We start from the raw sequence: 60,000 nt of genomic DNA on the forward strand, positions 1-60,000 counted from the left end.
TAAAACCCTGTGGGAGGAGCTATGATTACTGCACCTGTGCTGTATTTACAGACGCTGTGACTCACTGCAGATTAACTTGTGTCATTCTGAACACACTGCGAAATGATTTCAGGAAAAAAATGATTCAGTGTTGATTTATGTGTCCAGAAGTGAACACTAAAGCTTTCTGAGACCTTACAGAGAACTAGAGGAGCGTCACAATTCTCACGACAATGTTCCTGCTGTCTCTCTCTCTGTGACTCACATTTGACCTTCACGTAACCTAATTACAAAGCATTACACCCCCGCACCGCTCAAGCCCAGGGTAGAATATGAGCTATGAGTGGGATGGATGTGAGGTCAGGGTTCAGATTGACCCTGCAGGTGATTTCAGCTGATGTTCAAATTTAACATATACATTAGGGATGCACCGATATGTCAATTTTGGCCGATAACCGATGATTCTTCAACATTGTAAGCCGATAACCGATATGTTGGCCGATATACAAAACAAAAGGCAAAAGGTGGACAACTGCTCTTATTTGACAACATTGACTGCAGAAAACAAAGTAACAGTTAATTCTCTCTTTTATTCCCTGAAAATCATGTACCGAGCCTACTTTAAACTATTTAAAGATTCTTTAACTTTAAAACTTTTCTGCTAGAATGTTTATTTAATAAACCAATTTTAGATGTTCTTCCACAGGAACCCAGAAAAGTGTTCTTGATAGCCACGAGTCTAACAGGTCACCAGACAGAAAGCAGTCTGATTCAAACAATGTGATTTTGTTCTTATAATCTTCACATTCATAAATACTGTACCTACATCAACAATGTTTTTTTTTAATAGCAGTAAGAGAATGATCACGACAGAAAGACAGTACTGTACTGAATTTGAACTGGTTTAAACAGAGAAAATGTTTCGTAATTTATCGGCTGAAATTTTATTATCAGCAGAGACCAATAACATTAAAAATGGCCATTTAATCGGTCGATACCGATATGGCCGATAATTTATCGTGCATCCCTAATATACATTCATACCAATGAATTCACTTTTATTACTGAATCTGAGCTCTATTACTGAAGACATGACTGAATCAATGTCAAAATTATTCCAACACGTCCCTGTTTGTGTCTCACAGTTTGATGGTCCCGAGGAATGTGTGCGTGTGTGTGTGTGTGTGTGTGTGTGTGTGTTCAGCTGAAGCCCTGAGGACACTCTGATAAACTATGAGCTCATTTCCTTTCATTGTGAGGAGGTGAAAAGTAGGAGGAGCCATATGGACTACAAGCCGCTGAACAACTAGAACATGATAAACAAACAAAACAAACCACAAGCTCACCGCTAACTGCACGCAAACACTTAAGAGAGAGCGGTCTGATTGGATAAGAGAGATTCTCTGAATGACATAAAACAGACAGATTCAGTTTGATCCTGATGTACATGAGCTCATGCAGATCTCAGCGGGTCCAGAGCAGACAACAAAACCTGTCACTGTTTAGAGTTAGGGGCGATGCACACTTTGCGTCTAAAAACCGCACGGAAACCGTGAGCCGCACTGCTTTCTCCTTTTTTCCAAAGCGCCTAGGAGTTTGAGCTCTCCTGTCATCTATCGTTGCTAAGCAACCATGGGCCACGCTAGCCGTTGAGACCAGGAGGTATAAACAAAGGATATATGGATTATACGCACTGAAAATACCTGTCTATATTTGTTGGTTGGTTCTTGTCACATGACCTGCGGTGCGCGTGCGACATTCTGAAAAGTTGAATTATTTTCATCTCGATGTGGCACTGATGCACCTAGAAAAACGGGAGCGTCGCACCGCATGCGCATCGCGTCGGCCCCTATTTGAGCGTGCTTATCACGCGTCTACATTTAAAATAACGAATATGCACGCCTTAAGACCATGAACATACTTCAGTAAATATGCACAGTTTGTTAGCCAGACAGACGCGCTGGGTGCTCTGCAAGGGTCTAATGCTGGGTTCACACCAAACGCAAATAATCGCATTCCACGTTCTTTATTACTCGCGGAAGACGAGATTGACGCGTGTTTGTGACAATCGCGTCGCGTCATTCGCACCGCCTGCCGTGAGTTTGCGTCTATACGAGTCTTTGCATTGACTTTTTATGCATTTTACTCACGCAAAATGCTTAATTCGCGTTTGGTGTGAACCCAGTGTAATACACTAACATTGGTAAAATAGCCGCTCTTTTAATGTATGCGTATGATGATTTTGTCAAGTGACTGTCGTTTAACATACAGCGATAATGAGTCACGTTTAATTACTATTTTGTACTTGTTTCAATGTCTGACAGCAGAATACGTCAATGAGAATGGCTTTACTGGGCACTGTGTTGTATTAAAGAAGAGCAGTTAGCCAAAGTACCAACACTAGTCTGACTCTGAGCAAACGTGACGCGATGACATCTTAAATATGCTAATTAGTACATCAAATCTATTCTAAATTGAATCGTGACCCTAAGAATCGATTCTGAATCGAATCGTGAAGGACCAAACAATTAAGTCGGTTTGGATAAAAGCGTCTGCCAAATGCATTAAAAAAATGTCAATGTAAAAATTTCAGGTGAAGAAGGTTGTGGCGTCAAACAAAATGATCAGACAATATGTTTATGAGAATGTCTGGCATCTGTTTCAGTCAGAGAGCATGTGAGTGTTTGGCAGTGAAATACTGAAGCTTCTGGGCACATTGAAGCGAGTCCCGACATGCGTGAGCTGTGACAGTCATGCACACCCCTCACAGACCTCTAATACTGAGTCTGACTGTCACACTACTGTAAAAACTCAAAAACACAACCCGAGAAGATGATCCAAGAGTGTTTCGTGAAAACATCACCATTCTTATTGAATACTGTCTCCCACAATGCAACGCACTCAAATTAACCTTCCACTACACAGCAGTCTTTAAATCAAATATGCGCCATTATGATGTCATGACAGCAATCCAGAACACGACAATATGAAACATTTATTGTCATACGGTGCACAACGTACACAGGATAAGTAGGATTAAGCAGGTCTATTCTATACAAAGCCTGAGGCTTCCTGTATGTCTGTGACATCACTTCCTGTAACAGCATCATAATGATGGCAGGTGCTGGACTCCCAAAGGATTTTTTCATAAAAACAGCTACACAGAAACAGCTGGAATTTGCTGATGTCATCGACAGAAAATGTTTACAAATATTTCAAAACAGAGGATCTGCTCCTGACTGTTTGTCACTTCCTGTTGTGTAGCACACACAGTGGACAGTCCTCTCTGTTCAGTAATAATGCTGAACCTCTGGTCTTTGGGTAAAACCGGTCACAGCATGTGTTCTCAAGCCTTCAGGGCCCAGAAACTGGAAACGAGTCCTGATGTCTCCTGATGGAGAGGTCATAACATCAACCTGAAGACACAGAACAACCTTCAAACTCTCACCCCTGCACAAAGACGCCAGTCATAAGAACGTTCCAAGAACACATTGCCATTCAGGTGGTTTATTTGCACTGATCCAGATCAATATTAGCCAGCAGGATTAACATCTCTGAAACTCATTGAGAATCTGCTGCAGCCAAAACACACTGAAGTGCCAAACACAGTCCAGAAGACTTCTATAAAAGCAACATGTGTGTAGAGATGTTTGTTTGCATCACCTCTGGCCGGCCGCTCAGACGGCTGCTGAATGAACCATTGAGAACTGTAAGTACAGTGGTACCATCTCACAGTCTGAATGAAACCAGTGTTCACTCTCCTGACATCACAGATTTACACGAACACACACACACAGGTTCAGATTGACACAATCATCTGATTGATTCCATATGAGCTTTCAATGACCAACACTGAAGTCTAAAGAGCACCACTACAGACAATAAAATATACATATGACGTCAACAAAAATGGTTTTTAATAACTAACATTAAGAAGAATTAAGACATTACACATAAATAAACTAATATCTATTTACTAGCAGTTAGGGCGGTGCAATTAATCGTAATCGTCAATTTTGGCCACTGCACGATTAATCCTGATAACGATTGATGCTTCCCACAATTAACTGAGCATAACCGTTGTGATAATATAATGTTTTAAAAGCAAGCACAAAACTCCCGATAAGTTCAGAAAATCACCACAAAGCGCATCTCTTTTAAACTGCCACTTTACAGGAAATAAAAAAGCACAAAATTGTTTCACTGCATTTGTACTATTTTAATAATTGGCCTTTTTTGCAAAACCCACAGACAAACATGAAGGGTGACCAATAGTAATGATTTATAAAAAAAATGGCAATTTCAAGTTTCATTCCGAAGGTCACAAAATGTTAATTATAAATAAATAACATATTCATTGGCTGTAAAGTATAGGCCTAATAAACATTCTGAAGTGAAATTAAAAACAAAAGTTCTGAACTGACTAAATAATCGCGTTTAGCGATAAAATTATTGAGCAAAATAATCGTGATTATCATTTGACCCGTGATCGTGCAGCCCTACCTTCAACAATCACAAAAACAAAATAATAAAGGTAAAACGATTATTGTGCCGCATTCCTTTTGCCAAGGATCCTCTCTTTTCTTGTGTTATAAATCCACAGCGCACCCCTTTCCTTTACAGCAGTTCAGCTGTGCTATTTCTTTACATTTATTTTCAGTTGAAAGTTTAAAAGTTTATTTTTCAGTTTGTTTTAAAAGTCAGTGAGTAATCGTGTTAAATAATTGAGATCTCAATATTGGCAAAAAAAAGAAAGAAAACTGATTATGATTTTTGTCATAATCAAGCAGCCCTAATAGAAAGTCACAAATATATTAATCCACAGATTAATATCAGGAACATGAATCAATAAAGTAAACAGGCTCATTTTATAGGATAATTCTGTCATCATTTATTCATCCCCATGTCATGTCAAACCTGTATGAGTTTCTTTCTAATAATAATAAAATAAAATAATAAAATATTTTGAAGAATGTTGATAATCAAACAACACAGAACTCCATTGACCTCCATTGTGTGAACACAAAACCACTGAGACATTTCTCAAAATATCTTCTTTTGTGTTCCACTGAAGAAAGAGTCAGATTTACAAACACATTAGAATAAATATTTTAGTTTTGGCTAGTCCACCCCTTTAATACAACACACAAGCATTGTTCTTTTAAACACACACACATAGTGTCTGGCCAAAGGAACAAGGCGTTTTCCTTTAAAATCCTGAGGGACGTCACAAGGTAGCTTTAACATCCTGCTGCTATACCAATCTAATTTAAACACACACACGCACTGAACTTCCTGTCACAGCCCCTCTTCCTGTACAGCTAAACAACATAATTCTACACATATGGAAACATGTATCATATGTTCTATACAGACGAACAGCACCTGGATTTATAGAACATGAATAAAGATCTGATCACACAGACAAACATCAGCTTCAACACAATCTGTCTGCTTAACTTAACAAAACACAAATGATTTATGCACCGTGCCAGATAATACTGCGATAATAGAGAAAAATGACAAGATACACTGTTCATTATACCATGGTCTGTTTGAATACTGGATTCTGATTGGCTGGAAGGTGTGCATTAAAAGCCTTTAACGCACGGGTAGCTCCAGTCAGTTTGATTACATTTAAAATTAACTGACAAAATAACCGTCATTTTCACCTGTTTGATCATCAATAAAAGCATTAACTTGGCAAATAACCATGGTATAAGTGGGATAATCCACGGCTAGCCGTGCATTAAAGGAGTTTAATGCATGACGTGGAGGCGAAGTAATTAATCAAATTTAAGCAAGCCAGAGAACTTCAAAGTGTAGATGAACTCACACGGGAAAATATTCTCTTGATCAGAATCACATCACAAGAGAACATAATTCACACTGAGAATAAACAGACAGAGCTGAACTCAAAGCCGTTTCACTATCGCAGCTCTAAAAATACTCCAGTCATTTCCATCGCCCCGGGGCACTCGAAATACAGTATCTGTGTCACACTGCGCTGCCAGAACACATCCGTAAATCACCACACACACACACACACGGCTTTGGTTGACTATCCCCGTGGGGACAGTCCATAGGCGTAATGTTTTTATACTGTACAAACTGTATATTCTATCCCCTATCCCTAACCCTATCCCTAAACCTAAAGATCATAGAACACTTTTTGCATTTTTAGATTTGTAAAAAATATTGTTCTGTACTATTTATTAGCTTTTTTGCCCCTGGGGACCTCAATTTTGGTCCCCACGGTGACACGAGTCCCCATGTGTTGGTGTGTATTCAGGTTTAGGTCCCCACCGGGATATACAAACATGAACACACACACACACACACACGCACGCACACACACACACACAAAACAATATTTCTGAACTCTTCATCTTAACCAATGATCAGGTTCAGGATTGATCTCATGGCTCAGTCAGCAGTACTATAGTAATACCGCGGTACAGTGAATGTTTACCGTACTCGTGATTAGGCATGATATTTTGACGGTATGATAACCTGTAGCGACGGTGTTGCAGTTTCGCGGTATTACAATTACAGAACTAAAATGTGTTATTTTCAAATGTCTGCGTATTCAAACAACAACTTTTCAACTGGACACAAATACATTTTATTTTTAAGCCACATTCATGGAACATATATGTCAGGTAAAAATAAAGCCTGAAATTATTATTATTTTTGTCATAAATTAGGCCTAAACATCCAACATTGCATTACATGACGTAATTATTTATTTTTGTGTAAACACATCTCATACCTTAGAAATGGTATCACAGGGGATTTTAGTGGTTTTGAAACCGTGACTCTTACAAGCTTCGGTGTACCTTGAAGCCGGTATTCGGCCCATGCCTACTCGTGATGGTATTTACACTATCAGATACTCCAGGGTCCTACCAAGAACACTATGAATACAACAGTGCACAGCTATAAACAGCATCATATACTGTGTGTTAAACAAACATCATGATATTAAACTGACACCTGTCAAAATTATTATGATGGTTCCATGTCCAATGAATCAGAACCCAAAGCACTCACTCCTGGTATTCCCTTAGCGGAATGAACAATGGTTTTATTATAATAAAAGTGTAGTGACCATTAAACCATGCGGATTGATGATCGTGTGTATAACCACAGCTTTAATACAAATACCATAGTTACACCATAGTTACTGTAGTAAATGTGTGGGTTAAACCATGGTTCATTCTCACAAGGGTTATTACAATAACCTGTCACATGGTATTACCACAATCACCATAAAACAACATCCAAAACCACAGATCTTTCAAAACCGCAGTGTTTCTGGGGGGGACCGTGACAATACCGCGGTACCGTTCTGCACTCAGGGTAAAGACATCTGAAAATAAATAAAATGACCTTGAACGGACGTTTCTTGAGTATATGTGATGTGTTGTTCTTGTGAATTAAAGTAAACAACACGCTTTCGCCATTCATCATTATGAGAGGATTATACTTTCATATTTTTGTCAAATTTATCTTCGTCAACTGAGAAAACATTCTCAACAAAAATATTTCAAAATGCGTTGAAAAAACGCACAACACAACTAAAATAAACTGTTAACCATGTTTGTACTGAACTAACGTTAGTGATATACAAACTTCGCACATCTGAGGTAAATGTGACTCTTCAGTGGAGACATTGAATCAGGGTGTGAACGCGCGACACAATCCCTGCGCGATCCCGCACAAATCCATCAGATTTAATCAGTTTTCTTCATAAACACATGGCAGCACAGGGCTCATCACACAAACCGCTCAGACTGACAGTTATTCCAGTCAGTTAATGTGTGTAAGTATCAATAATCGTGACTCACCCGCGCGTCTTCAAACCGGATCGATCAGCGATTATAATCCAGAGGTGTTCAGGTCAGTTTTTTTCTCTTACTCCAGTCGATTCCCTCTCATCCAGCGTTTCATTCCCTCTCATTCCAACATGGCTGACGGACAGAAACCAGCCCACCCAATCCCACACACACTCCTCCCAATCCCGTGTGAATGAACGCCGCTGGAACTGAACCGCGGCCACGGGTAGTGCGATTCATTTCTCTGAGTCGACTCGGAGATTTGGGTCGAACGCCTAGAATGATTCACGGATTCTTTCGAGTCATCACTCAAATATTTTCCTCATGTGGCATTTTAGTTTTGTGGTAAAGTTATTCTTTACTCACTGTGTGTTTAATATGTTGCTTAAATTCGACAAAAGGACGAAACGGTATCGACAAGTATTGCTTGGCGGCTCGGATGAATCGGTGAAAAGATTCGGCTCACAATAACGATTTGTTCTCGAGTGACACATTCCACTACACCGGGGCAAACATATGGAGGACTAAACCTGCAAAAATTATAAATAAATGAATGTATAAATAAATAAATATATAAACGAATAAATGTAATAATATGAAAATAAATACAGGACTGAATGGTTTTATAAAACAAAATAATTCGTTTTAGCTATTATTGATCTTAGCTTTAACTTTTCTTTTCATTTTTTAAATTAATTTATTATTTTTGTGTCCATTTTTAATTATTTTTTATTATTATTATTTTTTATTTTTAGATTATTTTATTTATCATTTCCTTTTATTTTTACATTTATTTATTTATACGTTTATTTATTTTTATATTTATTTATTATCGCATGTATTTATTTCCACTTTTATTTATTTACTCTTGTATTTATTCTTACTTTTCTGTGTCTTGTATGATAATTAGATGGGTTGGTCTTGCCTACTATTGGTTCAGCGTAGATTGAAGCGTTTGATCGATTACTCTTGACTTGTTTTGGACTAACGTCACGTCACTCACTGATCGTTTGCTTCGTGTATAACGTTAAGTAACTATGTCGGGCGCACAATTAGCTAGAGAGTTACAGCATTTAGCCAATGAAGTCGATAACCATGCATCAAATGACTGTGTGTCATTCAGATTAGATGCACTTATTGATGATTTATTACAGATTGACGGCGAGATAAATGATAAAGTTCTCCCTCGGTTGTTAGCCTCTTTGCAGCACATTCAAAGTCTGTGCGAGTCAGAGGGTGCTATGGTGGCGTTACAGTTCAACTGGTGAAAATCATAAAGCACAAAATGTAATAAGGTTTAACTACACAGATGAGCTTGTAAACCGAAGTCGCAAGCTAACGCTTTGTCAAAGTGATAGTTATAAGCAGCTTTTCGGTTAGAAAAAGCGTAAAGATTTAATGTAACAATGTAAATGAATTGAGACATAGTGAACTTAAGTCACAAGTTAACACGGTAGTAATGAGCATCGTTCTTTCACTACAGGGGCCATCAAATGGAAACCATTCCTTCTAAAAAGACGTGGTTACTAAACGGTACTCGTAAACTACATTCCATAAGAGATAAATAACACAGAGGTCACAAGTTAAAACGGGCATATTCCCTTGATTCATCCAGCTGCATATTGTTGTGTGACATCTTGATATTATTGCAAAGATCCGCAGCAGCTAGCATTGCGAAATAGCTTAGTGTGATTGTTACCGTAGTGACACGCTGCCTCACTTTATTGTATGGGTACGAATCCCGTGTCAAATCGCTTTATTTATTTTTTCACCTCGCTTCAGCCGTTACGGGCGATCATACCAATAATTTGCAATCTTAACAAGAATGTCAAAATCATGTAACAAGAAAGTCTGTGTTTATTAGACATCTTAATATCAAGTCGTCTTGTGCTTTCAGAATCGACGAATCTGCTGAGGTCGTTCATGCACTCTTTGGCAGAGGACCTGTAACCGGAACTTGGTCACCACCTTAGCACCCCCTGACTCGCACAGATTTTGAAGAACTTTGTCATTTATCTCTCCGTCAATCTGTAATAAATCCTCAATAAGTGCATCTAATCTGAATGACACATAGTCATTTGATGCATGGTTATCGACTTCATTGGCTAAATGCTGTAACTCTCCAGCTAATTGTGCGCACGCCATAAACGTTATACACGAAGCAAACGATCAGTGAGTGACGTGACGTTAGTCCAAAACAAGTCAAGAGTAATCGATCAAACGCTTCAATCTACGCTGAACCAATAGTAGGCAAGACCAACCCATCTAATTATCATACAAGACACAGAAAAGTAAGAATAAATACAAGAATAAATAAATAAAAGTGGAAATAAATACATGCGATAATAAATAAATATAAAAATAAATAAACGTATAAATAAATAAATGTAAAAATAAAAGGAAGGGATAAATAAAATAATCTAAAAATAAAAAATAATAATAATTAAAAATAATTAAAAATGGACACAAAAAATTATAAATCAATTTAAAAAATGAAAAGAAAAGTTAAAGCTAAGATCAATAATAGCTAAAACGAATTATTTTGTTTTATCAAACCATTCATTCCTGTATTTATTTTCATATTATTACATTTATTCGTTTATATATTTATTTATTTATACATTCATTTATTTATAATTTTTGCAGGTTTAGTCCTCCATACAAACACGCCTGGATACAAGAGTTACTGAATTGAATCTCAGTTTCACAGCGGAGTTTGTGTGTGCGTGCGTCAGTGTGTGCGCGTGTCTGTTTGCTTAATTATACCATGTACATCCCATATTAGATCATTGTAACGTAAAATGACAATTGTACATCTAATCAATTTTAAGATGCATATGTGCATTTTTTTATAAAACAGTTGGTAAAAACACCCGAAAAGAAACTCAACCATCCAATGTGAGATTGTATGGGACATTTAACATGCAAACATCTTTATGTGAACTCGATAGAAGAGCATTGAAATTCCCCCGTGATTCCTCGACACACTTTGATGTTAGCAGTGGAGGTTACAGATGAGATTATCTCCAGAGACTGTGATTCTAAACACTCATCTCTCATCTACACATGGACTTTACAGCCTTCACTGATGCTCAACGAAGCACATCGTGTCATCTGTCTCCTCAGATCTAACCAGATAAAGACTGTGACTATATTTCTGGCTTTTTTCTAGAGATGATTTCAGTGAACAAGATCTTCATCTGACAATATAAAATATAGATGAGCACACTGTTGACAGTAGATGATTATTCTGCTCAGATGCAGCACACAATGTGACACAAACAGTGCATTATGAGGTCACGTGCACTAATGTTTAATGCTTGTATTGTGACATATACACGCAATGATTAAAAAAACTAGCTGCCAACATGTATATATGAAGAGTTTGGTTGCAAAATGAGATAACTCAGTTTTTTAAAATGTTCAAAAATCATGTTTTTATTGTCTTACTTAGCTGTACTTTTTTAGTTATTATGGCTTAAATCAAAACAAACAACTGCAGTTTGATTGATATTCATTGGAATGCACAATAAAAAAACTGGATAAAAATTTTGGAACCATACTCATCATATGTTGGTATCACATTTTTAATTAAGTTTATTTAAAAATCTACATGAGAATTTTGAAGCAGGAGTCACATTGATCAATAAAACCACACTGCTGCCCTCTAGCGTTTCAAACCCGTGCAACTGATATGAATCCAGTGATTTGAGTTGAATAGAAATAGGACCAAAGTAAATCAAGGACAACATCAGATCATCAAAAATATTTATGAGATAAAACAGATATAAAAACAGTTTTATGAAACACACGCCTCTGTCATTTTCTTCCAAAATTATAATCTCAACCCCAGATTCGATGTCAAAATAACATTTGGATATATTTGACTAAGTACAATGTTTCCACATAAAACAGTACATCAGTTTAAAAATGATTAAATATTATTTTATGTTAAATATAGATACAATAGAAAGATGATATACTGTTTGTACAAAACATCTTTACAAATCAAATATAAAGAGAGAAAGTAGCTCCTTCATTTGCTTCAACATCAGCACTAAGATTTCCTCTTGATGTTGAAAGTTATACTTTAATAACATACATAAACAACTTTTATCTTCTTAAAAGAATAACTGTCATTGAAAAATAAGACGAGAGAGTAAAGTGCATTTTCACATCTGTAAGATGACACAATGTTTAAAGAGACTGAAGTGATTAGGGGCCGAATGTATGAGCATCTCCGAGTACGAACTCACTCTTAAAAGTCTGAGAATGACGTCATTCTACTCTTATTTCTAGGCATAAGAATAAGAGTGATTCATAAAGGTTCATAAGTGTTAAGACTAGGTCTCAGCTCCTAAATGACTGAAGAGCTGAAGAGGTCTCCTAACCTAGTGCAGAGTAACACCATGGCAGTTCAGAGGCAGATATCACGGACGTTACATCAAAGAATGATGTGATGACAGGGAGTTATATACAATAATATCACAAATGAAACCCATTTCAAAACATTTGCAGCTTTGGTCTTTTCTTTGTGTACAGCTGTAAGTGCAATATAGAATGAGGTGATTCAGCAGCTTAATTATTTAAATTAACTGTTAAAACTCAATTAAAAGTGTGCGAAATGGACACATATTTGTCATATTTCTGCACATAAAGCAAAATACATTTTTGAAACTGCAATTTTTACCTTTTGCATCGTTTGCATACTGTTTTGCACTATTTGCCTGGCCAGGGGGGGCTGCTTTATAATTTTAAAGTTTTACTTAATATTGCATATAGGAATTTATAGTCTGTTTAATATTTGACCTGTGCTTCTCTCTCCTTTATCCTAAATGTGTGCTCTCACTGAGCGTGCGTCTGCATGTGTGCGTGTCTGTGTGTGTTAGTACGTGTGCCTATTGTGTGTGCGGAGTGTTTTGTATGTGGGTGTGTGTGTCTTCTGTTTTCACCTTTTTCTTGTTTTTACAGGTACAACTTTGATTGTTTTGCTTGAAGTCAATATGTCTCATGTACAGCTGCTTTGTAACAATGAAAATTGTTGAGTCGAGTTAACTTGTCGCCATCTCGGTTTGAAAAATGAAATTGCAGGTAGCTTTATGCATTTATGTGGGATGAAGTCAACCGATGGTAAATTTCCCACAAAATCATACAGCTTAATATATATATATGTGACCCTGGACAACAAAACCAGTCTTATGGGTCAATTTTTCGAAATTGAGATTTTTACATAATCTGAAAGCTGAATAAATAAACTTTCTATAGATATCTGAGTTGTTAGAATAGGACAATATCTGGCTGAGATACAACCGTTTAAAACTCAGGAATCTGAGAGCGCAAAAAAATCAAAATATTCAGAAAATTGCCTTTGAAGTTGTTAATCAGGAGCACTGTGGCAGACCATCCACTCACAAAAATAAAGTTTTTATATATTTAAGGTAGGAAATTTACAAAATATCTTCATGGAACATGATCTTTACTTAATATCCTAATGATTTTTGGCATAAAAGAAAAATCGATAATTTTGACCCACACGATGTATTTTTGTCTTTTACTAAAAATGTTCCCGTGCTACTTAAGACTGGTTTTGTGATCCAGGGTCACATATATATAAATCACTATTGTAATAACCTTACCGTTGTATCAGGGGAAGCCAGTTTTTTACATGTACTTGCCCAATAACTACATTTTGGTTTATACCCAAATAAGCTATGGATTGCAGCTGTGTATATATATATATACAGTATATATATATATATAATCAAACATTTGTAATGTCTTAATTCAGTCTTAATTCAGTCATGAATAAATGGTGTCATGCTGCTATGTCTTTATCCTTGCAGGCTGATTCAGAGGTCAAGGGCGGCCATTTTCTGTTGAACTCATTGTAGTCCTTCATTCACAACACTTAAGAATCAGTCTTAAACTTTACTGAAAGTTGCTTTAAGCTTCTTTATAAAAGTCTCCTACTCTTAAAAAAGTCCTACTTCTTACTAAGATTTGTTTGATGCTTAAGTCAAAGTTTAAGACTACTCTTAAGAGCATTTCTGAGAAGTGTTATACATACGGGCCCAGATCTTAAATATCTCCCAGTCTGATGTCTGACTGATCTGACTTTGGTTTTTAATTCACTATGAACAGATGAAAATCCTCCGACATGAGTCACTAAATACTGAACTAACACTGAAGAATATAAACGTGTCTTTCCCTTTAATATTAAGCTACTTCATCATTCAGTAACACACAATAAAGACTTTCATCTTCAGAAGTTCATATGAATATGAGTATTATTTGCATGTTGTGTTTCCTTCATCATTTCTCATCAGGTAGATGATGTTTGTTTGTAATGTACTGTATACTGCATCATATTCAACACATGTTCATCATGTTATTAACTGGCGATGTAGTGTTTGTCTTTCCAGTGTTAGATGAGATCCCGACGGTTATTACTCGACCTTCCATATGCCGATCTTGCCGTCGGTCTGAGCAGCTCCACTGAGCACGTATCGGTCTTCAGCCGAGCAAAGCGTCTGCACGCAGTCGGTGTGTGCGATCAGCTCCTTCTCCACGACGCATTGCTCCGTGTTCACCACGTAGATCTTGCCACGAGATTTCCCTGCGACGCTGCGTCCGCGACAGCCCACCCAGATCTGCCACGAGCAGAGAGAGAGAAAACCATCACGCATCTTCTCACATCAAAATACACACACACACACAGATGAGTGTGTCATCTCGCACCTGTTTTTTGACTTTGATCATGCAGACGACACCTGCGCAGTCTTTCAGCTGGATTCTGATGATGGGTCTGCTCACGTCTCTGCAGTGCCACATGCAGATCTCACCTGCGTCTGCGAAACCGGCCCACAGCTGCTCAGACTGCAATGCAGACGCATTCATCAGACCTCATAGCACACAACCGTCCACATCTAACGTCATAAACGTTTATTCACTTTTTTCACATTTTGTTTGTCAAGCATGCGCTACAAAAAGAACTCGTTTTTCAAATGGTTCATCTCGTTAAAGGGAAGATGTGCTTTTTCACTTCTAGATGATCAGATTGTGATCTTCGCCTGGCGGACGATCAAACGATTTTGCTCAAAGCTCCTGATCCGAAATATCTTTACAACTTCACAGTGACACATGACAACCGCCCACAACACCAGAGCATCACCACACTGTCTTTTTCCCTTGAAATCTTGAAAGTTTCCGTGTCGTGTAACGCAGTTTGACACGTGACAGCTCATCAGAGAGGAGAGACTCTCATTAAAGCGGGCACACATGCGTTCCATTATCACTCTATTGAAACCTCCTTTAAACTACATCTGTACCTCATTAAAGAGCAGAAAGCTGCTGAATCCCCCCGGAGAACTCGACAGGTGAACAGGAAGTGACACCTTACGATGCACAGCGCCGTTCCTGCGAACTTCTGTCAGACCATCACGTGCACCTTTCGGAGCAACAAACAGAAACAATTGCAATGCACGTATAGAGGAAACGTGAGGCTTGTGATTGTCAGACGTGAAGCGTTCGTGACTCACAGCACCACAACATGCCGTCGTGAATCTGAACGGAGCGCAGCCCATCACACGACACTCTGAACTGCCGCTTGACCTGAAGCGTGGACACGTCCCATACGATCACACTGCCGTCTGCGCTGCACGAGTACGCCACCGTCTGACTGAGACACGTTCAACACGTTCAACATTCCCGTGTCGTATCAAAATCCGACTCCCCGTGAGATTACGACCCCCCTGGTTTCCCCTACCAAGGTTAGGGTTAGGTCTGGGGGCGGGCTTTAGAGATAGGGGCCAATCACAATGCAGCATCCTACGTGAATGAACCAATCAGAAGGAGGGGAGTGAAATCTCACGGCGAGTCGAAGTTCTGAGCGTTTCAAATGATTGACAGCTGCGGGTCACCTGAATTTGTCAGCTCTCTCCTCCAGAGCGAATCCGGTGACGGCCACGCGATGCTCCGTCAGATGTTTATTGCAGGACGTGCTGCGAGGGTTTATGATGTAAATGAGTGAGTCCTGCGAGCCGATCCACAGCTGCTGTGAATTCACCGCCAGCATACAGTTCTGAAAACAAAAGTGTGCGTTCGTATGAGAGCCAGCAGGGGGCGACACAACAGCAACAACAGCTGATATACTGTAGGAGACATTACTGTGTAGTGCACATGAGTGATGACGGGTAATAAACACGCTAAATAGCACACGTCACCGCTCACCAGACGTGACGCTCCCACTTGAACGGAGCTGTGCTGCATGGACCAGCTGGCAGCATCAAACACCAGAACCTTCCCATCGCCCATCGCACACCAGAGCTTTGGGTTTCCACCTCCGTCCAGATCCGCCACACCCAGCTGACCTATAAAACCACACATCAGAGTCCTGGAAACACTTAAGACGGTCCTTTATGACGGAGGCAATGACTTCCTCTGATGCCTTTAGAGCCAGAGCCCGAGGTCTGGGATGTGTGTTGCTTATACATTCTGCATGTCTGAATTTGACCACAAACAAAAAATATCAGAGAGTTTATGCACAATTTGAAGGACCGTAAAACTGAATGACTTCAATTCAATTCTGCATAAATTAAGTCTTTATAAGAACATAAGAGATGGCATCCATCCGGCAGGTTGCTATAAACCCAGACAGGGTGATCAGTGATGTGAAGCGGAGGGTCTTGGGTTTATTTAGTCTGGATGTACATGATCCCGATTCTTACTGTACACGGCTACCTGTCTCATGAGTTAATAACTGGATATGGATTCTTTTATTAGCGCGTCTGTAACTAAACGCAGAGCTGCATTTTTAACTCAAATATTAAACGTAAGCAGCACCGGTCAAGATGACTGAAGTGTGTTATCAGTTAATGCAGACCTCCTGACTGACCAATCAGAATCCAGCATTTCAGAGAGCAGTGTCATGAATACAAATCATCTCCACGCATTTACGTCGTAAAGGTCTTCAAATACTTTGTATTTTCTTAATCTAATTTCCTTATGATATGGTCTCACTTCTGAACATGTGACTTCCCCTTTCATTCACAAGAGCCAATCAGAAGTCAGAGAGTTTGTACTGTCGTAAACTGATCTTTATCAGACCTTCAGCTACAATTAATCGAGAGTCTTTCTTCATCTCTCTGAATGTCTGGAACGTGTGTAATCCCAGGATTCATAAAATCTGTGTGTTTACTGCGCGTTTACATTACAGTGTAGAGTCTCGGAGACGCCTGGACAAACATACAGTAGTAAAAGATTAAACACAGAGAAATGTAAGACACTTGAATGAGTCACTTATGAGTAACCAGAAGAGAACAAACACTTTGCATTAAAAACAAAGGTGCTTGAAAGGTTTTTCACAGCGATGCCATAGAAGAACCGTTCAGTCAAAGGTTCTTTAAAGAACCAACTCTTTCTTCCTTTTTATCATCTGAAGAACCGTTTTATCGCCGCTTCAGATGTTAAAGCTTCTTTATGGAACCAAAAGGTTCTTCTATGGCATCGAAGACATACTTTTGAAGCACCTTTTTTTTAAGAATAAAAGAAAAAAATCAAAGTGACATGAACGCAACTGAATATGAATGTGTACAGATGTGTGAAAGCACAGTTTCATGAGTCATGAGATGACATTTAAAGGTGGGGTGGGTGATTTGGAAAGGTGCTAACTTTAGCCTGCTAGCACTGAAATTATAATCCAAAGCCACGCCTCCTCCAAACACATGAATGTAGTTCGTAAATCCACGTAACGAATGACAAACTAAATCCATTAGATTCTTCTGGAAGCATGTACACACCGAGAGCAACCATGGTGTCGTCTCTCAGACCCTTTGCCTGCCGGAGCGGTCTCCATCGTGTTAGAGCTGAACCCATTCAGTTAATTACAGTTTTTCCTCTTTCATGATCCAGACGTTTTTTCCTCACTGCTTTTTCAAGAACTGACTTTCCTTTTGTAGATTTACTTGTTGTCGGTTGTGCAGGAAAGTTTGTTGCTGATTGTCCGCCATTCTCCCTACACTGACACAGCGGACGTGAGCGCGCTGATGACGTATGACGTCCATGTGAACAGGGTGCGCAGTGGGATGCAAAATACGTTGGCTGAAAATGTACACATGACCAGTCACAGCGTTTGGCCAGAACGTTTTGATTGGGCGAACGGTTTTTGGTCCTACGCCTTTCACAGGCGATGTATAATTATACAAATATTATTTGACCACTATACTTCTTGATCGCTATCAGGATGTAAAGAGATTTCCAGCCAACATGACACAAAATGTTTCTGGACTGGATCACCCACCCGCCTTTAAAGAACGATGGAGAAGCGTTCGTGGAAATTCCAGCCGGACTCTTGAGATTTGCCTTGAGCAGTTTCTGCAGAGCAGATTTACAAACCTGTTCTCTTTTCAAGCTCTCACGCGTGCGTGCGTGTGTTCAGAAACTCACAAAGGATCATGTGATCGGTTTACTGGAATACCACGAGCTGTCTGTCAACATATCATCTACACACGAGTGACAATACCTAGAGAAACTGGTTAAACCCGGTGACGCGTTACAGCCACCAGACATTTCAAATGAAACCATAACCCAAATCTGTCTGTCTCTGCAACCGCAGCATGAACTTGAACAAGCACACAATGCGTTCGCCCTGCAACGCTTGGACAGATAAAAGGACTGCGGAAAGATGACATGTACACGCTTGAGATTATTGGACTGCACTGACCAGGAGTGTAGCACAGAACATCCACAGCTTGAGGTGATGTCACATCCAGTGACGGGTTGATCTTGTGCTTCAGGGTCTCAGACGTCGTCTTAGGAACCATCATGGGAACTGTGACGAACCCAAAACACTTTCAGAAGAGATGTACACTACGACACACCCTGCAGTCGAGACATTTTCACATTCCTGATGAAGAAACCCACCCTCTGATTTCATCTTGTCAAAGTATGAGAGCTTGGAAGCAGCGTAGATGGCTTTCTGAGTCTGTAGACTGCCCACCACAGCGTCCATCAGCAGAGCGTTAGTCAGAGTCTGATCCATAAACTGAGGATCCTGCAGCAGATAAATCACATGAGACATCCTTCATTCTCTTATCACGGATCCACAGCAGATTGAAATAAACCGGTGTTCTGTCAAGAGCCATCACTTCTCTATTCGCTTCTGGTTCACACGTTTGAATTCACAGAAATCCTAAAAAGTATTCAGTGTCTCAGGAACGTTCTTTCGGTCACATCCATAACACCTGTTTATTTCCCTCTTTTATAGAGTCAGTATTTTGTGATTTTTAAGGTCCTACTTTGGTTTATAAAGTGTCCAACCACAAGTTTACGAGTGACTCTCAAATGGTTCGTTCAGCGAGTCATCTTTCTAATCCCCTGCTTTCTGTCAGCCTACTCTGATCTGATTGGTCAGATGGTCTAGTCTGCTGTGATTGGTCTACCGCGTACAGCATCAAAGTGTCGCAAATAGAACGTATATGCAGGCATTACACTGAGTGACGCAAATCTGACCCGGAACTGAAATTAGAACGACAGACGACTCGTTCGCGTGATTCAGAGTCGACTCCTTTTTTCCCCCAAGCCAATAACTTTGTTATTCGTTCACTTTACAACGGACACATTCACACACAGCAACATTACACACCGCATGAGATGTCATTTAGAAAAACATTGTAATAGTAACTCTTTAAAACAGAAAACGGGTATTTTTCTGATGTCTGCACTCTACCACCAAGGGTTTGGTGAAATATAACCAGATGATTCAATATTTCAGTATTGATTGATATGATTTATATTTCACGCTTTGACTAACAACATGATATCCATGACGCTGGAATTGCCCAGACAAATGTAAACAACGAAATAACTGCACGGTGCTCCTTTCGCTCTGTTATGTCCAATTTGCTCAGTGACAATATATGAAGAGTTTGGTTCCAAAATGAGATGGCTCTGTTTACATTTTTTTTAATCATGTTATCATTTTTTATTGTGTTTTATTCTGTTAGCTGTATTTTTGGAGTTATTATGGCTTAAATCAACACAAACCAACTGCGGTTCGATTGAGATTGAGAACAGAGTGATCTCATTTTGGAACCAAACTCTTCAAATGTTGACTGCTCAATTTCTGGTCTTTCCGCATGCCGTGAGTGTTCTGGGCCAGAGATCAGTGATGGAAAGGTGACCTCTGACCCTCGGGCTGATTACGGTCTCATGAGCCATGTGAGAAACCGGATTGTGAGAAGGACCGCACCCTAACACACAATACATCACTGTCACAACTCACGACCCACATGAACCCTCTCATCTACAAACCATTCAGTTTGAGAAGCAAACCTTATGATCATCCGCCATCTTCCTCCCGGCCCACATCTCCTTAATCATCAGATGCCAGAGGTCACACTCAGACTTCAGGTTCGCCTCGAACGTTTCCTTCCTGAGGGACGTCTTGATCTTCAGGGATGGGATCCTCAGAAGAAGAAACGCAGCTGAAGAGATCTTCACGTCCTGTGTGGAACAGATGAATAAAGTCAAATGAAAGTGTGATGCGTGATGTCATAGAACTGTTGTTTGGTTCTCACCTCAATATCTCTGAACTTTGTGATCTCGACGTATCCGGGCCGTCCCTCCGTCAGCAGGAAAAGCCTGCGCTGGGTCATGGCGATTTTTCCCACGCCGTGGCTGGTCTTGACTGAAGACGAGAGCTTGTACACACATTCATTACTCTCCAGGTGTTCCAGGACCACGGCCGGTAACTCCACGTCTTGAGCTGCCGCTTCAGTCTCCTTCCAGAAGTTATAGAAGAAACAGAAGATCTCTGGATCCACCTGCTTCTGCTGACCTGCACAGAACACGTTTCCAACACATCCACATCACTCATCCTCAAAATCCTGCAACATTCTTTGAGTCTGCTCATTGTCTGCTTTTAAACCAATTCCCAAAAGAAAAACCTGAATAATAAGCGGAATGTCCGGTGCCGATCCTAGACGTGCAAACTTGAACAAATCATTCAAATGAGATCTAACTGTAAACTATAATAAATAAAAAATAACGAATGAGGTCTGAAAGGAAAAAAACATTCAACTGGGGGTTAATTTGATCCTTTTACAATTAAATAAAAACTTTTGATCGACCTAACACGTGGCTCCGGAACCATCTAGCTGTTAAAACAAAACTACCACGCAAACGCTGAGTTTTTACTACCAAATGAGTGATTTACAAACAAAAATAAAGCATGATAAATGCAGTTTTCTCCAAAAAGCTAAGCATCAATACTTCTCTAAATGTGATGGCACAAACTAAAACTGACATATTAGGGCCTGTCATGGGCAAACTAAATATACTGCACAAATACTGCATTTGTAGATCTGGGCCTGTATTCATGAAAAATCTTAGCGCAAAGAGTTGCTCCTAGTGACCAAACTCTAAGAAATGTGGGCGTTTCCCTTAGAATTACAGAAAAGATCCCAGTAAAGAAAAAAGTAATTCATAAAGCTTCTTAACCCTTAAAAGAGCTCTTAAGGTCATACATTTTAGGAGTAGCGAGGAAGACTTTTAAGAGTTTCTTTAGCAGCAGAGAAAATGGACGAAACACAAAAAGTGAGAAGAAATGTGTTGCAATGCATGACAATTTTTACTTTGAAGGTTTATCAGATTTTTGTTTTTTTGTGTGTGTTCAACTTTTGGTTATTTTGGTTTTCTTGTATAGTTGCTTTGATGCAATGCAAATTGTAAAAGCGCTATAAAATAACATTAACTCACTGGCATTCAATTCAATGTCATAAGACACAACACATTAGATGTTTGTGACCGATCCTATTAGAGACACACTAATATCTCCAAAACAGCGCAGAAATGCCACAGCGGCAGAAATAGAAGAAATCACTACATCAACATATTTAGCAACTGGAGAAATATATATATATATATATATACATTGGTCCTGAATCACTTTTAAGCGAAGACTCCTACATAGAAGTTTTTAAGCTAAATTAAGAGCTTTCTTGGAGGATTCTTAGAAGCTTTAAGAATACGGGCCCAGTACTGGAGAATTGTTTTGCAAGTAATGCATTGCATAATTTGGCAAAACTAAATAAGACTTCAAAATGGTACAAATGAAAAACACATGCCTTCTTGTTCTTTTGCTTCGTGTTGTTGCCATTTTTTTCTCTCCGCCTGAACGGATAGCTCTGTTTTAAAGCCATGGTCATATGTAAAGACGCATTTCAGCAAATCATGCGCATGTCATAACCTGCTGCCCACTGCATGACATCCAAGTACTTAACAGTAATTCAATAAATGAAGTATTGAAAAGGAAATTTCCAAATGATTCCTGTAAAGTTGAATCCGCTAGTTATAAAAAGAGCATCTTGTTTACATTTGAGTGTTTTTGATTGGGTACTCAAGGGGACCCCTGGTGGTGGTGGGGCCCTACGCAACCTGTGTAGTCTGCGTATAGGAAGGATCAGCTCTGGGAATGTCATTTCATTTTGACTACCATCAACTACTTTTATGGAGATGATTGACAGCTTTCATTTGATTGAAAAACAGTGTGAACTTTCTTGTGCTTTCGCGAAGAAAGTCTGGTGTTAAGGATGAGATCCGTCATAAAGATGAGATCGTTTCTGAATGAAATATCCCTTTTATATCTAATAGATATAAAGGCTTATGACAAATATGCTTTCCTTATCCATCGTATAAATGAAGACGAACAACACAGTGATGATATGACATAACCCCTCTCTTGTGTTCTTCAGATATTGAAGTGATCTGAATGTGTTCTAGTAATCTCATCAGGAACTGTTCAGAGTCATAAGTTGAGAACATGAAGAAACGGAGATGATTAACCAGTGTAACGCACTGAAGTGTGCACACGGGGCTCAAGTTCACAGACGTGACGTCACAAACACTCATGCACATGCACACATGCTCTGAATGTATTAATGACACAGAGCACATGCACGCTACTCTCTTACCCTCCACCTCAAGGTAAAATACAGACTGCGATGTGGCTTCCAGACCTGACAAATCAAAGCCAGTTTTAACCAAACTCATCCTGCATGAAGACGACATACCTGTGAGCTCAGTCACTATCAGCATCACTCGGAAATCATGTGAGCAGGTGTGTTTAATACAAGAGACTAGAGATTTGTAATATTGGCCATCATATCAGTTATCTGACATTACTATAAACATATCGACGTCATAGTTTCTCTGCATTAATGATTAAAAGAGAGCCAACCAATTGTAGAAACAAAGCTAAATCAGATTTCTTTCTTTCAGCAGTAAAATGGATTTCTAGCACAAAACCTTGTCTGCTATTCTGATTGGTCCGTTGTGCCGTGTACCCACCCACAGTGAGAGCATCGAACAGTCGACGGATGGTGCCCAGATCCTTCACGATGCCCGACTCCTGCACGCGCCGCACAAAATCATCCAGATGCAGGTGTTTCTTTGGCAGTTCAAACCTCTTGACCGTACCGCCGTCCAGCGTGCGCGCTCGCTCCCGCTCATTGTCCCTCTTCACCCGGCTGATCAGACGCTTTAACTCGGTGCGCCTCTCGGCCGTCTGTCTCTCCTCGGCCGGCAGAGAATCCACCAGCGTGTTCACCAGCTGAGAGGGAAAGATATCCACGTCTGTCTTGTACAAGCTCTGGAAGTCTCCGAGAGCGTCCACGCGTCTCCCGGCGACAGAATTCACCAGCCCGCGCAGGTAATGATAACGGGCCAGGAGGGCGGAGTCGTCTGGGGTCGCCATGGCGATGGCTTTAGTCAGCTGACTGATGAGATCAGAGTAATAGTTCTGAACGTACTGAAAGGCCAGTGGAGGAGGGAATTCTGGGAGTTTAAAGGTCTTGATTGATCTTGAGGGATTCCAGGTGCCTGTAAACGTGACGATGTGAGACATCAGTTACAAAGAAAAACAAGTTTCACGATAGTTTTTCATCAGCTTTGTTTGCACTTCAGAAATGTTCAGGCTGACGCCACATGAACGGGGAAAAATTGATCAATTAACCAATGATATTATAAACTAACATCCATAAATCAAATTTCAATGACATCAAACGCTGTACTGAATCACAAGGCATTGTAAGAACATGGAAATATAGTGCACTGACATGTCAAACGCGTTGTGTTATAAATATGATGTTTTAAAGAATATCTTCCAGTTTTCTCACCGCACTGTGAGAACATGGTCTTCATTGACATGTGTCGGACCGGTGCGTTTAGTACTCGGTCATCGGCCAGGTTAGGCATGCTCATCCCCAGCCTCTTGTGCAGACCGTTCTCAGGTCTGGAGAACTTACGGATCTCCTCCACAGTGGGTCTGCGTGGAGACTCCGTCATGGCCCTTATCCTGAACACAACAGACATTACATTTACATTGATGCAATTGGCAGACGCTTTTATCCAAAGCGAGTTACATTGCATTATACTTTTGTTTCTGAGTTGTGCAATCCCTGGGATCCAACCCATGACCGTGGCGTTGCTAGCGCCACTGAGCTACAGGGAAGCAGTTACGCAGACATCACACCATCAACAGATCAGAATGATCTGATATCTGCATGAGCGATGTGATGTGAATCACTGAGGATTATACCCAGAAATGTTTTTGACAACATCACAGCTTTTCCTTTTCTGCAGGTGCTTAAACAAAATGATCATCTGCAGACATTTACAGTAAACACACGTCTGGTTTACTATCTCCGTGGGGACAGTCCATATTTTTATACTGTACAAACTGTATATTCTATCTCCTAACCCTAAAGATCATAGAACACTTTTTGCATTTTTAGATTTAATAAAAATATTGTTCTGTACAATTTATAAGCTTTTGTGCCCATGAGGACCTCAATTTTGGTCCCCACAGTGACACGAGTCCCCATGTGTTGGTGTGTATTCAGGTTTAGGTCCCCACCGGGATATACAAACATGAACACACACACACACTCCTCATTAACGCGCGCGCGCACAAACACACACACCTCATTTACACACACACACACACACACACTCCTCATTAACGCGCGCGCGCACAAACACACACACACGCACACACACACACACACACACACACACTCCTCATAACGTGCGCGCGCACAAAACACACACACCTCATTTACAACACACACACACACACACACTCCTCATTAACCGCGCGCGCACAAACACACACACACGCACACACCAACACACACACACACACACCACACCACTCCTCATTAACGCGCACCCGCACAACACACAACACCTCATTACACACACACACACACACGCACACGCACACCACACACACCTCATTAACACACACCAACACACACACACACACCACACACTCTCATAACCCGCCGCGCACAAACACCACACACACGCAACACACACACACACACACTCCTCATTAACGTGCGCGCGCACAACACACACACCTCATTTACAACACACACACACACACACACATCCTCAATTAACGCGCGCCGCGACAAAACACAACACACCTCATTACACACACACACCACACGACACACACCTCATTACACACACACACACACACACACCCTCATTAACGCTGCGCGCACAAACACACACACCTCATTACACACACACACACACACACACACACACACACACACACACACACTCCTCATTAACGTGCGCACGCACACACACACACACCTCATTTACACACACACACACGCACACACACACGCACGCACGCACGCACGCACACACACTCCTCATTAACGTGCGCACGCACACACACACACACCTCATTTACACACACACACACGCACACACACACGCACGCACGCACGCACACACACACACTCCTCATTAACGTGCGCGCGCACAAACACACACACCTCATTTACACACACACACACTCCTCATTAACGCACGCACGCACGCACACACACACACACCTCATTTACACACGCTCACACACTACTCATTAACATGCGCGCACAAACACACACACACACACACACACACGCACACACACCTCATTTACACACGCTCACACACTACTCATTAACATGCGCGCACAAACACACACACACACACAGACACACACTCAATCCTCATTTACACGCACGTGCGCACACACACAAGTGACAGCATGTCATTCAAGTAACACATACCAAACATAACTTTAGTAAAAACTTTAGTGTTCCCTACAGGAAGAGACAAAAGAAAAAGGAAGATTGGAAACTGGATGAGCCAAGAGGAAGGAGGCGAGATGGAGAGATTACAGCTAATGTACCTGCGAGTCTCTGAGCGGTTGCTCATCTCCATACGAGTGAAGGCGTCGTCCCTTTTGTTCAAACGATCTCTCAGAAATGAGTGAAATATATGAGTGTCTAAAACCTGCACACACACACGCACACACACACGCACACACACACAGATGTTGAGTTTATAACTGATCTGTCTCATGTAATATTGTGTTAGACTCCAAACATGTGGTTTAGCGTTTGCTGTAAACCTCAAGCGCACAGACGTTTTTCTAATCTTCAAACTTTTGTTTGATCAAACTGTTACTGTAATGACCGTGACTTCATTTTGATTCCTGTGATGTCTTCAGGTAATCAACTTCTGACCTTCTTGTAGATATTGTGATCTTCTGGCTCTCTGGACCTGAGGAACTCTTCACTGTTGAAAACACGATGCTCATAGTTCAGGAACTCACGCACATCACTGCAGACAGACCAAAAATACAAGCGTTTCTCTTTTTAAAATACTTTGCAAATCATATTTCATTGCTTCCACACATGACGTGTTCATGTGACAGGTGTGACAGGATTCTTCTCTTCAGACTTGAAGTGAAAGCGTGTGCGTTGTGTTGACCTGAAGATGTTGACGATCAGCTCCATGGTGACGTTCATGATGATGGTGTTGAGCGTGTGTTGCCAGTGTCTCCTGTGAGCGCGCACATCGTTGATGTCTGTGTGTGTGCTGCTGTTACACAACTCCAGATCATAGTGCAGCTGCAAATCCTCACACCTGAAAACACATCCGCATCACAGAAACGACATTTCAATGTGGAATTCACCGATGTAGTATATATGCAAGAGGTGAAGGTTTGGTGTGCTACAGTAACACACGACTGTGGTTTCTCTTACCGGAATAGAAAACAATCTTTTGCCGCCTGCGGCACGTCTAAAACCTCTGGAGTGCTTGAACTGGAAGAGATCACGGTTCCTCGATCGATGTCTATAAGAACCAGATCCTCAATTTCCTGACAAAACAAACAGAAAACATCAAGAAACAAGACAATCAACCAAACACAGACCGATTCATCGGGAATCCTGTGGTCCATACCTCGGTGACATCATCGAAATGAAAGGTGTGGCAGCCCATCAGGTAGGCGGTGGGGGCCATGATGAAGTCCAGCATCTGACGGGACAGCACGGGCACAAACGGATGCTGCCAGCGCAGAGGATGAATGAAGATCATGAAACACTCAGCCATCAGTGTGAGTTTGGACCAATCGGTGGAGAGAAACACCAGCCTGCGCTCCATCAGAAGACCGCTGATGATCTGACATCGACACAGAGACTGAGTTTAACTGAAACATCCTGAAACACAACTCAACACATGAGGATCTTTCAGTGTGCCAGCGTCTCACCTGCAGGATCTGTTTGGGTTGGAAACACAAGAACGGCAGATGAAGATCAAGATCCACCACGGGCCGATCCGCATCCAGTCTCGAAGGAAGCTCAATGCCAAGAGGTCTGAGGTTAAACACCTGGAGGAAAGCACAGAAATATCCCAAAACCTTTCTCGACACGTTCATGAGTTTGCCAGAAAATGATGTCAGAATACGATCGAAGATCTGAAGAGTTTGGTTCCAAAATCAGATCAATTTTTCCTGCAGTAGGTTTGTTTGGATTTAAGCCATAATAACTCCAAAAATACTCCTAACTAACACAATCATAATACATGGTTTTTGAAACAATTTAAAAACGAAGTTCTCTCTTTTTGGAACCAAAGAATGTTGGAAACCGAACAGCACTGGACCCCGTTCACTTCTATTGCATGGACACAAAACCAATGCAAGTGAATGGAGGCCGGTAACAACATTCTTCAAAATATCTTCTTTCGTGTTCTGCAGAAGAAAGAAAGTCATAAACAATGACAAGAGGGCGAGTAAATGATGACAGAATTGACATTTTTTGGGTGAGCCGTTTTATCCAAAGCATCTGTGAATCCTGGAGACGGAAAGTCTGGTGAACTCTGACACGAGGAGATCAATAAAGGATCGATACATCACGTCATGACCTCTTATTCCATTTTGGAAACACGGACGATAGTGATATCAATCCCATTTTGCACAATACAGCTTTAAAACAGCTTTAGAATGCAAGATGTGTGGATGGATAATACACCCTCACACGCAGAGCTCCCCGTAAATGTTTTGTCCGGTTTTTAAAGTGTATCGTCACTGCGGCCACAGTGTAAGTGAAGGATTCTCACCACGTGCAGCTGTCCTGGAGGAGGGATGGGCACCAGGGCCAACTTAGCCGAGAACTCCTTCACCGTCTCTTCAAACTCAGACATGCGGACGGTCTTCAGCTGAAGCAAGAAACTATCAGGAGATAAAACGCTCGATCAATCAAATCTGCTCGGATCCAAAACCCTGCGAGCTCTCTACGAGTCACTTCAGTTCGGTTCTTACCAGGACAGACAGTCTCGGAGTGCATTATAATAGGGGTATTTGGAAATGACACATATGCTGTACGTCGTGTACAAGCGCGGGAGTTTGGAGGACCGGTTGCCGTCCTGATAAAACTACAACAAACACACCAGACATCAATGAGAGGATCCGTTAAATGCATTTCCTTCTTGTTTTAAAAGCACACACGCTGTTCATCTATGAAAGATTTTCCTTCCAGAACATCAGAAGTGTTTTAATTCCGTCTGCGCCCGCTCAAGACATACAAACGTAAGCCAGATTTCTCACCTGAACCGGTTTACAGTACTGAGCCACCACACCATGCGTCTGATTCCCAAACACATCCGTGAACACCAGGAAATGATACGAGTCTTCTCTGCTCTCATTGGTTATCCTCAAACCATCTGGCCAATGACAAAGCGCACGTTTGTTACGGGGAACTCTCGAGACAGAGCGCTGCGGCGTTACACACGGCTGTTACCTGGGAAACAGAGCTGCTGCAGGGCCATGAGGTCGATGTTTTGAGGTACGCTGAGGTCCTCTGAGGTGGCGACTGCTGATTGGCTGGCAGAGTCGATGTTGGCGGAGACGGGTCTCTCTCTCTTCTTCTTGAACGAGCGTCGTCTCTGGGCTCTGCTGAAGGCCGGAGCGTGAGAACTGTCCAGACCGTCACATGAACTCTCTCTCTTAACAAACGGAGGAGCGTGAACCTGTAACACCTCCACCTCCACCGGGGGGAGCTCTCCGTCTTTGCCCTGAAGCTGAAACACCAGAGGTTTGTGTTAATGACGCGATACATGGCTTTGAGCAATATAACGATCAGATCTCATACCTGACATAACTCTGTCAAATGGTCGTCTGATACTCCGACGACAACACACGCCTCCAACAGACCAGACGGGACGGTGTCCGCCATCACGAGACGCTCTGCTGAAACTCCCTGAGAATTTAATCTTCAGCTTTCGCGTCCATTGCTCTGGTGTGACGCTCTTGTCGGCCTGTTCAAGTGATTACGAAGACATCTTTACAAGTGCTGTGTGAGAAGAGCAACTACTGCATATATTAAACTTGCGTTACGAACATTTCCAAAGGTCTCAGAAATCATCAGAAACAACATCCTGAGCATGAGAAATGCTGCATGTGATTAAAACAGATGCTCGGCGTCTGATCTCATGCCTTTCTCTTTGTAAACAAAACTGAAAGATCAACCCAGTTTCTGGTAAGTCGTCAGGTTTTATAGAGTCTTGTTAGTTAGGCCGCTGTTTTTAAAGGCGGCTGCTGTGTTTCCAGGGTAATGGTTTTGGTGTGGTGGATTGCGGGCATCTGGTTTTGATGCGAAACTGGACTGAAGTCAAGCTGAGAGCGAGCGAGTGAAATCTCTCAACATCTACATTCATACACAACACATCAGTCAGACCGCGTCGTGAGTTATTACACACACAGATGTCATTCATACGGCTGAAGTGACGTCAGAGCTGTGGGGAAAAGTCAAGAAAACACAAAACTCCTCCTGTCTGGACTTCAGCTGGACAGTAAAACTACAGAAAGGACTTTCACAGTGTCACGTTCTACTGGACTGCTCAAACATGTCTTTTATTCTTGTATGAGTAAGAGATTATATCGCAATATTATTTATACTTTCATAAGTTCATTAGTCACACCACCACAAATTTGAATATTATCATGTGGTCACCATTTAAAGCACATTAAATATAAGATTACACTTAACACTAAATGCAAAAGGTTCATTGAACTGCGCACAAATACTGACAATTCTTCTCTGTGCGACTTTTTACTGTGAGGTTGAGTTCATTCTCTGACATAAACGATGTTAAAGGGACACTTCACCCCAAAATGAACATTCTGTCATCATTACTCACCCTCAGGTTGTTTCAAATCTGTATAAATTTCGTTGTCCCGATGAACACCGAGGAAGATATTTGGAAGAATGTGAGCAATTTTCAGTTCTGGGGCATCATCAACTACAATAGTAGGAAAAAATATTGCATTTTTGTTGTTCTGCTGAACACAAAATGAGAAGAGATTGGGAAAACAAACAGTTCTGGGGCACCTAACTACCATTTCATTTTTCCCACTATAGTAGTCAATGATGTCCCGGCCGGAACTGAAGGTTACTAACATTCTTCCATTTATCTTTCTCTTTGTTCATCAGAACAAAGTAATTTATACACGTATAACAATACACGAGGGTGAGTAAATGATGAAGAATTTTGGGGTGAAGTATCCCTAAGGCAACAGTCCACACGTTCTACAATCAATTAGGACAAAATGTCCAGCAACATGTCGATTTACTCTATTAAACCTCATTTAACAGTCTACAAATATTGTAATGAGTTAGTTGACATGTAGTTAGTTCAATGTCTAAAGTGAATAAAGTGTCAAACAATTTCATTACCGAAACTCGCATGACATAAGATCTACAGTACACGACTCCTTACAGTATTAAACGCGCGCGCGCACACTGTAAAGAGAAATGACGAATGTTTGACTGTATGATAATCAGAGTGTTGCTGCTCACGCGCGAGTAGAAGTTACTGTGTGAAACAATGAAGCACAAAATAACGTTCATGAAAAATCAAAGAGCAACAAACCTTTTCAATCCGCTGTGAGGCGATACAAAGTGTCGTGAAAGTAGAAAAATAATCAAATCCTGTTAGTATAACATACGTGTTGAAGAATATGAAGGCGGGAAGATAAAATCACACACAGATGCGATCAGAAGTTGAACCGCGTGAAACACGCACACACACAACTCTCTCTCTCTTTCATACGAAAGGCAAACTCATGAATATTAATTAGATAACGCTGACTTCATGAAGTTGAACACCGCACTTACCGCTTGGAAACCTCCACTGAGCATCCAGTCACGTGACCTCATAAATATTCCATTCACGCCTTCATGACGATGTATCCGCGTGAGGGCAACGGAACGTACTGACGTAATTAATATTCATAAGTGACGTCTTCGCTGAATAATAACACAATAATTCATGAGACGAACTCAAATACTCCCTCGGGACTGACAGAAATACGATTTATGATAAATCTGCACTAATAATGTTTAATCAAAGTAATTATTATTAATGATTTAATTACGGATTCCCGTTTTTAATTACGTAAAGAAAAACTAAAGCGCCACCTAGTGTCGGTAACTAAACAAACCACTGACCAAGACATACATTATAAAATTACAACCCGATTCAGTGCGGACTAAAATATCAACACATTTTTCTTTCCTGAACATCATTCTAAGACAAACCAATAATAATATTATAGTAACACGTTTTTAAATGCTTAATACTTAAATAAAAATACACTGCACTATGGTACAACCAAGGGACATCAAAGTTACACTCAATTTACAAAAAAATCGATTCTATGGCCCGGTTGCACAGACACAGCTTAGTTTAAGCCAGGACTATGCCTTAGTTGAATTAAGATATTTATGTCGCTTTTATAAAAATACCTTAGAAGAATACATCTCTGGTGTGCATCTCGAGACAAAACAATGGCACGGATATAGTTTAAGAGATTTCTGAGCAAGTTATATTTAGTTAAGACAGGTCACACACTCATTTTAGTCTGGGACTAGCCTTAAACCTCGTCTGTGAAACCGGGTCTATATGTTTTAGTGGACAATAGTTGATTAAACACGCTAAGATTATAAATACATTATCTGAATAATAACACAGGTGACACAATTTTATTGTGGTACTAAACAATAAAGTCCTCTAAACTTAGCAGCTTGGTTGTCTTGACTAAAAAAAAACACAACCTGATAAAATTCACTTTGAGAAAAGTTTGAAAGCTGAATTCCTGCAGCTCCTTAACATGAGGATAATAAAAATCTCAATATTTAAAAAACAGTGACAACTTTGTTTACACATAATATAAACACACAACCAAAGCGTTCTTAAAATGATAAAACCAGCATTAAAAGTAAACTAATAACGCAGGGAGCGTGACAATCATTTGAGCATCAGTCCTCCTTACAGCAGCCAAAAACACGAGAAAGCATCAGTCTCTTCTAAATTACAGTCCGGCAAATGTACAAGACAGCACTACTCTTTTAGCACAATAACAAGTCAATATCTCATCTGAGGCACCGCATCTTTGTTGCCGTGGCAATGCTACAGTCTCCCATCCGCAGAGGAGGAGGGTAAAGATGTGGAATTCATGTCCTCCTCGTTGGTGCCACACGTGTCCACCAGACAGATCAGGCAGCTGGTGACGGGGAAGGCACGTACTTTACTGGACACGACCCATTTGTCTGTCTCCGTGTAATATTCCATGATGTGACCCAATCGCCCCACACCCTGAAACCCGGCCAGCACGTAGATGACGGAGGCCACGGCGGCGCACTTCACAGTCACACCCCTCCAGGGCATCGGCGACGCCATCTTCCACTCATTACTGCCGATCTCGTAATATTCCACTGAGTCCAGTCCACCTGAAACCACAGATCACAGGTCAGTGACCACACAAACACACCGCGAGAGATCTGCTCTGTCTGTCTTCAGCTCCTGCTGCTGCTTTCACAATCTGTCAGAATAACTACAAATATCATATTTCATTGATCAGAAATGAAACTCTCTCATACAACGGTGCTGAATTCTGTCATAATCCATCAGCTCCGTTTTCTTACTGTATTTAGTTCCATTTCAACTGTCTGTGTTTATTTACATCATTTTTACTTCATAACAAGTGCTTTTTTAAATGGTCATTCATGTTAAAGATCATAACTACAGTAGGTGAAATGTGTAATTCATGCAAAACAAAATGACATCTTCAACTCCATCTTTAATGCAAAAACTTGATTGGATCATAATGTTTCTATTAAAGCACCTGTGCTGAGACGAAACATACCCAGTGTGTTCTGTCCACCGACGGCGTATATTCTTGAGTTCACCACCACCAGACCGTGATTCTTCCGGGCCTCTCTCATCCCACACAGAACCCTCCACCTGACACCCCAACAAAACACACACAGTTATTCTTCTGTCGAATTCAGCTGAATATAGTGTCTGAATTATGCATGAGATCATTTAATGTTCAGTCACGGTGTGTAAATGAAAGAAAGGTCTGTGTGTACACACTCTTCTGTGCTGGGGTCATACACCTCACAGTCGTTCAGCACTCGACCCGATACGTTGTTGCCCAGACTCCCACCGCAGACGTAGATGAGACCGTTGGCTTCCACCGAGCCGTGACTGCAGCGAGGCATCAACATGTTGGGCTTCGTCTGCCACGTCTCTGTGCGCGTGTCATAACACTCGAAGAGATTCAGAGCAGAGCTTCCTATCAACGCACACACACAAACATATACAGTCTTTAAATAATGTCTATATCTGAGGAATCTTTCTCTACTGGAAGACCCGTTTCAGACTCAAACTCACCCACTTCAGATCCTCCTGAGGTGTAGATCTTTCCTTTCGAGGCGCAGGCGGCCAGACTGTCTCGTGGATTGGGGGGTCCGAGTTTAGAGTACCAGCTGTCCTTCACAACATTATAACAGTCCATGCGTTTAATGGGGAAGAGCTGAGAGCCGCCCAGAATGTAAACAACATTATCCCAAAACACAGACGTGGCGTCTCGTCGTTTCTCGAAGGGACAGCGAATGTCCGTCCAGCTGTAGTCCTGAAACGCCACAAAAATCCCCACGTTCAGTTTGAACTCAAAAGAGACAATATTGCAGTTCTGCATGTACAGTGGGCAGAAAAATACATACTCATAACAGAAATGTAAATCAATGACACGTTCTGTGTGCGTGTTAGTGAAATAAAGCACTGAGGTGATTGGATGGATTATTATTTAGCGTGTACCTTTGGGTTAAAGTATCGACAGGACTGAGGCTGCGAGCCACCGAACAGAGCGATGCGATAGTCGTGTTTCTTGCGGCGAGGTCGACTGCTTTCACCGAGTTCCTCACGGTCCTCCGGAGACAACAGATGATAACGCATCCCACCTGATGACAAACACATAAGAACATGAGAACATCAAATCTGTCAGATAACGAATAGATGACGGTAGGTTAAATGAACTTACAGATGACCATCTTCAAGCACTCTGGATTGTCCTGAATCAGCGGCTCAGCCTGGACCGTTTTACTGAGGAAGTTTTTGGATACGAGAGGAAATCGAACTTTTCCCAAAATGTCCACAATGTACTGCTGCCGATTCAACACATCATACTTGAGCCAGCGCACGGCCGCGTCATATATCTGCACACACACACACACACACACCGCTGTCATCTCCACTGTATTTGGTTAATACCACGCCACGGTATGTACATATGATGTTAAATCAGTCAGAGCAGGTTATACATCCAAGCACAGTGTTTGGTGGTCTGACCGAAGGTCTCACCTGGTCTTCCGCTCGGACGGTGAGTGTGTCCTGCTGGAGCAGGTATGTCACCTGTTTAACATCCAGCTGGAGAAACTCATCCATCTTATAGACGTCTGTGAAGTGCTGGTGGATGAAATCGTCTGCAGCGACCTTCAGCTCAGGACAATTTAGACACTCGGCCAGGGCACTGATGCCTGACAAGAAATAAACAACCAATCAGAGCAATGATGCCTTACAAGAAATAAACAACAGCTTGTGGTAAATGAAAAAGCAAACACAAAAAAAAAACTAAATACAACTCAAAACTTTGAACAAACGTAACCGTGACAGTGACACAAGTGAAAACATTGACATCTCACCTAAGCAGTTGGTGGCATCGACCTGTTCCTTTAAGAAGTCCACACACATTTTCTTCACCGGCTCGATCTGGTACTGGTTAGCAGCGTTCAGTAGAGACTGAACATTATTACTGTTCACTGAAATCCTACAGGAACACAAAAAGCACTCTTAAAGGGACAGTTCACCCAAAAATGAAAATCCTGTCATCATGTACTCACCTTCGAGTTGTTCCAAATGTGTATAAATGTCTTTGTTCTGATGAACACAGAGAAAGATATTTGGAAGAATGCTTATAACTAAACAGATTTTGCCCCCATTGACTCCCATGGTAGGAAAAATACAATGGTAGTCAAAAGTGCCCCAGAACTGTTTGCTGTCCTACATTCTTCAAAATATCTTCTTTTGTGTTCAACAGAACAAAAGAAAACGATAAAGCAATTTTTCCTACTACGGGAGTCAATGGGGGGCGAGATCTGTTTGGTTACGGACATTCTTCCAAATATCTTTCTCTGTGTTCATCAGAACAAAGACATTTATACACATTTGGAACAACTCGAAGGAGAGTAAATGATGACAGAATTATCATTTTTGGGTGAAGTATCACTCTTAAGTGTCCTTCGAGGGTGAGACGGTCTTACCGCGCAGTGTAGACAAACTCCACCAGTGACTCAATGATCTCCGGCTCAGCTCCACCGAGCTCCACCTCATGATTCGTGGCCTCCATCATACTTGCTGAAACACACGCAAAAGCATCAATGCTTGTCTTACACGACTGTCCATTCTGCATACCGTCTAGTGTAGATCCCATCAGACAATGTTGTATTAGATGTGTTGTACATGTAAGTGGACTGTCAGGTGTGTCTCACATGTGAACATGAGGTTGAAGAAGTGACTGGCAGCTGCCAGCACCACTCTGTGTGCCAGGATGTGTTTCCCCTGAACCACCAGGATGACATCACACAGGATTCCCTGCAAAAAAAAGTGTTTCTCAAACAAACTCCATCACTGTTCCTTCATCTAATGCTCAAACCTACAAAGAGCAGTGCTTTGACTTTATTCAAATAAAGTGTATATACGCCCATAACAAAAGAGAATCACCAATTTATTTGCAGAAATAAACTGTATGTATTTTTAGTATGTAAAAAATGCCATATTGGTTTTCATGAACTCTTTGATCTCTACTGTTGAATACACAGGACAAAGTATGGCATCAGCAAGAATATATGCATCATTTCAGTGCATGAATAATGTCAGATACCTCAGATTACATGTATATATCAGATCCAGTAACGTTATGTGAGGAGATGTAACATTACCTGTTTCCTCAGGTTATTCATCACTCCCATGATATTGGACAGTAATCTGTATTCCTCTTTGGACGCGGTCTTCTTCTCGCTTTTTTTCTTGGATCCTGGTGTTTTTTCGCATGATGTGGAGGCCAAACTCATCATGCTCATCCACATATAAACTAGACTAAACTTTAATAAAAACAGCGATGTAAATAGACGTAAATGTGAGCTGTAGGGATGATGTGAAGCACGTGACGATACGCAAAAAATTTCTCCGACCTACTGCGTGTCAACATAAAAGTCCCGCATGCGCGTCTGCTGAACGCGTGTCAAAATAAACGAAATAAATAAAATAAATCAATTAAATAAACTGTTCTTTTACTGATCTCCACACAAATATAACAATTATTATTAAATAACAGCTTGTGGACATGTGTTGTTACCGCTTTTTCAAGGTTATAAAGATATCTAGGAAAATATGAAATATATGAATATATCTGAAGTAGTTTCAATGAAAAAGGTTTAAATGGTAGATAAACTACACGTTTAGTTATTGCTAAACTATTAAAAAGAGCTATTCATTATTTAAGATATTAACTTGAAAAGTATGTACTCGTGGTATCTAAACATTGTATCATGGTAAGTAAATAATGAGAACACTAACCTGATACATACACTAGATGTCAGTATGTAAGTACAACACGAAATCACGCGCATTAAAAAACTGAATGTCCTAACGAAAACATGAGGCGCTAACAGAGAGGAAATCCTTACATTGACTTTTATAATTGCCATACGTTATTAAAATAAAATGAGAGTGAGTGAGAGAGAGAGAGAGAGACAGAGAGAGAGAGAGAGAGAGAGAGAGAGAGAGAGAGAGAGAGAGAGAGACAGAGAGAGAGAGAGAGAGAGAGAGAGAGAGAGAGAGAGAGAGAGAGAGAGAGAGAGAGAGAGAGAGAGAGAGAGAGAGAGAGAGAGAGAGAGAGAGAGAGAGAGAGAGAGAGAGAGAGAGAGAGAGAGAGAGGCAGAGAGAAGAGAGAGAGAGAGAGAGAGAGAGAGAGAGAGAGAGAGAGAGAGAGAGCAGAGAGAGAGAGAGAGAGAGAGAGAGAGAGAGAGAGAGAGAGAGAGAGAGAGAGAGAGAGAGAGAGAGAGAGAGAGAGAGAGAGAGAGAGAGAGAGAGAGAGAGACAGAAGAGAGAGAGAGAGAGAGAGAGAGAGAGAGAGAGAGAGAGAGAGAGAGAGAGAGAGAGAGAGAGAGAGAAGAGAGAGAGAGAGAGAGAGAGAGAGAGAGAGAGAGAGAGAGAGAGAGAGAGAGAGAGAGAGAGAGAGGAGAGAGAGAGAGAGAGAGAGAGAGAGAGAGAGAGAGAGGGAGAGAGAGAGAGAGAGAGAGAGAGAGAGAGAGAGAAGAGAGAGAGAGAGAGAGAGAGAGAGAGAGAGAGAGAGAGAGAGAGAGAGAGAGAGAGAGAGAGAGAGAGAGAGAGAGAGAGAGAGAGAGAGAGAGAGAGAGAGAGAGAGAGAGAGAGAGAGAGAGAGAGAGAGAGAGAGAGAGAGAGAGAGAGAGAGAGAGAGAGAGAGAGAGAGAGAGAGAGAGAGAGAGAGAGAGAGAGAGAGAGAGAGAGAGAGAGAGAGAGAGAGAGAGAGAGAGAGAGAGAGAGAGAGAGAGAGAGAGAGAGAGAGAGAGAGAGAGAGAGAGAGAGAGAGAGAGAGAGAGAGAGAGAGAGAGAGAGAGAGAGAGAGAGAGAGAGAGAGAGAGAGAGAGAGAGAGAGAGAGAGAGAGAGAGAGAGGAGAGAGAGAGAGAGAGAGAGAGAGAGAGAGAGAGAGAGAGAGAGAGAGAGAGAGAGAGAGAGAGACAGAGAGAGAGAGAGACAGAGAGAGAGACAGAGAGAGAGAGAGAGAGTGAGTGAGTGAGTGAGTGAGTGAGAGTGAGTGAGAGAGAGAGAGAGAGAGAGAGAGAGAGAGAGAGAGAGAGAGAGAGAGAGAGAGTCCAGTTTTCCTTTGTGTAAAGAGTTTTACACCCATGTCAGACGCTTTTCTGCATTTAATGAGGTTGAGGAACTCGTCCTTTGGTCTTAACAACACAACCTCTCAAACGTTTCTTATTAAAGAACCAGAATGCTTCTACTTTATTTCACAAAGCTCTCATTTGAATAAACTGCTGTCAGAATCTGAACCTGTGCAACAAATCTCTGGAAGTGTTCTGAACCGTCTGGTCATCTGAAAGAGGTTGAATATGTCATAAATAGCCTTGGTAAAATCTTCATATTCATTCATATGCGTTTATAGACAGACAGACAAATAAAGAGAGTATTTATATATAAATATTTTGCTATCTAAAGCAATGAAAAATGTGGCTTAAGTGTGCAAATAAAAAAATAAATAGCTAAAAAATCCTGACTCCTGACCAGACAAGCAGAAAACACTGACAAGGAATAAAAACCAATCAGACTGTACGAATCCACTCCTGCTGCTTTTTTATCTCTTTAAATTATGCAAATGTATTCAGATTAAATCCAGTCCACTGCAAAACCATTCACACCTTTTAGCAGCCAAATACTGTGTGTGGATATAGAAAGGCTTTAAATGTGATCTGTTGAAGAAGGCACGGGAAGAGAAAGACAATAGAAACACAGAGATAATAATCCTTAAAATAACACAATCCTTTTTTAATGTGAGAAATCATAACAGATGTTTCTCTGTCGTGCTTCTGGCTGAAAGCATCAGACGCTGGAGAAAACCATCTGTGAATGAGGTGAATGAGGCGAGAAAAACCCCTCATCTGTGTGCGGCCACAGAATAAAGGTATTTCCCCTTTACTTTCTTTTTATAGCCTCAATTCCCATCAGACGCTGATTGATTCCATAAAACCTGCGCTTTGTTTTTCTCCAGAGAGAATAGCACAAGCCAGACGAGAACTGCTCTGCTCCAGGAGATTTCAGCAAGACAGACCTTTGCTTTTTCTTATATCATGTTTTATTCTGTAAAGGTGGGCACGTTTGAATTCTTTCCCCGTAAAGCAGTTTTGCCGGCTGAACGACAAACACTCAGTCTTGGCTCTCTGCCCTGAATAACACAATTAAGCAAATATTAATTTAGCGGAAATACACGAGGCCAAATCCGCCCTCAATGAGGCGTACAGAAATTAATTACCAGAAGACTTCTTGAGGAGTTGGAAAGCGAGGCAGCGTGTTCTCCACCACTTCATTTACATCTCTCTGTTTCTAAAAGACATCCCAAAAGTCAAACGCTGATTAAGAAAATAAAATAAAGCAACAAAATGAGGCATTGCATGATGACGAACCACCGTCGCAACAAATCTGAGATTTCCAGAGAACACGTATATGACTGAGGTGGAGCTTTTGTAAGTCGCAGCCTCAGACTTTTGCTCAGATTTTCAGTCTTGTTGCAGAAAGTCTATGCCAGTCTGCAGATTTGATCAGTTATGGCTGGAATACTTTTAAAATCTGAACAGATTTATTTTAAACTAGACATCGTACACTTGCAGACTTTTTGAAAGTTTCAGATAGAAACACACTAACTGATCAAATCTGCAGACTGTATTTGAGCCTTTGGTGTGTTTCTATCTGAAACTTTCAAAAAGTCTGCAAGTGTACGATGTCTAGTTTAAAATAAATCTGTTCAGGTTTTAAAAGTCTTGTAATGTATTCCAGCCATAAGGCACACTTTTCTGGAAACACTTCAGCACGTGTGAAGTCGTCATCTGATTGGTTGAATTTCACAGGATTTCCAGGAGACGTTGCGTGTCGCGTTCTTTAACGGTCCGCCTGGAAACAACACAAAGCCGTCTGATCTAAGAAGTAAGCTGCCGTGTTTACAACAGTTGCTATAAACGCTTAAATTCTCAAAAGTATGCCAGGTTCACGGCATGAACTCATAATCATTTTGTTGCTGTTAACTTTTGACACGTTTGTGAATGTACACCGATCTGTTACTGCGGCGACAACATTACGCGGCACAAAACCAAACGTGATTGGTTCTTCTTCTTTGACTTTTAACGGCGGTTGGCAAACCAAACTTAAAAGGTGCATTCCTGCCACCTACTGGATTGCAGTGTGGAGTACATCATGATAAGAAAAATGGCCTAAATTCTATTCATCAAATTAGTGTCTTTTAGTAACTTAAACGATTCTTCATAAATTTGATATTGTTTTGGGCCGTTACCTAACAATACCTGGGTAGATAAATCATTTACTCCCAGAATCCTTAATGCTTGCGATAACTGAACTCTTTCTCTACTACTCTCTACTATATGCCTCACATAATATTAACACATGTTCGATGGTTTCAGCAAGATCACGCTTGTCACATAGACCGGATTCATGTTTCCCTAATCTGAACAAACATTGATTTAATAAACGATGACCAATACGCGCTCTAGAAATGAATACGTCATTTCTTCTATTACCAAACGTGATTGGTTGCTTAACCTGTCGGTCATATGGCCTCTCGGGCGGGCCTTGGCCAAGGAAAGCGGCAATAAGATCTGGCCACGTGAGACTATGGTAACGCTAACAGCACTCCATGGACTCAAAAACACCTTAACGGTTGCATAGAAATGCCCCGGCATTATATATGATCATATACTGTTGTAATAATGTGAGATGATGTATTTTCTGTATCACACGCAGGTCTGACATTTCTCAGCTTTGATGTCATGTTGTCTTTGAGCAGATCAGATGCAGAGCATGTGGAGAAACAGAAACGTGAACATTCTCACACCTCAACTTCTCTCCGAGCCAAAGGAAAGAGAAACGAGGACGTGTGTGTGTGTGTGTGTGAGATCTGAGAAACAGAAAGTAGGCAGAGATGAGCAGACAGAAGGTGCCAAATGGCATGTTTGCTTGCTATAAACAGATATATTTAGGCGTGCTGGGTTTGAGTAAACATCACAAAATCACTTCCATTGAGACCAAACACACAGGTCAAACACAATGAATATGATGCATAACAACAAACAAAGACAGACTGAATCAAATATAATCTTTTTGTTCTGTAAAGTTGTCAGATAAATCACGGTTGGATTGTAATTCTGGTGACATTTCTCAGTGCACTTGGTAAATAGAAGGATTGTGTGGTGCTGTGCACTTGGGGAAAAGCTGTTTGCTTTAAATAGACAAAGAGTCTAGATTTAGCTGTCATTGCTTAAAATATGCTGTGTGTGTGTGTTTAAACTCTTCAATAGACCTACCTAAAAGCTTCAGACGTTCAGTGAAATGTTAGCTCCTGTCAGGCTTCTTCTCCAGTGGTGTAAAGTATTGGAGTAAATGTACTTAGTTACTGTACTTAAGTATCTTTTTGGCTACTTTGTAGTTGTACTGAGTATTAAAGATATTAGCAACTTTTACTCTCTACTTGACTACATTTTTGAACAAGTATATGTACTCTTTACTCCACTACATTTGTAATGAATAACGCAATTACACATTACATTTCGCCTGGTACCTATCATTCTTTTGCGGCAGTTTATTTTTGATACAGAAGAATTAATATTGCCATTTACAGGGCATTGAAGGTACTATATCTTGTGGGTTTTGCTCTTACTTACTAAAACTTGTCAACATGGCTTCTTTATGTGAATAAAGAGTGCATTATCAATTAGGGTTAGGATAGGGTTATCAATGTCAATCGCTGGCGGTTTATGTGAAATGAGGACATGACAGCAGCTGATGATGAGGCCAAAACCAGCATGTCCAGTTTAAAAAGGCTTTGACTTTTTAATTGGACTTAACATTATTTTATTTATCCGTTATATTGAAGAAACCTTTTGAAAGAGTTTGGTTTATTATGATCACTTGAGCTTAAATGAGACTTGAGTTTTTGTTAATAGACGTTAGTTATGGTGTCAAACCATTGGATTTGGTTAGCAAGTGTTTGAGTGTTCACTCTTTTTTGATTTTAAGTAGGGCTGTCAAAATTAACGTGTAACACGTTAATCGCAAATTCCTTTAACGGCACTAATTTTATTAAACGTGCGATTAACGCAGCCGCATTTTCTGTTTGACTCTTGGCCTTGCCCGTAGTTTGAGAAAGTAAACGATGCAGCGCAAACAGAAATGGAGAAATAAATAGGTCTCTGAACATAAAATTCATATATAAAACGATGTCTGATGGTTCTGTCGACAAGACTAAAGTGATCTGCATTTATTGTCGATGTGAATTAAGCTATCACCGCAGCACGTAGAGTTTAAAATATCACTTGATGCGATTGCGAAGCATACAACTGGACGCAGAGAGCTCTCTCCTCCTCGCGGCACACCACACTAGATTGTTTTCAGCAGAGACGGATGGACAACACCACAAGCAAGACTCACCACATCAGATCAGTTAATGTAGTGGAGGACGAGGGTCTACTTGAAATTATTCGCATCGCATCTAACGATTACACATATGAACTACCTTCGAGAGCCACTGTTACAAGCAAGATTCACGACTCTTACGAAGAGGAGAAAGCGAAAGTCGAGGAGGCGATAAGACAGACAAACACGGTTGCGCTCACCAGAGACTACTGGACTTCCCTCAGTAACCATAGCTACCTGGGGGTCACGGCTCATTATTTTGACACACACTGGAAACTACGGTCGTCCGCTTTGACCTTTATGAAGACAGACAAGAGGCACTATGCTAACGTTTGCGCTGAGCACTTTCTGCAGGTATCCAGACAGTGGGATATTGAATTCAAAATTAGCCCACTGACCACCGATAGTGCACGCAACATGATTGCCGCGGCCAGGCAGCTTCCGTTCGATCATATGCCTTACATTGCACACAGCCTCCACCGAGCTATCACAGTTGCGAAAATGTAAACATGCTTGTGTAAGTAAATAGCTCAGTGCAAAGAAAGAAGTAATGGGAACCTGTGTTTTTCCTGGGTTTTTTTTTTTCATGCGTTTAATAGACATGTACAAGTTCTTTGAAAAACATCTATGACCTTTGAAACATGTCTAGTCTTCATGCTCCATGTTGAGTATGGTTTCACTAATAATAAACAATATACATCTGCATAAAGCATCAATATTTGTCCATGCCCATGTTGATTAGAGTATTAAAAACTTGAAAAGTATTCATTTAAGGTACATTTATAACGGATAAAAATGTGCGATTAATCACGAGTTAACTCATTACAATCATGCGATTAAATATTTTAATCGATTGACAGCCCTAGATTTAAGAAAATAAATGTGATTGCTCTCCTCATGAATCAACGGTTTCTTGTTTTTCACTGATGTGTCTCTTAAGTGTTGAAGACTAGTGCTGCTTTGAGCCTACATTCAGTACGAGTAAAATACTCAAGTACTGTTCAATTCAGATACTCGAAGACTTTTACTGAAGTCATTTTTGAATTGGTGACTTGTAACTTGTAATGGAGTAGTTTTCGCTGCAAGGTATCTGTACTTTTACTCAAGTATGGTTTTCAGGTACTCTTTACACCACTGTTCTTCTCAGAATGTGGATTCAAATGTTTGACACAGCACAATTTGAACATGCAGAGAGATGTGAAAGTGCTTTAAGCCACATGAGATTCACAGATTCTCCTGGTGTTAAAACACACAGCTCAGCATCACGTGTGTTGCCATGGACGACTCACGCAACCTCTGTTCCTGTTGCAGTGTTAAAAATACATTACAATAACACACAAACAGCCAAGCATTCAGATTTTATGCCCACATTTCTCCTGCCACGACACTTCAAAACCAGCAACGGACCGGAAGAAAACAGCCAGGTTACATGTGTTAAAATTGTAAATGAAAACAAAACCTGTTAATGATACATGCAGGTCAGAGGAACCTTTTATTTCTCTTTCATAACTCATTTCAGTCTCAGTTCTTGTGTTTTGTCTTTTGAATGTAAGTGGAACAAACGTGTAGTTTGTTGAACATGAAAACATGTTTGTCATTGTCAGTGGAGATACACTGGGCAGTGTTTTATCATGGAGGATGGAGGCGGGAGGCGGATGTAGGTGTGTACTCTAATCCGGTGTGTGAATTTAAACTTACACCCACTGAAAGGTGAGTCGTTCAGAACTTACGCAACACGGTGGTAAAAACAACACTGACAGAGTCACTCTGTCTATTTTATAATAATAAAAATCACAGATGAGATCTAAATGACCAACAGATTTGTAAGACAAGAGTGATTATTTGTCCCAAAATTACACTGTATTTGTCAGTCAGCGATTTGTAGCCAAACAGGATAACCTCAACTTTTTCATTCAACTTTTCATCCATCCATTCCTTAATATCCTTTAGACATGCTAGCAGAGAAAGAACAGAGTCTCTGCCAGAATCTAATGGTAAATAGAGCTGGGTATCGTCTGCGTAGATGTGATAGGAAACCTTATGACGCTCAAGAATCAAGCGTAGGGGAAGCATGTAAAAGGAAAATAAAACTGGACCCAAAATTGAACCCTGTGGCACCCCACAGGTGATCGGCACTGGGGATGATGAAAATTCTCCAAATCAACAGATATACTCCTATTTGAGAGATAAGACTCAAACCAGTCTAGAGCAGCATCACGGATACCGACCTCATGGTTTAATCTATTTAACAAAATGCGATGGTCCACAGTATCAAAGGCTGCGCTTAAATCCAGCAGCACAAGGACTGCACATTGACCAGAGTCGACTGATAATAAGATGTCATTTGTCACTCTTAAAAGGGCGGACTCAGTACTGTGCTTGGCCTTAAAACCAGACTGAAAAGGGTCTAAAATGTCGTTAGAAATTAAATACAGAGTAAGTTGGTTTAGAACTACAAATCCAGATTATTTGAGCTCTACAATCTACATTCATGTACATCTACAGACTCTTCCCAACAGTTGCTGAAATACACAATAGGGCGAGTAAAAAAGACGAAATAATATTTTTGAGTGAACCCTTTAATAAATGTACAGGAAAACAAATCTCATTAAACATCATTGCTTGTTCTTGTTTTTTTTCCATTGTGTCCTCAGAGACGTTATTCAATTCAATTCAGTTTTATTTATATAGCACTTTTCACAATGTGCATTGTTCCAAAGCAGCTTTACAGGAGGAAATAAGAAAAACTGAAAAACACACAAAAAAAGGTAAAACACAGCACAGCTCATGGTGTTTATAGAACAATCAAGATTATTCTAGTAAATAGTATCTAATAAATGCAGTCTCCTGGTGGTTTATTTAGCATATTTAGCATTAAGTGAATGCTTGGCTGAAAGATGTGTCTTTAATCTAGATTTAAATTGGGAGAGTGTGTCTGACCCTGGAATAGTATGGGGAAGGCTATTCCAGAGTTTAGGTGCTACGTATGAGAAAGCTCCGCCCCCTTTGGTGGATTTAGTTATTCTAGGTGTTATCAAAAGTCTTTTGAGTCTTTTTGAGATCTTAGAGAGCGTGATGGCTTGTAGTGTGGTAGAAGTTCTGTTATGTAGGTAGGGGCTAGAGTTGTTATTGTAAAGAGTTGTCTTCATTAGTGGAATATTCTGGATGATCTGCATGAGTGTCAGCTTCACACAAAAGCATTCATTAGAAAACACAGGCTTCATTTCAGAAATGAATCATTCATCGCTGGAGTGAGATGTGGTTTGTCATTAGATGAATAGTTTAATAAAAGGGTAAATCGTCAACTTTTCAGACTGGATTCTCTTGATAACGTAGAGAATCTCTTGATAGCTTTCCTGTAGCTCAGTGATCCCAGAGAATGTTGTGGGTTCGATCCCAGGGATTGCACATGCCTATGTATAAATGTATGGGATAAAGCAATGTAAGTCGAAGCGTCTGCCAAATGCATAAATGTAAATAACGTGTTGTCAAAACTTCAGCATGAATCCTTGTTTTATTCAAACACTATTCATGAGCTGGAATCTCAAACTCAAAGAATCATGGGAACACACGAAAGGGTTCCCACCTGAAATAAGTCACATCTCATTCATAACGTAATTATTAGACAGCAATGATATGAAAAATCATTTATTCCTCCTCATGTGCTTGTAAATCTGCATGTGATTCTTTCTTCAGTGGAACACAAAAGAAGATATTTTGAAAAATGTCTCAGTGGTTCATTGTGTTGTGCAGAAGAAAGAAACTCAGTTTTGACATGACACGAGGATGAATAAATGCTGAAGGAATGTTCACTTTTGGGTGAACTGTCCTCCTACTCCTGCCTCTCGGGTTTTCTCTTGAGTCCAGTACTCTCACGGGTCTCTCCTGAACGACCGCAACACAGATCACCAGATCTCAGATAGATTTACTGTAAAAGATCTCAGAGCTGTAAAATCACTGTCTACTGTATCAATCCGTCCAGAAACACATGATGCTCTCTGTGATCGCTCAGTTTCTGTCTCTCAGGCTGGTGTTATATTTATAGAACAGACAAACATGATTCCAGCATCCACAGGGACTCCACACGGCGTCCAAACACACATCTGTGATTTCAGACTCCACACAAAACTCTCATTAAATGTAAACGTGTCTGAACCTGCTCGGGATCCGGACGCCACATGACGTGCAGTCAAAGCCGATGTTCATCTTCTGCCTCTCACACATCAGGAGGAGATTTCAAATATGCCCCGAACGCATATTTAGAGACAGAAACTATAGCAGCTTCTGTACTGTACATGACACACTTCATTCCTGCTCACAGAACATCTCATCACGTATGAGCAAAACCACACGGTGATATGAGATATCCTTTCTGTAAATCTCTATTGAACTCGAACCTGGACGTGTTTGTGTCAGTGTTTGTAATAACTGAGATGTCTCTACAAACACATGATCTCCTCTCAAGGTTTTCACGGCTATTTTAAACTCAGAGTCCGTTTGAAGTGTCGAAGCACTTTGCTCTTGGCAGTTCTGAAAATGTTTAAAGAGTCGAGATGAAATTAGATGCTGTTTGAAGACATAAAGAGCTTCCTACAGATCCGCCTCGTAATTAACCTCATAATCCTCAAATACTTACTTGTTTCACAATGAAGGAACATTTGAGGTGATAAATACGCAAACTCATTCAAATTTATGAAGCGGTTTAGCAATTAAATATGATTTAGAACACACAAACTAAACAACAGGTAAAACAGACACCTGCGAATCGTTCTCCTTTGAAGGTTCTTCCCCCTGAAAAAAGTTGTCAAGACGTTTTAATAAACAAAACAAGTAGTGATCCTTGTTAAAGTGGACAAATATAAAAGTGTCATTTATCTCATTAACGGCCCAAGCACACTTTTCAAAGAAAACATTTTTTTAAAAAGTCGGTTTGGTTTAAATGATGTCTTTAGTGAATGTGATGATTAACACCTGTGTGAACTTGAACACAACACTCTTGAAAATAAAGGTGCTTAAACGGTTGTTCACAGCGATGCCATAGAAGAACCATTTCTGGTTCCACAAAGAATCATTCAGTCAAAGGTTCTTTAAAGAAGCGTCTCTTTTGTCATCTGAAGAACCTTTTTACAGATGTTAAAGGCTCTTTATGAGACCAAAAGGTTCTTCTATGGCATCGAAGACCTACTTTCGAAGCACCTTTTATTAAAAGTGTAACCGCACACATCCAATAAAATCACATAAAAAAACCGAACTCAGAAAAGTGTGATTGTGAGAAAAGCTCTCGCAGCGTTAGTTCATGACACTGGTTCTCGAATGCAATAACATTCTGACATTATTAGATGTCCACATATTTTTGTGATATTCTTTCAGACTGCTAGTGTATCATAAGACGGCTCATGAAACCATCACATTCATAAGAAAGAATTCTGTAACTCTTACAGATGTCGTTGTTTGTCTCGCACGTGTCTCTCAGAAAGCTCACGTTCAGCAGCTGACCATGAGGCACAACAAAACCGCCTCAAAAATAGACTCAATTTGTGGCCGGTTTAGACGCTAATGTGTGTCCACGCTTCATATGAAAAGAACAACAGCTGTCGGTGTCAGACAACCACCGGCGCTTTCACCACGAGCCTCCTCTCCTCTGCTTTTGTTTTCATCTCAGTCTCTTCAGTTTTGGCCTCCTGTCAGAATTCTGGCTGCGTTTTATTCATGAGCTTCCAGTTTTTATCTCACAGCCAGAGAATTGCCACTGGATGCAAATTTGCCACTTTAGAGGCGTATTATTCCCTAAAAGAAGAATAACACTGGGCACTTGTGTGTGTTTTGGGGATTTCATGATATTTTTGCTTCTGCATATTGGTTATATTTGAATTAAAGGTTTAATGTTAATACAGTAACACACATACAGTTTACATCGCACATCGACCCAGTGAGCTGCCTGCATAGAAAGCACCCTAACAGAAACGGCACCTCGTAAGTGAGCATGAAGTGCCTTCATCACAAATCACAACGCTGTTCAAAAATGTTGATGTCTTACAAGTTCATGCATGCATTTCTCATGGATAAGCCGAACTGTACCTTAAAATACCACCTACATAGGCAGCTCACTGGGTTTGGAAACGAGCTGAAAAAAACAAGAGCCCATTAATAGCCTCAACAGAGTGAATAAATCTTTTATTTCAGTTTCTCTACATCATGCGCATACACTGTCCTGTACCATTAGTCATCACTTTAATGAACATTTTCAAGGTTAATAACTTTTGGAGTAGAAGAGAGTTTCATGTATATCATAAAACATACCAAGAACATGGGAAGAGAGAGATGCTGCAGCCGTGTTGAGTACCGTCTCTCTGTCACATGATGCGTGTCCATGCATGAATCTCTACACACACAATCAACATTTTTACCGTTGCCATCATTACACCAACAACACTGACGCTACATACATCAGACTGCTCTGCTTTTTCATCCGAGCTGATTATTACCCTTGAGACAATGAGCCATGGTTTGATTAGAGTAAAAGTGAACTAAACCTGTTTTGTTAGTGATGAGTCCATAGTAAATGTGTGGTTACTATGGTTTCAAACACATAAAACTTAAAAACCTATGGTTACTATAGTGAAACCATGGTGAAATTTCATCAGTCTATTACTTCTGTGATTTTTCTGCAACGGTGTGGAAGTGACATGTGTCAAAACATCAACACCAACCATGTGACGGAGAGTTAAAACAACGTATCAATGAAACCTTTACCCATAACTAACATCATTTGTGTTTTCTCTGCAGTACAGACTCATTTCAGATCAGGTAGACTCGAGCTCGGCAAGACTGAACGTTCAAAAGAAAGTGATCAGTAACTGGAAGTATGAGAGAGAGAGAGTTATAGATGTGTATTTCAGGCACTTAGAAACATCTCTCCGCGTGTCCTTGGCTACAGCATGCTTCAGTGTGAATCTGCATTAAAAACATCACGATACAACTGCAGACACACAATACAACACACTCCATCAATACATTCAAACACACGCGCACACACACACACACACACACACACACACGTTTAAAGGGATTTCTGTACGCAAACCATCAAGTCACTTTAATGTTGTTCTAATGTTTCTATACGCTTCAGGATGATCTGATGTTACGTTTACATTGTCAATCAATCAACCAATCATCAAAGGGATAGTTCACCCCAAAACGAAAATCGTCCTCAGATTGGTCCAAACCTCTATAAATGTCTGTGTTCTGTTGATATTTAGAAGAATGTTCTGGGACATCATCCATTACCACAGTAGAAAAAAGTATTGTACATTTTTTTGTTCTGTTATGATATTTTGGAGAATTTAGGACAACAAACAGTTCTGGGGCACCTTTGACTACCATTTTATTTGTCCTACTATGGTAATGAACAGGGCCGGGGAGTAACGAAATACATGTGACTTAGTTCCGTACTTAAAATACAAATATTTCATTAGTTACTTTTAAATGGGTGGTAATCAAATGACAGTATTTCAGATTACCAACGTGATTACTTGTAATTTTAATGTCAATCTCATGTAAACATTAATATAAACTGTAACAGGCAATTAATGTCAACAACAACACTGTAAACCCGAATGTTCAAAGAAATTAAACAGTTTAAGTAGTGTAAACTTAATTTTATATAAAAAAAAATCCTAACTTAAATGTTTTGAGTTCCTGTAACTAATTCTTACTTTTGAGTTAGTTTAACTTAATTTCAACAAGTTAATTCAAGATGATTTGTTGAGAATGAAATTCAGTTCCCAGCATGCTTTGCGTGAGACTGCATTAGGAAAGTAAATTTTGAAATGAAGTGTTATTTTATGAGTTTTTAGAAAGGAAAAGCCTTGTTAATGATGAATGTTCAATTATCTTTGATATTTAGAAGAGTTTGTTGTGTTTTTGACTTTTGGGGTTAGAAGAGTGGTGCTTATGCTTAGGTTGTGGGAGGTGCAATAGCAGTCGTGTGTGTGTGTTGCATCACTCTCTGTGAAGGCTGTTTGTTAATTGTTGATGCAGCTGAACTGTTTAGGTTGTCTTAAGACCTTTCATTTATTTAGCTGTAAATAAAAAAAGTTACTTTGCTAATTGTTCAAAATTATAAGGAGTCAACAACAGTACAACAAACTCAAAACTGACTAGTTTTGCTTACTTAAAATTGTTCAAAATTAAAAGGAGTCAACAACAGTACAACTAACTCAAAACTTACTAGTTTTGCTTACTTAAAATTGTTCAAAATTAAAAGGAGTCAACAACAGTACAACTAACTCAAAACTTACTAGTTTATTCGGGTTTACAGTGAATCTGTGATTGTCTGACAATCCGCAGAAGCTTCAGTTCTGCTCATAAGGTTCATTCCCTTGCCGAATATGCAAAATTGTAATAATTTTAACAAAACGAGGGATCTGGGTTCATAGAAATTGCATGCTCGTTTTATTTAGTACTGTCCTGAATCAGCCATTTTACTTCTTTTCTTAGAATTGTGAGACATACACTCACAATTGTGGACTATAACGTCCGACGATGTAAAACTGTAAAACTGATGTTGTTTAAAATAATAAGCAGAGGAAAGCCAAGTCCTCTGTTTGGTGATCCCTTTGTTTCATGTACCTTATTAGTATTCCAAAGTATTAAGATTAAGTTACAAAACAAAATACGTTCCGGATGACTTTTTAAAGCATGTTCTTTGTAATCTAGTGAAATACATTTTAAAAGTAACCTTCCCAGCCCTGGTAGTCAATGATGTTCCAGTAATGAACCTGGCTAACATTCTTCCAAATATCTTTCTTTGTGTTCAGGTATGAAATGACATGAGGGTTGAGTAAACGATGACAGAATTTTCATTTTTTTGTGAACTATCCCTTTAAACGACTGATGGTTATATGTCTTTAAATGTGTTGTCAAACAGCTTTTTACTGAACACAGAAGACAAAATAACAAAAAACACACAACGGTCTTATTCTGTATGATGTGGTGTGGTACTGGCATGACATTTTGCATATGTTCCATCAGGAGGAAAATCAGATCCATCTATACTCTGACTGACGGTCGATTAAACTAAGCTTTTAACATTTTTTTACATTTGTTCCCTCTTAATCTTGAATAAACACGTTCATCTATGAATAGCAAGTTTTCTTATATGACATGTACTATGGTTATAATATGGATATGGATGCAATTCTATGATTTCGGGCATGTACAACAGAAATAACATGGTATTTTTTGTCGAGGAAACTGGAGAATACAGTAAAATCATGAAGAATCATCTGAAACGATCACTAGATCGTGCAACGACATCATCTGTGTGAGCGGCCTGCATTTCTGTTTTTCATTTCCTCCGCCGTCTCTTCTCTGGTTCTCCAGGGCCAGAAACAGACTGACAGCTGTAATTTTCTGCTCATAACCGTCCCGGCACATTACAGTACACACAATAATATAACAGAGAGAGAGAGCTGCTCTCATTACACACCACAGCTCCGTTTCACAGGTGGAAGTTTATGCGAAGGTAATAAACTCTTGAACTAAAACACATCGGCCATCCGAACCGTCCTTTAGATGACACGACACCTGACTAACACGAGCCCGCGGGATACAACGAGTGTCACGACTAACATTACTGACGAACGACATCATGTGACCATTCAACAAAGATGTGCAAATAAAGCGGGGTGTCACGATAACACTTGTAAGACGACTTTCCTCGCCGGCGTTCGGCTAATAAAGGGTTTGTAAAATGATTGTAGCGAACGTGCATTTCTGACACGCCTGGATTATCGTTTGTCTTACAAAACGTCGCGGCATCAAAACGTGGGTGGGGTTTTTACAAATCACTGGAGTCTATCAACACCTGAGATTTCATTTCTCAACATCCCTGTACCGCTCACGAACGACTGACAAGCGTACGACATATTAGAATAGAAAACGGGAAGTCCTCACGCCGGCGGTGGCTATTAAACAGGACGACAGAAACGCCACGACTCTCTCGGCCGGTCGTGTATCACGAACTGTTCTACACACAAGAAAGCACACTGGAAAAGAGAAGACACCGAACCACATCGAGACGCGTGCTGTAAAGTCCAGCTGACCATCTTACACCACCGTGCTGATGTCCTCCGGTTCGTCCGGCTTCTTGGGTTTGCTAGGAAGGGACTTCAGGTACTCGAGGTGTCGCCTGGCGTCTTCCTGGTTCTGCCGTACGTAATAGACGACGTACGAGATGACCATAGCGAACCAGCCGAACATGGTCACCAGCATGGCGTAGTCGGTGGTCCGCTTGGCGAGGTTGCACAAATCGGCGTCCACCGCCAAGAACGGCTGGCCCTCTTGGTCCCTAAGCTCGGAGCTCCGGCAGAGGACGCGCGTGGCCGCCTCGTGGTTGTGCGCCATGCCGCCCAGCGCCTGCTGCAGAGCGCAATCACAGTGCCACGGGTTGTTGTCCACCAGCACGCGGGCCTTCAGCCGCACGAAAGCGTCCTTGTGCACGCTGGTGATGCGATTGTGAGACAGGTCCAGGACCTCCAGAGAGCCCTCCAGACCCACGAACGCCCCCTCCCCGAGCGTCTCCACGGCGTTGTGCGACAGATTGAGCCTCCGCAGCATCCTCAAGCCGTGAAAGACGCGGTCGGGCACCAGCGATATGTGATTCCTGTCCAGCTGCAGCAGCTGCGTGTCCGGCGGCACGTCGGGCGGGATCTCCTTCAAGCGCGACAGGCTACAGGTGACGTTGAGGCCGTGCGGGGGGCTCTCGGAGCGCTGGCAGGTGCAGCCTTTGGGACAGGTGCTGGCCGACGGAAGGCAGAGGGCCATCAGAACCAGACTGTGGAGCAGAAGACACATGGGGATGGAACGCGAAAGCCACAGGTCCAACGGCGTCATGCTGACGGGCGCTCGACATGCTCCTGACGCCGGCGAACCGACGCCCGGGGCGATCACCGGAGCCCCATGGCCGTCAGCACGAACCTCGGGTCTCTGGAGAAAAGCGTCCGGCGGCGCTCATCGTGCGTTTAAACCTGCGAGGGAAGACCACAGGGAGATTTTGGCGTTTAAACTGTTCAAATGCACGTGCACGACAGAAAGTATTTCAACATGAAAAAAGACCGCTTCGAGTGCTCGAATCTCATTCGGTATCTGCGCGATATATTCTGACATGCAGACGACTTGACAGAGCTGTAACACGCGGTTCAGGTCACGGGCTATAATTAACACGCATTCACACCAAACACATGCTTCTCTCATTCGTGACATTCATCACGGCTCATGTAAATAACTCATCACATGGAATTTCGCCGCCTGAGCGCGCTCAGTTTAGCACACAGAGTTATTATGGAAATCATTGAACTGCAGAAAAACATGTTAACCTCATCACGCGTGTGACATGATGTCCAAATCCAGAACTGAAAGACACATCGAATAACTCAATACAGCATGTGGTTTCATTTATTGATAGAATGATCTGTTCTGAGTAAAGTTCACCTGCCCTGTTCTCTCTCTCTCCGTGTGTGTGTGAGTCCTCAGCTGATGTAATGGTATTCCATACATCTCACGGGATATTCTGTTTGAAGACAGCTCACACACATCTCTACTGTGTGACTGACAAGTCGAAACTACAAGGTCCTATATAGGTCCTAAAAGAATTCTTGTTGAAATCTAAATAACTGGTCAAAACCAGTTTAATTACGGGTGCTATTGATGTTACACAAATTGATGACAAACTCCATGCTGGATGTAGGCTACACCACAAATGCAAATATATATATATACAGTATATGAAGTGTTTTGTTCCAAAACAATGGCTTTTGTTATTATGGCTTAAATCAAAACAAGCCAACTGCAGTTTGATTGACATTAATTTGAATGCACAACAAAAAAACATTTTTGGAATTATATATATAGATGATTTTTCATGCAAGATGAATATTTTATATTCTAAACCATCTCATGATCTGAAGTATATGACAAGTCCACACTGCAAATCCTGCACTTTAAAGGATAAGAGTAGATGTAGAAAAATCATGTTATGATATTAATATACATTGGTGCAAATGATCAGGCGCAGATCTCATTCACATCCCTAAGGAAAGTTAAACTGATCATAAAGCTTTTATCATCATTACAGTCATTATAATACATTACGGCTCATAATCTGAAGATTATGCAAATGAGGAACATTTACATTTCACATCAATGCATTTAGAAGACATAATGACTATTACAATCATTTTTGCTCGGATTAATTTAAGTAAACTTGGAACCTGTGAGAGTGCCTGAATAAAACGATTTTGTATGTATCTGTAATTCAATAGCGGATGTATTTTAAATGAAAAGGGTATTTTGTTTTATTTTATTTTGTGTTAAGGCTCACGAGAATGGAAGTGTCGAGCAGAGGTTTGAAAAGAATGAAATCACAACACATCAAACAGTAATGCAATCACATATATGAGCAGCCTGAAAGCTTTGATCGGATGGATTAAATCCTAGAAGATGAGACATTATGTCTGACCCTTACAGTCTGCACATCACCATCTCACAACAAACAAACACGGACACACACGATTGTGAATAACTTTTGTTCGCCTTGTAAACCAACGGAGAGCGATTTTCGACATCACAGATGATGTTTCCACACCCGAGTCAACACAAGATCAGTGTGGATTTAATCCGCATGAGTGTTAATGTTACATTAGAAGAGATGAATCAACAACTGTTTAAACAATCAATCACACACCCAAAACTCCACATGAAAAACCATTAATGATGGCAAACGATATTCAGAAGATGCAGATGACACGAATGCAAATCATCTCATTTTATTCTGCACGCACATATGAGAAGCATGTTCTGCAGATATCAAAATGCAACAAAATGCACGTAGTAAAGTGTACACGCGACACATATGAATGCACGTCCAGTGTGTGTGTTTGTGCGTTCGTGTGTGTGTGTGTGTGTGTGTGCAACAGGCGACATGCGTGTCTCTTACCTGCGACACAAACACTCGTGATTCTCCGCATCCGTGATGCTGAACATCCTCACACATCTTCTGGTGCACGCGATCAGTCCTCGTGTCTCAGAACGTCTCACATATCCTGCAGATTGTTGGCTGATGTTCGCGAGTGACTGGGAGGGGTTCGATCGCGCCCGGTTCTGAGGTCCGATTCGCGAGTCGAATCGTTTGTACTGAACCGATTCGATCGCGAGCGTTTGTGAATCAGCTTGTGCGAGGGATGAAACTGCGATAAAAAAGTGAACAACCATTAATAGCCTGATTAATTATAGTGGGAGTGGTTTCGTTAATGACGATCAAACAGTACATACTGTGAGATATATAAACTAATAAAACACAACGATAAACACAGTTACCTCAGATGTCACACTGGGAACAGGTTTCCATCATAACGGAACGAAAAGATGAATTGCGTAGCTGAAACGGTTTATTAAAAGAAGATCCGAACGAACCGACTCTCTGAACGAACATGACTTCAGCGGAGCTGTCGGTCGCGCGCGCCCTCGCCTGTGCGCGCGTGTGTGTTACCGGGGTAACTCAAGCCCTCTTAAAATGAGAATGTGCAGGTGTTGACGTAAACCACACAGCTTTCCCTGTGAAAATATAAATGATGCTATTATTGTCATATAAATAAATACACTACATGAAAATATGATGAAATGTACATACGTGATGTCGACGCAATGAATATCGCGGTATTCTTGTGACCTTGAATAGGAAAATCAAACCATCAACATCCCATGAACATATGAAATATATGGGTCCTAAACTGTGGTAATCACAAATTCAGTTTCAATGTTTACAAAAACTTAGGCAATTAAATGTGTGTTTCCCCCCTATTATTTCTTCTGTTGATGATCAAAGAGCATTATGATAAACATCCATTTCAAGACAAATGTACTGAAGTTGATGAATAAAAGTTAGACGGTCATTTTCAGCTTAACAAACAAAACCAAGCTCCAGTCACTTCGAGACAGAAGATCGAGATCATTTCTCAAACCATCTCGCTCAAGCACCAGAGCTGTTTCGTGGCCCTTGAGTCAGGTTATTCTACATCAAAGCAACACAATCTTTAACCGGGTTTGCGCGTGACACGCCGCAGCTGCTGTATTATGGGCTGATGTGATTTTCAGGAATGAAACTGGCAGCTTGCCTGCGTAGCGTGTCATTACGAAATCTTTCTGCGTGGAGTGGATGCATTGCATTTGATTGACAAACAAACAACAGAAGCCCAAACAAACACGCACGGCTCCTTTATTCGAAACACGACATTTACATTCCTGCTTTTCAAAGGTCATGCTTTGTGACGCTCATTTGCATACTAAGTGAGTAATTATTTGGCAGCCAATGAGCAGGCATGTGATGCGGCCGGTCACGAACCCTCAGCAGCGCACACTAGATAGTGCATGGCAGCGAATTAGCTTTCAATGATGGGAGATTAGTCTCGTTACACATCACACACACACACCTCACTGTCTTCTTCTAATGTAACCACATGCTCGACGGATTATATTTTGGCAGTGCACTTGTTCGCAGGAGGCTATATAGTGTGCAGTGTGCACACTTTCTGCATGCACAGAATATCTTTCCTCCTGCTGTTCTCAAAAAGCAACGCGATGCACTTGTGGGTCAAGACTTGGTTTGAATGTATATTTTGTAGTTGATTCTTTTTCAGTAGAACACAGAAGCAAACGAGAGACTTTGTTACAGAGCAACAGAGAGAACACCGCGTCGCAAAGTTCTCTGTGCAGACTGTAGATTTGTGTTATTCTGCAATCTTTTATTTATGAAGGAAGTCTCGAGTCAATTTTTGGAATGGGAATCAGATTTCCATCTCTGCTGTAGAAGGCAGTACACGGAGAATCCATCACAAACACACAGATGTCTTTCACATCATTACAATCTGAAGATGATATTTTGCGTGATCTTGTTTGTGTGGAGCCTGGGCCTGATCTCAGACCTGCTCTGAGTGAATTAATGCTTGGCTTTCTGATGATGACATTCCTCCAGAGATGTCAGATGTGTTTCATCTGCACTCACCTCTGACTGATGCAATAAAACCCCCCCGCTCATACATCTACTGTGTGTGTATTTCCACTTCCGTATAATGTATGCGGGTGCATCTCATCCTGCGATTTGAAGTGACGGAAACCTTTCAGACGTCGTCTGACCTGCTTTGACCTCTGAATTATTCTGATCATTTATAATAATCCTCTGCGGCTCGGATCTTCAGACTCAGCGAAAGGTCTGGATGATCAATGCAGATCACAGATCGGACCTGCTGGAATATTCCAAACATCGCTGAGAGAGATCAAAGGTGCTTTTAGTCACGAAGAAGTTTCAATATTCCGAATAGAAATCGGATGTGCTGCATTTTCGGTATATTATAAAAACAGACCCAGTATAAGTTCTGAATTTGTCCGGTGAATGTAAGTGTTTATAGAGAAGTCAACTCGGGGTCTCCTACATTCTCATGAATAATTCATCCCGGGCTGATGCACTTGTGACGAGTTGTTATTATTGTGTTGGATCTAAAACGTTGCACCTGATGTATTATTTATTGTTATTCTTGATGGTTGAGACTTTTCAATGGAGCAGAAGGTAAATGGCTCCGAAAATCTCTTACCGTCTCTTAAAACTTTTCAACTTTTAAAACGTCTCTCAGTGTTCTCAGTGCAGAGCTTCTATCACTAATGGCTTCTGGAGCACAAGTCATCCCGTGATGTTCATTTATTCTGACCTGACATCACTGATGAAAACAAACAAACTGTTTTTCAAAAGGAAAAAAAGGCATTTTGTGCAGTCAGTGTGTTTATTTGACATTAATTTAGCTTTATTCTGTGTGATTTTCAAGACTGTCCAGCATTAAAGAACAAACTATTTATTTAGTAATTTATTTAATAATGAATTAAAAGCATTTATGCAATGATTGTATTGTACACGTTAATCGTCACTGAACATGACATTTCCTCAATAAACGAGAAACACCGATTTTAAGAAGAGCAGTGATGTACCGGAGCGTGTATACAGATATCTGATTTATCATTCAAGAGTTGAGTATCCGCTTGTAAAAGAAAACTATTTCAAGAGGCAAATCTCAGAATCTCAGCTAATTCCAGATTTGAAGCCTGTTAAAGGAAAAGTTCAACCACTTTCCACAGTAGGAATAAATGACTATGGTCAAGTCAATGACAGGCGTTATAGGGGGAACTCTTACTTTACGGCCACAACCATGAAAAAGAAGAAATAATCAGTCATGCTGAATACATCCCTGTTCAAACGCCTCAGCCGTATCGAGGAAAACACAGAAGTGAGCTCACACGTCCCTAAATCCATTCTGTCTGTGGAAAACATCCCCCATCTGTTCACGGGAGACCCTCACACACTCTCACGGTTAAATAAAGATGTGCTAAAAACTAAAGAGCACAAATCATGTGGCTTTCAGAGGCGCTGGATATCTTTATCACGTTTGGATTTCATTTCTCTCTCCTCGAGACCCCGCCGCTCCTGCTCTTAACATGATTCATGCTTCCCTTTCACCTTCACACCAGAACGCAAACCACAGAGGTTATGCGTGATTATAGAAATAAAACTGCACATTTATGAGATCCTGAGTTGAAGGACGTGAATAAATTGTGTGATGAATGAGTTGTGTGGGGGGCGGAGTCGAGCATCTCTACAGAAGAATCACATGATCGTGCCCATCTGATGATGTTATCGTTATTGATCATGAGGTTTCCCAGAATCACAGATCAATTCAGCTCTCGTCTGAGATAAAACCTTTCACTTCAAACAGAAATATTCTCCTCATACTGTAATAGTTCGTTCCAAAATGAATTCCTTCACCCTTTATCATTTATCTATTTTTCATGACAAAGATTTGAAAAAAGCAGAATGTTCATTCGAAGTGGCTCATTATCATTATTTCTGGCTGTAAACTGTGTCCTGTGTAAACCGACAGTAGTGTGCCCGTGTCTGGGGCATGATGGGTATTTTTTCTCTTTTACAGTCGTCTGTTATGATGCAGTAATGATGGTGATGCCCTTCAGATGTGCCAGCGTCCCCGGGCTCTCTTCGCCAACCTTCTGTCTCTGTGAGTTCACACAGACTCTGGATAGTGTTCGGCACAAGCTTTGGCTTTCGAAAAGGCAAGAAACTTACGGTCTGCGGAGTAAAACTGAAGA

The 60,000-nt window shown here is 40.8% G+C and overlaps 3 protein-coding genes across 8 annotated transcripts; all 3 read right to left on the bottom strand.

The window, feature by feature from the left end:
• Nucleotides 1-11,364: 11,364 nt before the first annotated feature.
• On the bottom strand, nt 11,365-31,282 carry dennd3a (DENN/MADD domain containing 3a). Of its 5 annotated transcripts, none has more exons than XM_057354864.1 (25): nt 31,098-31,278; nt 29,318-29,483; nt 28,967-29,246; nt 28,774-28,889; nt 28,489-28,601; nt 28,287-28,398; nt 27,439-27,558; nt 27,132-27,350; nt 26,933-27,048; nt 26,658-26,813; nt 26,411-26,507; nt 26,074-26,177; nt 23,990-24,168; nt 23,163-23,693; nt 22,787-22,831; nt 20,393-20,652; nt 20,148-20,318; nt 18,738-18,867; nt 18,538-18,645; nt 16,047-16,186; nt 15,737-15,897; nt 15,356-15,495; nt 15,146-15,264; nt 14,556-14,693; nt 11,365-14,467 (listed from the first exon to the last, which is right to left on the bottom strand). In XM_057354864.1, the coding sequence occupies exons 2-25, from the start codon at nt 29,399-29,401 to the stop codon at nt 14,264-14,266; spliced, it is 3,843 nt and encodes a 1,280-aa protein (XP_057210847.1). In that variant the 5' UTR covers nt 29,402-29,483; nt 31,098-31,278; the 3' UTR covers nt 11,365-14,263. The 5 variants fall into 5 exon arrangements, 3 of the variants coding, with proteins under 3 accessions (XP_057210847.1, XP_057210848.1, XP_057210849.1); XM_057354865.1 differs by lacking the exon at nt 31,098-31,278 and adding an exon at nt 30,366-30,763; XM_057354866.1 differs by lacking the exon at nt 22,787-22,831 and having other exon boundaries at nt 11,367-14,467; nt 31,098-31,277.
• A 306-nt stretch (nt 31,283-31,588) lies between these two features.
• On the bottom strand, nt 31,589-37,507 carry klhl7 (kelch-like family member 7). 2 transcript variants are annotated; one of them, XM_057354868.1, is made up of 11 exons: nt 36,509-37,507; nt 36,059-36,161; nt 35,831-35,924; nt 35,213-35,337; nt 34,872-35,047; nt 34,552-34,726; nt 34,329-34,471; nt 33,903-34,143; nt 33,603-33,804; nt 33,373-33,470; nt 31,589-32,956 (listed from the first exon to the last, which is right to left on the bottom strand). In XM_057354868.1, exons 1-11 carry the CDS (start codon nt 36,653-36,655, stop codon nt 32,637-32,639), a joined length of 1,824 nt encoding a protein of 607 aa, XP_057210851.1. In that variant the 5' UTR covers nt 36,656-37,507; the 3' UTR covers nt 31,589-32,636. The 2 variants fall into 2 exon arrangements, with proteins under 2 accessions (XP_057210851.1, XP_057210852.1); XM_057354869.1 differs by lacking the exon at nt 36,509-37,507 and having other exon boundaries at nt 35,831-35,920; nt 36,059-36,155.
• An 11,441-nt stretch (nt 37,508-48,948) lies between these two features.
• lrrc3b (leucine rich repeat containing 3B) lies at nt 48,949-55,967 on the bottom strand. The gene is made up of 2 exons (XM_057355362.1): nt 55,793-55,967; nt 48,949-53,825 (listed from the first exon to the last, which is right to left on the bottom strand). Exon 2 carries the CDS (start codon nt 53,689-53,691, stop codon nt 52,906-52,908), a length of 786 nt encoding a protein of 261 aa, XP_057211345.1. The 5' UTR covers nt 53,692-53,825; nt 55,793-55,967; the 3' UTR covers nt 48,949-52,905.
• Nucleotides 55,968-60,000: the final 4,033 nt, after the last annotated feature.

Source organism: Triplophysa rosa, linkage group LG16 (assembly GCF_024868665.1).
Source record: "Triplophysa rosa linkage group LG16, Trosa_1v2, whole genome shotgun sequence".
Classification (NCBI taxonomy): Eukaryota; Metazoa; Chordata; class Actinopteri; order Cypriniformes; family Nemacheilidae; genus Triplophysa; species Triplophysa rosa.

Excerpts from the sequence above, each read along its gene's own strand:
- dennd3a (XM_057354864.1), bottom strand. The coding sequence starts at position 29,401 with ATGGCGGACACCGTCCCGTCTGGTCTGTTGGAGGCGTGTGTTGTCGTC. Across the intron at positions 26,814-26,932 it reads AAAGATTGTTTTCTATTCCG|GTGTGAGGATTTGCAGCTGC; the intron begins GTAAGAGAAACC and ends ATGTGTTTTCAG. Across the intron at positions 14,694-15,145 it reads GCTTTCTGCTCTTTAATGAG|TCTGAGCAGCTGTGGGCCGG; the intron begins GTACAGATGTAG and ends TCTGCATTGCAG.
- klhl7 (XM_057354868.1), bottom strand. The coding sequence starts at position 36,655 with ATGTGGATGAGCATGATGAGTTTGGCCTCCACATCATGCGAAAAAACA. Across the intron at positions 35,338-35,830 it reads GAGTTTGTCTACACTGCGCG|GATTTCAGTGAACAGTAATA; the intron begins GTAAGACCGTCT and ends GTGTTCCTGTAG. Across the intron at positions 33,471-33,602 it reads TATGACCCCAGCACAGAAGA|GTGGAGGGTTCTGTGTGGGA; the intron begins GTGTGTACACAC and ends TTGGGGTGTCAG.
- lrrc3b (XM_057355362.1), bottom strand. The coding sequence starts at position 53,691 with ATGACGCCGTTGGACCTGTGGCTTTCGCGTTCCATCCCCATGTGTCTT.